Source organism: Citrus clementina, unplaced genomic scaffold, assembly GCF_000493195.1.
Source record: "Citrus clementina cultivar Clemenules unplaced genomic scaffold, Citrus_clementina_v1.0 scaffold_6, whole genome shotgun sequence".
NCBI lineage: Eukaryota > Viridiplantae > Streptophyta > Magnoliopsida > Sapindales > Rutaceae > Citrus > Citrus x clementina.
The window spans coordinates 14888696-14960784 of record NW_006262139.1 but is presented as its reverse complement, the minus strand read 5'-3'; the positions used below and the strand labels follow the sequence as shown (position 1 = coordinate 14960784).

General features: G+C 34.8%; 4 protein-coding genes and 2 non-coding genes across 6 annotated transcripts; 3 read left to right on the top strand and 3 right to left on the bottom strand.

Moving 5' to 3' along the window:
• Positions 1–15947: 15947 nt before the first annotated feature.
• LOC112097560 lies at positions 15948–16051 on the top strand. The gene has a single exon (XR_002905091.1). It is a non-coding gene; the product is annotated as a small nucleolar RNA R71 (small nucleolar RNA).
• Positions 16052–24706: 8655 nt separating this feature from the next.
• On the bottom strand, positions 24707–27202 carry LOC18039198 (putative receptor protein kinase ZmPK1). The gene has a single exon (XM_024182425.1). It carries the CDS (start codon positions 27128–27130, stop codon positions 24707–24709), a length of 2424 nt encoding a protein of 807 aa, XP_024038193.1. The 5' UTR covers positions 27131–27202.
• A 12876-nt stretch (positions 27203–40078) lies between these two features.
• Positions 40079–42782, bottom strand: LOC18039370 (putative receptor protein kinase ZmPK1). The gene has a single exon (XM_006429136.2). It carries the CDS (start codon positions 42761–42763, stop codon positions 40208–40210), a length of 2556 nt encoding a protein of 851 aa, XP_006429199.1. The 5' UTR covers positions 42764–42782; the 3' UTR covers positions 40079–40207.
• Positions 42783–43109: 327 nt separating this feature from the next.
• On the bottom strand, positions 43110–49523 carry LOC18039369 (serine/threonine-protein kinase ATG1c). Its single transcript, XM_006429135.2, has 13 exons — positions 48866–49523; positions 48591–48708; positions 48444–48502; positions 48154–48218; positions 47892–47985; positions 47735–47815; positions 47498–47606; positions 46640–46712; positions 46192–46556; positions 45720–46078; positions 44705–44993; positions 43941–44011; positions 43110–43512 (listed from the first exon to the last, which is right to left on the bottom strand). Exons 1-13 carry the CDS (start codon positions 49106–49108, stop codon positions 43282–43284), a joined length of 2157 nt encoding a protein of 718 aa, XP_006429198.1. The 5' UTR covers positions 49109–49523; the 3' UTR covers positions 43110–43281.
• Positions 49524–63356: 13833 nt separating this feature from the next.
• TRNAV-CAC lies at positions 63357–63430 on the top strand. The gene has a single exon. It is a non-coding gene; the product is annotated as a tRNA-Val (tRNA).
• Positions 63431–63466: 36 nt separating this feature from the next.
• On the top strand, positions 63467–67846 carry LOC18038030 (PRA1 family protein A1). Its single transcript, XM_006429132.2, has 8 exons — positions 63467–63895; positions 64543–64583; positions 64670–64748; positions 65603–65689; positions 65769–65857; positions 65963–66034; positions 66130–66253; positions 67431–67846. Exons 1-7 carry the CDS (start codon positions 63738–63740, stop codon positions 66231–66233), a joined length of 630 nt encoding a protein of 209 aa, XP_006429195.1. The 5' UTR covers positions 63467–63737; the 3' UTR covers positions 66234–66253; positions 67431–67846.
• The last annotated feature ends 4243 nt before the right edge of the window (positions 67847–72089 follow it).

Sequence of the window (72089 nt, the reverse complement as noted above, 5' to 3'; positions counted from 1 at the left end):
CAAAAACTTTCTCTTCATACACAACCATGGAGGAAGATTATATGTTATTAATATAACAGGCCAACAACTATAAGTAGTGCTAAGTGTACTATGTGGGTTAACCCCATCAGTTGAGAGAGCTAAACGGAGATTTCTAGGTTCTTGTGCAAATTTTGGCCACTTATTGTCAATTAGTTGCCAGGCTGGTGAGTCTGCTGGGTGGCGAAGTTTGCCATCTCTAATTCTTTTATTAGCATGCCATGTTAAATTTTGAGCTGTTTGTGGTGATTGAAACAATCTTTTCAACCTAGGAATAGGTGGAAAATACCATAATACCTTTTTAGGAACCCCTTTCCTAAATTTTGTTGAGCTATCTTTTTTTTTTTATATACCTAGATGCTCCACAATTTGGGCATTCAGCAAGATCAGCAAATTCATTCCTATACAAAATGCAGTCATTTGGACATGCATGTATTTTTTCATACTCTAAGCCTAGCACTTTCATTGTTTTCTTAACCTCGTACATTGACATAGGTAGAGTATTATTATTTGGCAAAATATCAGCAAGGACTTCTAACAAAGCAGAAAACCCTTTATCGGACCACCCATAGTTCCCTTTCACATTGTAAAGTCTCATTAAACTAGATAACTTTGAATGTTTTGCACCCGGGTACAAAGGCTTTTCAGCATCTTCAAGCATATCCTTAAAAGAACTAGGATCTCTATCACAGTGCTCGTAAGCATCTTCGACCATGTCAATTATATTACTGTAATCATGACATCTAAATCTTTGACTATGTGAATGGTCTTCACAGTTTGTAAATGTAGATTTAGAGTCAGTCTCACCATGCCAAGTCCAAACAATATATCTTGGGAGAAAACCTTTTTCAAATAAATGATCCTTCACTTGTTGAGGAGTATGAAACTCCATATTACAACAAAAGGTGCAAGGACATCTAATTGACATTCGATTTTCAGCATTCAAAATGGCAAAATCTAAGAAATCAGCAACTCCAGAACGATACTCTACAGACAATCTATCACAAGTTATCCAACTTCTGTCCATTTCAAATATTTTACCTGTTCACATATGTAATGTTAGTTTAAGTTTAATTAAATTGCATGATTAATTTAAAGTTCAATGTTATTATGATTATAGTTGTAATAATAAACTTATAATTCTGGAAAATCATTAATAGCCCTATAAATCATTAATTATAATAATAATTTAGACAAAATCCTGAAATTGAAACAAAATAAGTTTTGAAACTTAAATAGGAGATTAATAGGTAAGATGGGTGCTAATGGCTTTTTAAGTAGTCGAACTAATTCATAAGTCAAGTAACTAACAAAAGTTAAGAGTTCAAATAAATAATGTCTTCATACCACTTTGCAAGCCATTTTTTAAGATTCTATAAATCATTTTTTAACTTCAAATACAACATGCAGAACTACTTTAAAACAAGCATTTCTTTATTGAATCAAACACAAATCATCAACTTTATACAATCTCAAAATACTCACAACCACGAACTTAATTAATTCATATCATAGTCATTGTCTCTATTACAAATCGTCCAACCAAAACAGAATAAATAAATAAGTAGGATTATATAACAAAATTTGCCTCTCTTTACATGAAACAGAGATGTAAATGGTTTGTAACCACTAAATACACAGTCATTCAGCCAATATAACACCCAAACAATAATCTCCTAATCACAAAGGCAAAAGCTAAAATCAAATTTCATATTTTAGTACATTCAAAATCAACTAACTTATTGCTCAAAGTTAAGAAACGGAGCTAACAGTTTATTTCAGAAACTAAAAAAAATGCACATTCTTAGTTTTAAATAACAATGACAGTAAATCACATGCACAAAAGTTTGAAACTGACCTCAAATGTGGTAGAAAAAACAGAGTCGCAGCAGCAAGTGTTTTGAGTTTAAGTAATGCACCACTTAAAATGCCTGTATTTTTGGACTGCATGTGAGTGAAGATATAGAAAAATAAGAACAAAAATTTCAAGTTGCGAATAAATAAATAAATAAATAAAAATATATTTAGAAAACAAAACCCACCAGGGTTGCACGACTGTTCAATTTCTGAATATCTGAAACAACCCAAAAATAAAAATTCAAAAATATTATTCATAAGCCAAATTAAAACAAACCCAATAATTAAATTGCACAAAAAAATAAAACATTCTGCCATTACCAGCTGATAACCTCCTCTACAGTTCTTTCTCTGGACTTAACTTGTCAGGGAGAATGAGATTACCTGAATACTGAACCGATGGTGCCACTTCACCCCTTGTCGATGGCTTTTACTTGCTTGCCTAGTATAGGCACTGGATGGTTAAGTTGGAGAAAAACCCCTTCGATAACAAGCGATTAGGGTTTTGGTTTGTGTTTCAATTTGGGGAAAATGGAAAAACGAATCAGAGTTTTAGGTTTTCATTATCTATCTAAATTAATTGAATTTAATTTGTAAATGGATAGTGCAAAACAGAAGAGATCGAGAAGAGAAAAACGAAAGCGAAAGTGAACGATGAAAGTAAGATAGAGACAGTCGATATAGTCTAGATGGGGAGAACAAGTGTGTTTTATGTTATTGTTATTTATATTTTCATTTTTTAATAATTTAAATATTATTATGACTTTGACTCATCGAGATTTGATGGTCTGTGCTCCAAACATTAAAGCTTTAAATCTTAGAGCTCCCAAGTTCGAGTTGGAGCTAAAACAAAATTTTTATGAATTTTTTTTATCATTGATACTTTAGTGTTAGTGATTTTTGATGTTTAGTTTACTGACACCCTAGTATCATTAATCTCTGATTCCTATTTGTCAAAAGCGGAAAATGGTGCATATGTACATAAGTACTGACACTTTTTGCAAAGTGTCAGTAACGAAGTGTCAGTAAAGCCCATTTTTCTAGTAGTGAAATTACCTCTTGATCTTAGAGGACATATCCTCCAGCCCTTGAGCATTAACACCAGGACAATCTTCTGTATCAGGTGTACCAGGGTTCTCCCTGGAACTCCTCAATCTAGTATATTCTCTCTGCTTGGACTTCCATCCATAGCCAAGCAGCCTGTTTATGGCAAATATTTAATCCTTGCTTCAAAAAATTGCAAGAATCACAAGCTGGGTATTCTAGGTGCTTACTATTGGGGAAAAATTAGGTTTTTAAATTTTTTTATAAAACCTTTTGAAGATCGCTCTTATATAATATATAAGAATTTGTAATCTAGAAATCGTATCTTGAAAATTCGATTTGGCTTTTTCCGTTGAAGTGATTTAGGCTCCTAGATCATGATCCGCCACCACCACTCCTGTTAGATCACGATCCGTCACCACCACGCTTGTTAGATCACGAACTGTCACCAATGATCTTCCAGGTTATGACTCAGGTTCGATTTGCACTTGATGTGTGGGCGCCTTTATCACTACCAAAGCAACTAGCACGAGAAAATTTTTTTCTCAACAATAGAGAGAAAAATCTTTTTCTCTGATCTGTATAAAGTGGCTACTATTTTTTTCTTTAGAGAAAAATAACCCTTTTATATCACCCTTTAGTGAAAACCCTAGGCTTCAAATAATCAAAAAACAAAACCCACGTTATTTGCTTTTTCAATAGGGGACCCACCTTGTAAAATAACATAAGACCCCTTACACAAAAGCTAATTAAATGGAGCCTCCCACTAAATGATATATTTAGGTTTTTGACCCAAATAGCTAGTTATCTTACTTATTAGTCTAGTAGTGGTGCAATCAATTAAATGAGCTAACCCGGGGATCATTTGGGAACATACAATAGTGGCTACAATAATTAGGCCTGTAATTAAACTAGCCCAATTATTTAATTCCAAATCTACTCCACTAAAAGATTGGAACTGACTTCCATAATTGTATGCTCGAATAATAATTTGTCCCAAGCCACATTGATTTCTTTACTGCACAATCATTTGTACCACATCGTTAATTAAATTGATATCTCAACTGTCCAATCAATTTAATAACATCTTATTCCTTGATCCTTACTGGTTTTCTGTAATGATCATTTTCAACATACTAAATATGTTGACACACTCCGGCCAGAGAATTCTATGATCAAGTGCCGAAAACCCATCAAGAGATGTGTTGTACAAATTCTATATTATTAATCCATAACTCCAATACTCATAATTGCTCCCACCAAGATACCGGGTAATCTTGACCACAAGGATGTGTCATGCCCATTGGTAACTCAAATGGAATAACAATTACAATCATGAAATCATAATTAACTCACGATTAAGATTACAGTAAAATCAACGCCTATGAGATTTAATAAGTCTGACAGTTATTACAAAGCTAATTAAATCTCATATGTGATCATGTTCAATGTAGTCATACTACATCAATAAATTCATACATGATTAAGACAAATCATTCAATGAATTTATTACAATCTATACCTAAATAAAGTGCCCAACTTTATTTATCAACTGCGAACTAAATTTATTTAATCATAAGATAACTTGTATTTATGTCTTCTGTGAATCCACATGGTGATCACATAAATACATATAATATGATTAAATGGACTTTAATACAAATATTAATGCAATTAAGATATTTGAATAAAATACCTCATTTATTTTATTAATCAGAAAAAATTTTTATTACAATTAAATAAACACATATGCTTTTCAAGAGCATATTTTCCCAACACTTACCTACCTCAATCTATTCCGGAAAAAGAAATGATATCAAAGATTAAAACTAAGTTTTCGACAGATACCACCAAAAATATGATCCACTACGCTTTCCATAAGACTTAGAGCATCTGAACTAACCTGGGTATGACACACATGCAAGCAGCAACTTATTCCGAATGAATTTAAAGACTTCTAAAGAAAAGCTTTTTAGATATTTATTTTGTGTAGTCCTCTCATCGCACTACATTGTGCGGGTTAGATTGCATGATATGTTCATTATTCAAGTTACATTGTGCATAAAATCTTAATTTGAGAACTTGAAAGCTTGAAATAATTCTAGATAAGTTTAAAATCTTTATGCACCTTTGTCTTTGTATTCTTAATTCTATAAAATGATACTTTTTGTTGGGAAATTAGTGGGTGAAATAGGGCTACAGCTAAAATGAAATTGGAAGAAAATAAAGAACAAACACAAAAAATGATACAAAAAATTACGTGGTTCGGTTTTTAGCTTACATCCATGGGCGAAGACAGAAGGAAAATATTTTACTAGTGAAAAGCAGTTACAAGTATTGTAATATTTTAGCTCACTACCCAAAACCCAATACACCAAAACTCTCAAATCACTATAATAAGAGCTTATAATTTTAAGCTCTTTAAACTCTCTCTAAAATGCTAAATTGCTTCTCTCTCAATGGAATGAATTTGCTCATTCTCTTCGTTTCTATTTATAGAGAAAGTTTTGGCATTATTAATCAATTATATATTATTTTTAAAAGTTTTGGCACTATTAATCAATTATATATTATTTTTATTTTTTTTTTTACCCTTTTTGGCCCGTTTCTATTTTTTCTTTCTTTTTCCATTTTTTTTCTTTTGTTCCAGTCAAAGACGAAACCACTACCTTCTTCAAAATAGAGGAGCCCACTTTCTAGAAGGGTGGTGTCCGCATACTATATTTTTTCATTCTCCCACTTGGAGATTTGATTGCGAGCCAATCATATCTCCACACCATCCTTTCTGCTTCGCCGTTGTCATGTTGCCTACGTTTTTGTTAGGCCATAAGAGGATCTACTCCAGATAAACTTGTTAGTATTGATCGGCTTGGTCAAAACATCTGCTAGGTTCTCCTTGGTATGGATTTTCTACAAATCCACACTTCCATCTTCCATTACTTCACGAACGAAGTGATATTGTACCCCTATGTACTTTGTCCTATAATGAAAGACTGGATTCCTTGCAATATGCAAGGCACTCTGACTGTCACAAAACACATGAATTTTCTGTTGTTTGTGCCCGAGTTCCTCCAATAACCTTTGTATGTAAATAAGTTCCTTGCAAGCTTGTGTAGCTGCCATGTACTCTGCTTCTGTTGTAGATAAGGCTACAACAGGTTGCAGTTTTGAAACCTAGCTTACAGTTGCTCCGACAAGTGTAAACACATAGCTAATAATGAATTTTCTTTTATCAATGTCTCCTACAAAATCTGAATTCACATAGCCCCTGATAGTAAATTCTGATCCTCCATAACATAATGCAACATCGAAAGTCCCTCTGATATATCTTAGAATCCTCTTTACAGTTTTCCAATGTTCTCCACCAAGATTCGCCATGTATCGACTGATCGCTCCTACTGCTTGTGCAATGTCTGGTCTTGTACAAATCATAGCGAACATCAAACTTCCAACTGCTCATGCATACGGTACTCGAGATATCTCCTTCCTCTCTACTTCATTGCTAGGACACATACTTGAGGATAACTTGAAATTAACAGGAAGTGGGGTAGAAATTGGTTTACAATTGTGCATGATGAAGTGTCGCAAAATTTTCTTCAAGTAGTTCTTCTGAGAAAGCCAAATCTTCATATTATTTCTGTCACGGTGAATTTCCATCCCTAAAATCTTGTTTACTGATCCCAAATTCTTCATTTCAAACTCCCTAGCCAATTGTGTCTTCAATTCTTGGACTCGATCTTTGTTGGAGCATGCTACCAATATGTCATCCACGTACAACAGTAAAATAATGAAATCATTATCTTCAAACATCTTGTAATATGTGTTGTGCAAATTTTAATGTACTCGCAAGCGCACGAATCTGTTGTAGTATAGATTAATGGTGACGAGTGTCGATCCCACGAGGAGGTGGATTTTAATTGTGTAGAATTAATTTTGTGAATGGGTGATTGGATTTGTGGTGGAAATGATTGGAATATGCTAAAACTTAAATTAAAATGGAGAGAATAAATTCTAAAATTGGTATTGAAATGGCGAGAATAAATTGAAGAGAATTATATTAAAATGACGTACTTGGGTATCTGGATCCGTATCAACATGCATCATGGGCTAAATAATCCTTATTAATGCCAATTAAATCATGAGGGGGGAATCCACACCTCATGAACCACGCTCTAATCAATATGGTGCTAAGGGCTTATTGTGCCAAATAATAATAACCTTATACTAGAGAGCCGGTGTAACCAAGGCGGTATCTAGACAAGACTATTATTATTTGTCGACGAGAAGTCAAAACATCCACAAAAATTAGAGGGGAAGAGAAAATAAATTTACCAAATTAAGCCCATGACACATGTTGAGACTTCACCTTCAACCCAAGCTTGAAAGTAAATTAGCCACTCATAGTTGAACTAGGGGCAAAATGGGAATTTATTAAAATACGAAGAAAATACAAGATGGAGAGGGAATTACAGAAAATGGATCCCAAAAATGGATTCAGAGATATCAAATTAGGGGGGGGAGGCCCCCTTTTTATAGATACATGGAGTAAATCATGGCCATCGGATTAAAAACAGTTTGGACGCTCAGGATTGCGCCACGTCATCAGTCAACAGTCCACGGTTTGACCACGCGGATGAACAGTAACATGGTTTGACCCGACTTTGAACAGTAACGCGGTTTGACCCGGATGAACAGTAACGCGGTTTGGTTGAAAATAATCCTGTGTGATGCATGCACCGTACGCGAGATTTTTCGTCCACTGATATGCTGCCACGTCACCATCAACAGTACATAAGAATTTTAGTCCAACAGGATCGTGACACCTCATCAGTCAATGCCACATCATCGGTCAATGCCACGTCATCATCTGTTTATGTGAACAGTGTCGTGAACAGTAACGTATACAGTACCGTACACGTGAATAGTACCGTACACGTGAATAGTACCGTACATGTGAATAGTGCCATTTTTCCTTTTATGCTCCTCCTAAGGTTTTCGACCGTCCTGAGTTCAAAAGTGATGTCCGTTTTGCCGTCTGATCTCTCCTTTATTGTGAAATGACTATAATGCCCCTAAAATACATAAAATACTTAATTAAAATAAAACACATGTAATTAAATCACAAGAAGGTTAAATATATAAAAGTAAGGGTTGTTAGTAAGACTTAAAATGTAAAATGACGGTTTTCTCCTTTATAAATATGCATTTTCTAACACTCAACACACCCCCCAACCAGCTTATTGCTAGTCCCTAGCAAATAAAGCGAAAATAAAATTCAAATTCAAAATATATATATATATATATTTTAATAGAAACACTCGTATTTATTCCATCAGATTAATGATAGCAATCAAATAAAAGTATAAGCATTATCTCCAGTCTAAAGCAACATCACACCCACATCAACCATCCACATGAATTAGCCCAGTAGACTTTGTTTTAGCTACTCTCAAGAATGACATGTCAAACCCCAAAATCTCACTGGAAGTAGTGACACTCTCACAAATAAATTAATCCCAATAAAAATAGTCACTCCAATGAATGGTAATTGAGAGAGAAAATAATAAAGAAGTGATATCACATGCTCTCACCAAGATGAAATAAATATGCCCTCAGCTTAGAAATAATACGATCTCAAGTCAAATAAAATGTTAAAAAAAAAAAATATGCATGCAGAAATGTGAAAATGATGTAGAAAAATTAATTTAGAAAAGTTACATTTAAAATGATAGAAAAAGAAAATGATTTTTTTTTTTTAAAAGAAGATGCGTTTCTAGAGGCACTACACTCCATATTCAGCCATCTTCGACTCAAAAGTTGGAAAATGTATATTTATAGAGGAGAAAATAAAAAGAAGAAGAAAAATAAACATAAAAACAGAATAAAGAAAAAGAAAATGTCTGAAATTTTTTTTTTTTAGTTTTTTAATTTTTTTTAAACGATGAAGATGCGTTTCTAGAGTCACTACACTCCATATTCAGCCATCTTCAACACAAAAAGTTAGCAACAGTTAGTTTCTACAACAAAAAATTAGTAAAAACTTAACCAAAATTTCATAATTGTCGACTATTCCCTCCCCCCAACCAGAACGAAACATTGTCCTCAATGTTTGAAATGAAAGAAGTAGAGTTTAGAAGACATCACCTGGGTGGTGCAACACAGAAGAAAATATTTACAGGCGGAGAGTTAAATCTAATTTGTACTTCTTACTGCTGCTACTGTTACCATCATTATTTGGGCGCTCCAACACAAAGGTCCAGGGGTCTGGCTCCGGTTTATACGCTTGTAACAGATCAAGTAGCTCATTAGCAGTGTGAGCACAAATAAAGAGTTTTTTCACATTAGCGGGAATGAAATAGTTTTTTATTGCATGGTTAAGAAATGCGATAAAGCCATCATAAAAGTTATTGACATTTAACAAACCGATGGGTTTTTGGTGGATGTGCAGATGGGCCCAAGATGCTAGCGTGATAAGTGCCTCTAGTGTTGCAAGATCTCCTGGAAGGAAAATAAAAGCATCAGCATGATTAAGCATTTCAGTTATTCTTTCTTGCATACCTGAGACGACTAACTCTTCTCCAGTTGATGAGTCAGACGAACTGCCCAATGGTTTTAAGACTCTTGGGATGATGCCTAACACTTGACTTCCTCTGATAAAAGCTGCTTCTGAGACCATTTTTGATAACCCTCGATTACCTCCTCCATACACCAAGTGTAATTTTCTCGCTGCTATGCTTCGACCAAGATCTATGGCTGCCTCAACGAACTCTTTATGTTTGCCATAGGTAAATCCAGAAAGCACACAAATGTTCTTGAATTGTCTATTGGGAGTAGCTGCCATTGTGATACTTCTCGAAAACAATTTGTGAGTGCTTGACAAAAAAGAAATCACATTTAAGAGTCTCGGTGATAGTGGGTCATGGTTGTGTATGAGGTAATATGTTAGTGTCAAATAACGCGTAAAGCACGTGGCTCGCAAGTCAAAAAGAAAACAGTAAAAAGGAAAAAGCAAACAGTAATAAAATTATTAAAGACAATAATGCAAACAATAAGACAATAGTGAAATAAAATAACAATAAAGTAAAAGGATATTTACAGGTAGTTGCGACTGTGGCTCACATCTTCCTCTGGTTTTACGTCCAGAAACGGCTTGAACGCCCTCTATGGGTCGAGGATAGGCTTCCTATCCAGTTTTCTTATAAACTGGCAAACAGGGTCGTTTATAGTCAGATTCCCGAGACTATATCGTGCATGCTCTTTCTGGAATAACGGCCATAACTGGAGAATCGCTCCTTGCACATATCCACTGGGATGCGTTTCAAGAGACAAAAGGATATCATCCAATGACTCCTTATTCAAGCCATCCCTAATGAATTGAATCTTATCTTCCCTGTTATCAGACACCATTCCTAAAGAACATGGGTTTTTATTGCAACTCATTCTGGCACACTTATGACAAGCAACAGAAATTCTTCGAGCTCGTCGTTTTCTTGCATAATTTCCTTTACCACAACCAGGCATGTATGCAATAAATTTTGGAGGTAACTCACCTGCCGATCGTACTTTAGCCTCGATTAACCAACGGATGTCAGCAGGTATGTTATTTCTCATGAGTAATCGCATGCGTTCGGACCGAGCTTTATAGATCGTAAGGAGGGCATTCTGAGGAAGTGAAGGGAATCGCTTGTGAAGCTTCGTTAGAATCTCGTTTCTGTCCATACCTTCGCCTCAGAATATCAGTTATTATGGGAAACTGAAGTAACCGACTTGATTGTCACGGAGTACCGTTATCCGCCACTTCACCGGGGTAACAAACTAAAGCACACAAATAGAAAAACAAATTAAAACACACAAAGAAAATTAAAATCGTCCTCTTATTGAATTTACCTCAAGCTCCAACTGGATGTCGTAAACACTTCTCTCAATGTCTCTGAGTTGGTGTTCTAAACCCTCAACATAGGCTACTAACTCTGGTGGTTGTAGAGCCCAAATGCGATATGTTTTACAAAATTGAATCTGTCTTTTGAGATGAGTTTTGACACGTTGAAGTGGTTTAAGAATGTTCAGGAGGAACGGTCTAAGTATGAGACTCATGATTAAAAATGATAAGAGAAAACTTAATGGTAAAATAAACACACTTATGCAAAAACAATTTCAATTAGCAAAAGAAAAATAATAAAAAGAAAGAAAGAAAAATCAAATCAACGAAAAGAAAAAAAAATCAATTCAAATTTGGTGGGTCACTCAAATTTATTTCGGTGTCTTCTTCATGTGGTTGGTACTCTAGATATGGCTTTAATCTTTGACCATTAACTTTAAACGTGACACCATTCTTTGGGTCTTTAATTTCAATTGCCCCATGTGGAAAAACAGTATGAACAATAAATGGGCCAGACCAACGAGAGCGTAACTTACCTGGGAATAAGTGCAAGCGAGAATTGAATAAAAGCACTTTCTGACCTGGAGTGAACGATTTTCTCATAATTTGCTTATCATGGAAGACTTTCATTCGTTGCTTGTAAATCTTGGCATTTTCGTACGCGTCATTGCGAATTTCTTCAAGTTCTGCCAGCTGTAATCTTCTTTCTGAGCTGGCTTGCTGCATGTCAAAATTGAATTTCTTGATGGCCCAATACGCACGATGCTCGAGTTCCACAGGTAGGTGGCAAGCTTTTCCATACACTAGCCTGTAGGGTGACATCCCAATCGGGGTCTTGAAAGCCGTTCTATATGCCCATAAGGCATCATCAAGTCTTAATGACCAATCTTTTCTGTCCGGCCTCACCGTTTTTTCTAATATGTGCTTTATTTCTCGATTGGAGATCTCAACTTGGCCACTGGTTTGCGGATGATACGGGGTCGCCACTTTGTGTGTGATTGAATACTTTGTCAAAAGAGCTTTGAATGCTTTGTTACAAAAGTGGGCACCACCATCACTGATTATTGCTCGAGGGAATCCAAAGCGCGAGACAATGTTGCTTTTCAAAAATCCTATCACCACCTTGTGATCATTGGTCCTACATGGAATTGCTTCTACCCATTTTGAGACGTAGTCAACACCAACCAATATGTATTGATGGCCAAAAGAAGGGGGAAAGGGTCCCATGAAGTCGATACCCCATACGTCAAAAATCTCAACCACTAAAATTGGATTTAGTGGCATCATGTTCCTTCGTGTAATGCTTCCCATTCGTTGACACCTATCACATGAAGAACAGAAAGTGTAAGCATCTCGAAATATAGTTGGCCAATAGAAACCACATTGTAAAACTTTTGTAGCTGTTTTCTTAGCACTGAAATGGCCTCCACACGCTTGTTCATGGCAGAATGAAAGAATATTCTGAATTTTATTTTCAGGGACACATCGTCTAACAATTTGGTCTGCACAATACTTGAACAAATATGGGTCATCCCAAAAGAAATTCTTTATTTCTGCAAAGAATTTAACCTTATCTTGCTTGGTCCAATGCTCTGGAAGTTTACCTGTAACAAGATAATTAACTATATCAGCATACCAAGGTAATACTTCCACATTCATTAATTGTTCATCTGGAAATGACTCATTCAATGGTAATGATTCTGTAATTGTGTCAAAATGGAGACGAGAGAGGTGGTCCGCCACAACATTCTCTGTGCCTTTCTTATCTTTGAATTCCAAGTCAAATTCCTGCAAAAGTAATACCCAACGAATTAGTCTAGCTTTTGCATCTTTCTTTGTGAGAAGATATTTAAGAGCAGCATGATCTGTGAATATAATTATTTTACAACCAATGAGATAAGATCGAAATTTTTCCAATGCAAACACTACTGCTAGCATTTCTTTTTCAGTAGTTGAATAGTTCAACTGTGCATCATTCAATGTCATACTAGCATAGTAAATAACATGAGGAATTCGATCAACTCTTTGTCCTAAAACTGCTCCTACTGCATAATCAGATGCATCACACATAAGCTCAAATGGTAAGCTCCAGTTTGGGGCCTGAATGATGGGTGATGATGTCAACAATTGCTTTAATTTTTCAAAAGCCATAAGACATGAATCATTAAAGATAAAAGGTACATCCTTAGCAAGTAAATTGCATAAGGGTCTAGAAACTTTGCTAAAATCTTTAATGAAACGTCTATAGAAACCAGCATGCCCAAGGAAAGATCTTACTTCTCTGACTGTTTTAGGTGGAGGGAGATTAGAAATGAGATCCACCTTGGCTTTGTCAACCTCAATACCTTTGCTCGAAATGATGTGACCGAGAACAATACCTTGTTTTACCATAAAATGGCATTTCTCCCAATTTAAGACCAAGTTCTTCTCGATACATCTCTGCAGAACTAGTGTTAGATGATGTAAACATTGATCAAACGAGTCACCAAAGACAGAAAAATCATCCATAAAGACTTCAAGGAATCGTTCCACCATATCAGAAAAAATGCTCAACATGCATCGTTGAAATGTAGCAGGTGCATTACATAATCCAAATGGCATTCTCCTATATGCAAATGTGCCAAAAGGGCAAGTGAAAGTAGTTTTCTCTTGATCTTTTGGTGCTATGGGAATCTGATTATATCCTGAGTAGCCATCTAGAAAGCAATAAAATTCATGGCCTGCTAATCTATCAAGCATTTGATCAATAAATGGTAAAGGAAAATGGTCTTTACGTGTGACAGAATTCAACTTTCTATAATCAATGCATACACGCCATCCTGTAGTTACTCTAGTGGGTATCAATTCATTATCAGCATTCGTAACTACTGTGACTCCTGACTTTTTGGGGACAACTTGTACAGGACTGACCCATGAACTATCAGAAATTGGATAAATGATACCTGCATCTAATAGCTTAAGGACTTCAGTTCTAACAACTTCTTTCATGTTAGGATTTAACCGACGTTGCATCTCCCTAGTAGTTTTAGCATTTTCATCAAGGTGAATGTAATGCATGCAGTCTACTGGGTTTATACCTTTAATGTCTGCTATGGTCCATCCTAATGCCCCTTTGTGCTCTTTCAAAACATCCAACAACTTACCTTTTTGTTCGTCATTGAGGGATGCTGAGATGATTACCGGTAGAGTACTTTCTTCTCCCAAAAACGCATATTCCAAAGTGTTGGGCAATGGTTTGAGCTCGAGTTTCGGTGGTGATTCTGATGATGGAATGAGTTGCTTCTCTGATGGTGCTAGTTGCTCAACTCTTGACTTCCATTTATTAGTGTCCATAGATGGTGTTGAGTCAAGCAGGGCATTGACCTCATCGACCGATCTGTCAATATCAAAATCCAAACCAAAGTGAGTTAAACATGTTTGTAAAGGATCACTAAGGTTTGAAACAAAAGTATCATCAACTAATGCTTCAATTAAATCCACATCAACAATTCAATCATCTACACTGTAAGGTTGTTTGGCAATGTTGAAAATGTTTAGCTCCATAGTCATGTTGCCGAAGGACAACTGCATATTTCCAGTCCTGCATTGAATGTGAGCATCCGCAGTTGCCAAGAAAGGTCGGCCTAGAATAATGGGGATGTGCTTCCTTGAATCCTGTATTGGTTGAGTGTCAATTACAATGAAATCAACAGGAAAATAAAACTTGTCTACCTGGATAAGCACGTCCTCCACAATACCACGAGGTATTTTTGTGGACCGATCTGCAAGTTGTAACACCACTGGAGTTGGGTGTAATTCTCCAAGTCCAAGTTTCACGAATACAGAGTAAGGCAAAAGATTTACACTAGCTCCTAAATCCAACAAAGCATTCTCAATTGTGTGGTTCCCTATACTACATGAGATAGTGGGGGAGCCTGGGTCTTTGCATTTTAAAGGAATTTTATGTTGGAGTATAGAACTAACGTTTTCTGTTAAAAATGCCTTCTTTTGAACATGCATATTTCTCTTTTTAGTACAAAGGTCTTTAAGAAACTTGGCATAAGATGGAACTTGTTTAATAGCATCAAGCAAAGGGATGTTAACACTTACCTGTTTGAAGATTTCGAGAATCTCACCTGTGGATTTTCCCTTCTTGCCTTTCGCTAACCTCTGAGGAAATGGAGCTTTCGGAATGTATTCTCGTGGGTTGGTTTCTTCTTTCTCCTCCGGTGATGATTCCTCAACATTCACAGGTACAATTTGATTTTCTTTTGTCACCGGCATCTCCACTTTGTTGTCGACTTCTTTTCCTTTTCGCAAGGTCATTACTGCTTTGACTTCTCCATGCTGCTGTGGTGAACTGGTACTTGCTTCATGCACTCCTTTAGGGTTAGGCACTGGTTGACTTGGAAACTTACCTTTCTCAACGGTCATTGCCAAGGTCTGAACTGAAGAAGCAAGTTGTCCCACCATCTTCTCGAGGCTTGAAACTGATTGAGCTTGTGAGTTGAAGCCTGCTCTCAACTCATTTCGTAGTCCATCAATGGTGTGGTTCTGTTGCTCAATCGTGGAGTGAGTAAGATTCTTAAGATTCTGGAATGAATCCTCCCATGGTCTGGGCTGAGAGTAACTCTGGTTCTGATTGTATGGTCTAAATGGTGGCTGAGAGGCTTGAGAAATTTGAGGAATTGGTTGCATTGGTGGAGCTGGAGCTGCTGGTCCATTCTGTTGGAGTCCTTGAGACCATGAAAAATTGGGGTGGTCTCTCCATCTAGGGTTATATGTGTTGGAGTATGGGTTGTAATTTGATGGCTTTCTCATTACACCTATGGCATTGGCTTGATCTGAGTATGAGTCATGGTCATGTGGTTCTGTTGATTTAGCAGTCGATAACGATGCTATTTGTCGAGCAAGACCTTCAACCATCTCCTTGACTTCTTTGATTCCCGAAGTTGACTCGCCAATTTGAACCTCATTTACTCCTTTACTTCTTCTAGTATTCCTGAGTGATCGACTCCGTTGTTGGGAATCATCCGCTTGTCGCTGAAAGAATTCCCAAATCTCGGATGCACTTTTTGACATTAGCTCTCCTCCACTTGTCGCCATTAGCCATTCTTGCACATTTGGTAGTAATCCCTCCAAAAAGTATTGGCATTGGTGCCATTTCTCGTACCCATGATGTGGACACTTCAAGAGTAGCCCATTGAATCGCTCCCATGTTTCGAAAAATTGCTCGTCATCTTTCTGGGTAAACTCCGAGATTTCCCTGCGAATAGCATTGGTTTTATGCACTGGGAAATATTTATTCAAAAACTTTGTAACCATTTGTTCCCATGATGCAATGCTATTAGCAGGCAATGTATTAAGCCATGAACGAGCCCTATCCTTTAAAGAAAATGGGAATAGTCTAAGTTTAACATCATCGTCTGAAAAATTTTCATATTTAAAAGTTTGACAAATGGCATGAAAATCATTCAGATGATTATATGGATCCTCATTTTCTAGGCCATAAAATGTGGGGAGACAATTTAGCACACTAGGTTTTAATTCGAAACTCCTAGCAGCTACATTTGGGTATCTTATGCATGATGTGCTCAAATTAGCTAAGGGACTGAAGTAGTCCTTAAATGGCCTCTCTTGTGGTTGCAAATCCATTTCAAATTTATTTTTAATGTGCTTTTGTGTGCGAAGTGTTTTTTTAATTCAAGGTCTATAGGTTCAAGATTAGGTAATAATGACCTACGACCATGCATGCAAAATAAATAAAATAAAAATAAAGATGCAAACAAAACAAAAAATAAAGATGGGAACAAAACAAATAAAAATAAAGAAGAGGGAGAAATTACGATACTAACCTTATTGCGCTATTACAACCTTTCTATAAAAATACACAAAAATAAATACGTGAAAGAAATTAACTAAAAATTAAATTAATAAGATAAACAAAAAAAAATTACAAAGAAAAATAAATAGAAAATTAAATTACAGAATTTTAAAGAAGAGAAAAAGAAAAGAAATACTAACCTTTAAATGTAGATTCACTTTTTTTTTTCTTTTTTTTTAATTTAATAAAAAAATACAAGAAAACAAATAAAAGAAATTATTCAAAAAAATTTAATTCTATTAATTAAAATTACTTACCTCCCCGGCAACGGCGCCAAAAACTTGTTGTGCAAATTTTAATGTACTCGCAAGCGCACGAATCTGTTGTAGTATAGATTAATGGTGACGAGTGTCGATCCCACGAGGAGGTGGATTTTAATTGTGTAGAATTAATTTTGTGAATGGGTGATTGGATTTGTGGTGGAAATGATTGGAATATGCTAAAACTTAAATTAAAATGGAGAGAATAAATTCTAAAATTGGTATTGAAATGGCGAGAATAAATTGACGAGAATTATATTGAAATGACGTACTTGGGTATCTGGATCCGTATCAACATGCATCATGGGCTAAATAATCCGTATTAATGCCAATTAAATCATGAGGGGGGAATCCACACCTCATGAACCACGCTCTAATCAATATGGTGCTAAGGGCTTATCGTGCCAAATAATAATAACCTTATACTAGAGAGCCGGTGTAACCAAGGCGGTATCTAGACAAGACTATTATTATTTGTCGACGAGAAGTCAAAACATCCACAAAAATTAGAGGGGAAGAGAAAATAAATTTACCAAATTAAGCCCATGACACATGTTGAGACTTCACCTTCAACCCAAGCTTGAAAGAAAATTAGCCACTCATAGTTGAACTAGGGGCAAAATGGGAATTTATTAAAATACGAAGAAAATACAAGATGGAGAGGGAATTACAGAAAATGGATCCCAAAAATGGATTCAGAGATATCAAATTAGGGGGGGGAGGCCCCCTTTTTATAGATACATGGAGTAAATCATGGCCATCGGATTAAAAACAGTTTGGACGCTCAGGATTGCGCCACGTCATCAGTCAACAGTCCACGGTTTGACCACGCGGATGAACAGTAACACGGTTTGACCCGACTTTGAACAGTAACGCGGTTTGACCCGGATGAACAGTAACGCGGTTTGGTTGAAAATAATCCTGTGTGATGCATGCACCGTACGCGAGATTTTTCGTCCACTGATATGCTGCCACGTCACCATCAACAGTACATAAGAATTTTAGTCCAACAGGATCGTGACACCTCATCAGTCAATGCCACATCATCGGTCAATGCCACGTCATCATCCGTTTATGTGAACAGTGTCGTGAACAGTAACGTATACAGTACCGTACACGTGAATAGTACCGTACACGTGAATAGTACCGTACATGTGAATAGTGCCATTTTTCCTTTTATGCTCCTCCTAAGGTTTTCGACCGTCCTGAGTTCAAAAGTGATGTCCGTTTTGCCGTCTGATCTCTCCTTTATTGTGAAATGACTATAATGCCCCTAAAATACATAAAATACTTAATTAAAATAAAACACATGTAATTAAATCACAAGAAGGTTAAATATATAAAAGTAAGGGTTGTTAGTAAGACTTAAAATGTAAAATGACGGTTTTCTCCTTTATAAATATGCATTTTCTAACACTCAACAATATGCACAATGGTCTGAACTGAGTCTGTTGTATTCAAGGCTCATGATGAAGGAATCAAATCTCTTATACTAACACATCGCCGCCTGTTTGAGATAGTATAAAGATTTGTTCAACCTGCAAACTAAGTTCTCTTTCCTCTTTTCATTAAAACCTTCTAGTTGGAGCATATATATTTCTTCTTCAAGTTCTCCATAAAAAAATGTAGTTTTCACATCTAACTGCTCTAAATGTAGGTCAAATGTAGCACACATCGCCAAGACTATTCTAACTGTCGTGAGTCGAACTATCGGAGAAAATATCTCGTTGAATTCAATACCTCCTTTCTGAGCATATCATTTCACCACCAATCTTGCACGATACCGCTCCACTTGGTCATTGTTATCACGTTTGATCTTGTAGACCCATTTGTTTCTAATGGCTTTTCTTCCTTGTGGTAGTGGTACAAGTTCCCATGTCTTGTTCTTGTGTATAGCTTCAATTTCTTCCTGCATTGCTATCGTCCACAAAGCAACATTTGGGTTGTTTAAAGTTTTATGGAAAGTTGATGGCTCTTCATCCTCTGTTAGAAGACAGTATGCAACATTGATCTCTATGGCATTCTCCGAGTGCCACGCCAGCAGTCGTCTCTTACGAGTTGATCGACGAACTTCTGGAGTCTCGGACTCAACTTGTTCTTGTTGCTCGTGCTCTGGTGCTACTTCAGAAGAATCTTAATCTTCTCTCCCCAAATTATTTTTCATATACACCGGTACAATCTTTAACTTTTCTTTTACAGTGCTATCATCCTCATCTCTCATTTGCAGTTGATCTTCTACAAAAATAACAGCTCTGCTGATGATGATCTTGTGGGCAATGGGGTCCCACAGACGATACCCCATTACTCCATCAGTATACCCTAAGAAGATACACCTCCTAGATTTTGGATCTAATTTTATTTTTTCTTGGGCATTATACATACGTACATAGGATATCCAAATGCATGTAAGTAGGAATAATCAGCTGGCTTTCCAGTCCACATCTCCACTACTGTATTCAGCCCAATTGCCATGGATGGCGACTGATTTACTAGATAACAGGCAGTTTTGGCTGCTTCTGCTCAGAATGAATTGTGTAGACCAGCAGTTCTCAACATAGCTCTTATAATTTCTATAAGAGTCATGTTCATCCACTCCACCACTCAATTTTATTGAGGAGTGTATGCCACCGTGAATTGCCTCTGACTACCTTCTTGCTTACAGAAAGCAAGAAACTCGCCGTCTGTATACTCTCTACTATTATCCGTCCTCAAGCACTTGATCATTTTGCCGAATTTAAGTTTCACTCGCGCTTTATATTCTTTAAACAGTGGAAATACATCTGACTTTTTCTTAATTAGATACACCCAACATCTCCTGGAATAATCATCAATAAAAGTTACCATATACTTTACACCTCCCATGGATATGTCTAGTGATTCCCAAACATCAGAGTGAACCAAGTTTATAATGCATTTACTTCTAGCAATAGATTTACTGAACTTTAATCTATACTGCTTACTTGTAACACAATGCTCGCAAAATAGTAAGCTTACCGTTTTAAGCTCCAGAAGCAATTTCGCTCAGAGAGAATCTTCAAACCTTGTTCTAACATGTGGCCAAGTTTGAGATGCCACATCATCGTTGACTCTTCTAAGTTTGATGCGACATACGTATCAGCCTCCTGTAGTGTTTTTATTTTAAGCATGAATCTATTAACACAGATCTTTTCTTCCTTCATCAATACAAGCGTGCCTTTAACAATCTTCATAATTATATTTTCAACATAAGTTTTGTACCCATGACTATCTATTTGTCCAAAGGACAATATATTTTTCTTCAGGCCTTTGACATGTCGTACCTCCTCAATTGTGCGAATTGTACCATCAAATATTTTGATTTTGATAGTACCAATACCAAGGATCTCCAAGGCATGATCATCTCTCATATAAACAGATCCTTCTGAGATAGGTTCATATGTGTTGAACCATTCTCTTCGAGAGGTTATATGCCAAGTAACTCATGAGTCTATAAGCCAGACATCAGATAGTCATTTTTTACCTTTTGAAACAGTTGTTGCCTCGTTGTAGAGAATTTCGTCATCATCCAAGGTACTTTCTACACACCCCTGAGCATTTGATGACTTAGGTTCTTTGCTATTTTTTCTCTTCTGATTACTCCAACACTCTTTCTTAACGTGCCTTTTCTTGCCACAGTTATAGCATTTAACATTCTTCTTACTTCTAGATTTTGATCTACCATAATTGTGACTCCCACTAGGGCCACGTTCCATTGATCTCCCTCTCGTCACCGATAGCGCCTCCGCTTGCTGCGAACTTGCTTGTCTGTTTTTCTTATTTTTCCACATGCTCTCCTAATTTAATACGGAGGCTGCAACATCATAAAAAATTAGACTGTCCGTTGGATTGTTGTTCGTCAAGTTGATAATGAGTTGACCATACGAATCTAGTAGACTTTGAAGTAAAAGTTCTGCACGTCCATTTTCCTCTATATTATGACCCAACATTGTAAGTTGTGAAAACAGAGTCTTCAAGGTGTTGATGTGGTCGGTCACCGTTGTAGATTCTGCCATTCGAAGAGTATAGAGTTTCCTTTTCGAAAAGATTTTCTTGTGTAGTGACTTGGTCTCGTATAATTTTGTGAGAGTATCTCATATTTCCTTCGCTGTATTTTTCTCTGCCACACTGGATAATACTCTATCCGCAAGTGCTAAGTGTAGATCAGAAATGGTGTTGCCATCTATCTCGTTTCACTTATCACCAGTTATCTCCATGGGCCTTTCTCCAATTGCTGCCAAGTAATTATTTTTCCTCAATACAGCTTTTATCTTCATTTTCCACAACAAAAAATTATTTCCGTTAAACTTCTCAATTTCATACTTTGCTACCATTTTGTTGATAAATATTGTACACAAACTAGTGTATCACCTCGAATAGTTGTGAGTACATGTGAATATGCACACTAGGAAAGTTTCCAGGAAAGACTGGAGGGGTCACAATGGTCTCACTTAAAACCTAGACTCTTTAGGCTCTTATCGCCTTTGTGACAGAACTTTCCTAAACATGTACAAAACCACACAGTTACTTTACTTACACCACTATTCCCTGCTTTGCACCGTAAAATTCTTGGATCGCTCCCACCGTTTCTCATGAACAGTATCGTATCTATGAACAGTGCCGTTTACGTGAACAAATACCATATATGTGAACAGTGCCGTATATGTAAACAGTACCCGACTCCAAAGAATACAACCAATAGCTCTGATACCACTGTTGGGAAATTAGTGGGTGAAGCAGGGCCACAGCTAACATGAAATTAGAAGAAAATAAAGAACAAGCACAAAAGAGGACACTAGAAATTACGTGGTTCGGCATTTAGCCTACGTCCACGGGTGAAGGCAGAAAGAAAATATTTTACTAGTGAAAAGGAGTTACAAGTATTGTAATATTTTAGCTCACTACCCAAAACCCAATACACTGAAACTCTCAAATCACAATAGTGAGAGCTTATAATTTCAAGCTCTTTAAACTCTCTCTCTAAAATGCTAAATTGTGTTCTCTCTCAATGGAATGAATTTGCTCATTCTCTTCGTTTTTATTTATAGAGAAAGTTTTGGCACTATTCATCAATTATATATTATTTTTATTATTTTATTAATTTTTTTCTTTGCCCTTTTCGGCCCGTTTCTATTTTTTCTTTCTTTCTCCATCTTTTTTTCTTTTGTTCCAGTTAAAGACGGAAGCACTGCCATCGTCTTCAAAATGGGCGAGCCCACCTTCTAGAAGGGTGGTGCCTGCATGCTATATTTTTGTTTCTTTTGAAGTTGAGAATAATGGATTAAACGTTGACTATTTGCCTTTGATTCTTATCTTAATTATAAGTTATCAAGATGTATAGGCAACACATTCATAAACAACTACCTATAACTCTTAAGAATAAAACTATTCTTAAGTAATATGAGTTTGAGTATCACAAAATAGAGGATGATATACCATGAGAAAAAGCTACCTTAAGATGTAGATTAAAAAAGCTCCGACTATGGTTAAAAAAAAAAGGGAAAAGCAAAAGCAAACCAAGATGAGGAAAAAAAAAAGACACTACCTACTTGTTTCAATAAGTTTTAATTTGAGGTGAAGATTACAAGGTTACTTTGACTTGTTCATTCTATTTCTTTATACTAAAGTTGTTGTTATTGAGAGACTTGATAATGAATTTTGAATGATTTGCTTTTCACATACGCAAGAAAGTTTAAATTTCTATATTCTTTAATTAGTTTGAGTGATTAATTTCTAAATCTCTTGATTTTGTATGTACTGTGAGAATATGTCAAAGAAAATTGTCACTAGTTCCATTAAAAGTTCACTTTAGGTATTTCACGCATAAAATATTTATTTTGAATATTCTTGCATGGCGATCATTATTTGAGTCTTTATTTTAGGCAAACATGTATATTCACTGCTCATTAAACCTTAGACTATTTTCTTAAATTATACTTTGGATTCTTTTGCAAAAAAGGGGGAGTAGTAATTCCTTAGGGGAGTCACATTTGTTTTTAGAAAAGAATTGCTTGATTGAGGAGAATACTGAATTTTTATTCTTGAAACGAAGTAAATTTTATTCATGCCATGTTTATTTATTTTTGGACTAACGTGCTCTAATGTTTATGTTTTGGTTAGTTCTTTAATTTATTTATATGCAGACTTTTGCTCCAACGCCATGATATGCTTTAAAGACTAGTTCGTCAAAAGTTTTTGCCACAAGGATGCCAAAGGGAAAGATTGTTAAAACCTAAAAGTCTTAAATAAGTTGACATCTAGTGACAATTTAAGATTTGTATCCTTTTGAATTGTAATTTTCAAACTAAAATCTGCATTAATCAGGAGACTTCTTAATTTAGTTATTTTTTTAGGATATAGAGATTTTATTTTAGGGAGATTATTTAGGATAGAAGGGATTTGATTTTGGAAGTAAATCAAAATTGAAAAGGAATATGTACTCTATTATGATTTACTCTAGGAATATCACCATTTCCTATAAATAAGGATGTATCCTACATATTGAATATCAGTCCACCACAAGCAAAGAAACAGAATTTTGGTGAGCATGAACTGTATTGGGTGCAAAGTATAACTGGATAGTATTGTTTGAACACTACCTGTCAAAACTATTCATGGAGTTTTTGTCTTCATATTTTATATCCACCTTAGTCTACTATTAGACATGTTTATTGATTGGTCGATCTGGAGAAACGGTCATTTGCAACAGTGAATGGATTTCACATTAAGGTTGCAAATAAAAGACAAATGGTGTTAACTAAGCAGATTCATTTAGTAGATTCAACTAAATTGGCGGTAACAGTAAGAGGGAGTTTGAAATCGTGTAAGAATCTCATAGGTCGAATAGGTTGTAATCTTCTTATACTTAGTGAATTACTTAATATTTGGGATAGAATTGTTCTTTGAACTATGTAAAAACATCTGTGTACTTCATTTTCTGAAAATAATTTAGTTTAATTAATTTAGATTTTTAATAATCAGCCTACATCTATAAAATAAATATAAATTTCCCAGGAATAAGGATGAACATCAATCTTTTACCTAATGTTTACCACTGAAGTCTAACTAGCTATACGGTTTCTGTCATGCAACAAAATGAAACTTTTTTCCTTGTGATTTAATAGAGAAACCAAGCTAATGTGGAATTCAGATTCAGCTTCACATTCTTATTGGTGCCACGTCTTTCTATTCAGATTTGGAGGCTTCAGTTTATCTATAAGTTGACTTGATAAATTGGTCATTGATCGATCACTATTAACACACTAATTTATGAAAGATCTGTTTAAATCTTCAACAGTTGATTTTAGCAATGGCCTCTCCCTGTTGATGGTCAATTTCTCTCTACCTGAAAGGTGAAATCCGGCTCCTTCACTGAAAAGCGGTGTTCCTTGCTAATCCAAACCAAGCAACAAATAAGAAGATTTTTTAGAAGATCAATTTGCCTTTGCCTCTGTATTTTGTTACATTAGGTCTGTGCTACAAATTTTCTCTTCCTTTTTGGATTTCAAAAATTCAATGGACAGCAGTTCCAGGGTTTTGCTACATATCTATAGTGCATCAAGAAAGACAAATTGCCTGCGGAAGAGGACTTGGCAATTAACTACATGTATCTCTTCAGTTGACGATATTTCATCATCCAATACCCAAAACAAAAAAAAAAATGTTTGATTCAGGAATGCTAGCGAAGTCTCATACTATTTATTCTCTTATTAATTCATACATTACGCGTGCAAATACCAACAGTTGATTTTACGTAATAAATATTGTGTCCTAGTCATGAGAGCCAGAAAATACGCCTGTAATGTGGATTTCAGACTCAGTTTCACATTCTAACAGGGACTGGACTACTGAATCCATTGTTGGTCTTTTGTTTCGATCTTCATCCGCACAAGATATCCCAATTCGAAACAACGTTGCAGCCTGGTTCTTGTTAAAACTTCCTTTCAATCTTGGATCCACTATTTCCTCTATCCGTGCTTGCTTTCCACATAGAATTTTCTCTTTCACTTCCCTGATGAACCCTGTCAGCTCTGCTTCTTGCCCTTCACTATCTTCTACTACCCAGTTTGAAAGCCGAATTCCTTTTAACATTTCAAGTATCACAACTCCATAACTAAAGACATCGACTTTGGAAGTGATGGGAAGATTTGAAGCCCACTCTGGAGCCATGTAACCTTTTGTTCCTCGAATTCGTGAGAATTGAGAACTATTGCTGCCCCTCTGAGACAACTTGGCTAGACCAAAGTCAGCAATCTTAGGCTCAAATTCGCTATCCAGAAGTATATTTTCAGGCTTTACGTCACAGTGGATAACCCATTCCAGACACTCATGGTGAAGATAAGCTAGACCCTTAGCCGTCCCCAAGGCAACTTTAAACCTCTCTTTCCATCCAAGAAAATTTGAAGAGAATAGATGCTTGTCCAGCGATTGGTTTTCAACATACTCATAAACTAAGAGTCTGTGCATACCTTCTGTACAGAATCCCCACATTCTCACCAGGTTCATGTGATAGATTTTTCCAATTGTACTCACTTCTGCCCAAAACACTTCTTCTCCTTGATGTAAATCTCCTAGTCTCTTCACAGCCACTGCCCTTTCATCGGTCAAAACGCCCTTATACACAGCCCCCGAGCCCCCTTTGCCAAGCTCTTCCTTGAAACTGTTTGTTGAATTTTTGAGTTCAGCATAACTAAATCTCTTGAATTGACTTGATAATGCTCGATATCCGTCTTCCAGAGAGGATGGTATACCTTGTCTTCTAAAGAGCAGCCACCAACCTGAAACAATGAAGAGGACTTCTATTGCACCAATTGCCAGTGCAAACCAGTAAAAATAACTCCATTTCGCTCTCTTAGTATTTCTGTAGTACATCGATGGAGATCCAACCAATATTTCAGATTTATTCGACTGGCATGCAGGATTGTTGCCATTTAAAATAGCTGGTTCTAATGCCTCCACTGTCACTGGCAATTTTAGATACATGTCTCCTGGAAAATTTGGAGCCTTGTAGCCATTAAACAGCTCACTTTTTGTAAAACAAACCCTTTCACCTGTCAGCCTATAGCTAAATCCTGAACACCGAAAGTCATCCAAGCACAATTTCATACAAGCCTCTTTTGATACATGTTCACTGAAGTTGAGGTCAAAACCATAGAAATCTACTTTTGGAACCTTGACGAATTTCACGTCTGTCAAACTTGATGAAGAAGTTCTATTAAACTTAGGCTTGCAACCTTTGCTCCAATCACCCGGCTCAGTTGCCTCATACCCGGGTGGACATGAGCACTTTGGCTCTGGCGTATAAGTGCAAATCCCATTTTTACCACAGACACCATGCACTTTACAGGGCCGCATAAGAGCTTGCCAAGAAATCATCCATAATCCTGTCACAGTGTTAAGACTATAAAGCCTGAGGTTTCCATCATAATCCATTGTCAACCTTCTTTTGATCCCGAAACCCATGTCTGTAGCACTGAATTTCAACTCATCACTTGATGAGAAACTGCCAAAATTATCTAAAACAGCTATTCTGCTACTGTTATAATTTGTTCTTCCATTTTGGAACACATTAAGATCAGGATCTGGCCAGTACACACTTGAAATTTCAGGCCCATCATACATCAACCTCAATACATTATCATTATCAAAATATAAACTAAAATACCCCGACGCATAAGTTCCATTTCCTACTCCAGAAATCAGCTTAGTGCTCTTTCTAAATACTTGATTAGGAAGGAGGGTATCAGTAGGAAAATCAAAGCTTTGCCATAGGATTTTACCGTGTCTGTCCTTGAGAACAAGATTTCCAGGATCCAGAAGCTCTGCTCTATCAGCACCAGTAGAGGTTGTGTTAGTCATCCAAATGACTCTGCCATCAACATCAGTTAAGACCATGGCGCCATTTCTCCGCAGAGAAGCTCTGGAGCCCTGGCCGTTGACTGGTCTGTCACGGTTAGCTGTCCAAACAACAGTTCTGTCTCTAGAGTGCGTGAACCAGATTGAGAACAAATAAGCATTTCCACCCAGGCCATAGAAGCCACAACTGAATGTTTTGTCTGGGGAAGTCAACACGCCTGTATTATCTTCAACAGATAGAGAAGAGCCCCTAGGCAAGAGGTTTTGGCTTTTTGAAGTTTGAAAGCAGAAGAAAAAAGCTATGAGAACAATGAGAAGTGATGGAAAATTTGGAAACATTGAAGCCTGGGAGTGGTATATGATGCTAACAGAATTTGGTTTAGAATTTTTGATTTATGAAAAGATTTGTTGGCGTTCAAGTTTGCAGAGGTCGAAGAAGAGATTAAGAAGAATTTAGAATTTATTTCATTCTTTGCTGATTTTTGAAGAGTCGCATCAATGGTCATGTACAATAGAAATCTTGTAGTCATGGTCCTGATCTGGTTGGTTGCATTTCTCATGTCAAGAAGAGGTTGTCGCAGCCCGTGATTATTGTTTGAATAAATATGGCCACAGTGAGATAACTCCTGTGGTTTGACTACTCGGTCATCATGACCAATTGTTTTCGTAAATGACCTTTCAGATTTTTTTTCTTTTAAGCCTAAATGAAACAAAATTTGGTCACTGTTGCCAAAGGATAATCCTAAAGATTTTATGCGATCATTTCAAAAAAAATAATGAGATTTCCGGAATCATTTTGTCAATTCACAGGAATACTACTGTCATTTTCCCCAAATACAAGTGGCCACTTTAGTTTCGTGAAGCAAAGTCTAAAACTAAAATATAGTTTATAAAAAGGTGTGAGAAAATTACCCAATTTTGGTCGTTGGAGAAGACTTGACAGACGATTTCTAGAAGCTGCCTCAGACTCCATTCCAGTCTCCCCAACGCTCAACATGTTACAGAGCATGGTTAGAGCTGTGAGGATGAGCACACTTGATGATCTCCTAGCTAACGTGTAACAATTAGTTAGCTGATTCAGCTTATTGTTAACAAACTTGTTAGGCGTGTGTAGAAGTTATAACAAACTCTAGTGAATGCGTTTTCATGATGTATAAATACAGAGCTTAGATCATAATTGTTAAGTTGACTTCATTCTAATAAATTCCAGATTCTTCTTTATCTCTCTCTTTCATTTTCTCGTTAACTTTCTTACTGACCAAAGACACAAATTACAAAATCTTTCACGGTATCAGAGCAAACAATGATGAGCTCTAATGAAATCTTAGGATCTTATTGTTTTGTTACTCTTATTAAACTGGATCAGAATAATTACATTGTTTGGCGAACTAAGATCTTAACGTCAATCAAAGAAAACAACTTAGAAAGTTTCATCATTAGTGATCGAGCTTGTCCAGAGCAATTTCTCTCATCAGCTAGCACTGGAGCTACTGATTTAACAAGAACAAAGGATCGAGAGATTAATCCAGAATATAAAGCTTGGATGAAGACTAATTAGTTGATTCTGAGCTGGATGATGTCATCTATTCAGCAAAACTTGCTTGCAACAGTGATTCAATTCTCCAATGCTAAAAATCTTCTAGATGCACTCACTAGTAAGTTTATCTCGCAATCTCAGGCTATAATAATGCCTCTTAAAATGCAGATTCAAACACTTAAAAAAGGATCAATGTCGATGATTGATTACTTTGCTAAAATGACAAGAGTATCTGATAGCTTAGCTTTGGCTAGAAAACTTGTTGAATTGAATGATTTTATTCAATATGTTTTGACTGGACTGGATTCCTCTGACTATGAGTCTCTGGTTATTTGTGTCTTAACTAGAGGTGACAAGATTAATCTTAATGAATTTTACTCATTGCTGTTGAGTTATGAAAATAGAGTTGAGCAGAAGAAAGACAAAATTGCTAGTGATATTACTCATAATTTGTCGGCTAATGTAGCTCAAAAGCAATTTATTTCTGGAAAACATGCTGGTGGTAATCCAAAATATAATAATGGAACTTATGGAGGAGGTTACAACACTGGCTTTGGGATTTTTGCTAATGGCAGTGGTATGGGATAGTCTGGTGATGTTAATTCAACTATCATTTGCCAAATCTATTTTGCACCTAGTCATGGAGCACACGAGTGCAAAAATAGGTACTATTCTGCTTTTGTACCTTTAAGGAATCAAGCAAAAGGAGCTTTTAAAGGCAATTTTAGGCTTGGTCAAAGAAATTTTGGAAGAGGATTTGGAAATGTAGGTGGCAGATTTTTTAATGAAGCTTATGGCAAAGGTTTTAATTCTCATTTTGGCAATGTTTTTGGTCATCCTAATTGTAGAAATTCTAATACGCCAAGAGGTCCTGGATATCAAAGTTATATGATGTACTCAGATCCAACTGAATTTTATGTTTCTCATCCTAGTAACTCCTCTGGTGCCAGTTCTTCTACACTTGGTTTTGGCTTTAATAGAGATTACAGTGGTTGTTCTCCTTCAGCTCCTTTAGTTCCTTCTCTAGAAATGGTTGACGATCTTACCTAATACATTGACAGTGGTGCAACTAATCACATCACCAATGATTTAGCTAAACTTCTTGAACCAAAAGCTTATAGTGGGAGTGAAAAATTGCTTGTTGGAAATGGTTCTTCTTTGCATATTAAACAAATTGGATCAGTATTGCTGGCCACAGCCACACATGAACCTTTATTGCTAAATCATGCTCTTTATGTTCCTCAAATAACCAAGAATTTGCTTAGTGTCTCAAAACTCTTAGCTGACAATGATGTTACTATTGATTTCTTGAAAATTTTTGTTTTGTCAAGGCCAGGAGCTCATGAATCATCTTGCTTAAAAGAATTGCAAAAAGAGTGTTGTATCCAGTCCAAATTACATCTCAACTCTTTGATGATAGCTCAGCTTTGTTCTGTCAACCTTCTTTCAACAAAATTGAGTCTATGTTTGCTTATTTTCCTTCTTTGTCTTGTAATGATTCTAATGTCCTGAATAGTTCTTCCTTTATCAATAATAACTTATGTAAGTCAGCCTTGATAGTTAATGCAAGTACAGTAAATATCAATCTGCTTCACAAAAGGTTAGGACATCCTACTTTTCATACTCTTGAAACTGTATTGAAGGATTGTACTAATTTTACTTTGAATAAAACCAAAAACCTGAATTTTTGTAATGCTTGTCAATTTGGCAAAAGTCATCTGTTACACTTTGATTCTGTTCCAACACAAACAACAGAGTCTCCTCAACTTTTGTATGTTGATCTTTGGGGTCTATCTCATGTTACTTAACTCAAGGTTACTCTTATTATTTTTCAATTTTAGATGATTTTAGCAGGTTCACATGGATCTTTCGTTTGACTGCTAAATCTGATGCACTTCAAGTATTCATAGCCTTTAAAAGTTTCATAGAGAAACACTTGCATAAACATATCAGAACTATTCAAACAGATTAGGGAGGGGAATTTAAAAGTTTTTCTACCTATCTTGCTCAGTTTGGAATTCAATTCAGGCATCCTTCTCCTCATATTCACATCAAAATGGTATAATAGAAATAAAACATAGGCATATTGTTGATATTGGCCTCACTTTGTTAGCTTAAGCAAATTTGCCATTGAAATTCTGATGGAATGCCTTTCACACAATTGTTTTTCTCATCAATAGGTTATCTACATCAACTTTGAATAATATTTCTCCTTATCAAAAACTTTTTCATCAAAAACTTAATTATAATTTTCTCAGAACCTTTTGTTGTGCCTGTTATCCTTATCTCAGGCCATATAATAGACATAAACTTGAGTTTAGATCAGATAGATGTGTTTTCATTAGCTATAACTCTCAATATAAAAGGTATCAATGTCTTCATTTTTCTGGTCGAGTGTATATCTCCAATCATGTAATCTTTGATGAATATTCTTTTACATATGTCTCTGGTTCAAATTTTTCTTCTGTCACTCAATCTTGTACTTCAACTGATACCGTCTCAAATTCTTCTACTGTCTCTACTCTTTCCTTTACTCATTTTCCAATACTACAACCTCCTCTACAACCTCTTCCAGCATGTGTTTCCTCAGAGCCTTTATCAACAGCTCCTAGAGAGGTACATTCTCCTTATTCATCATCTTTTGACATTGAATCTCATACACAATAATTGTATGATATTCAACCCTTGAATGACACTCAATCACCACCACATGTAATACCCGCTGCACCACTAGTAAGACATCCAATGATCACCAGATCCAAGGCTAGTATTTACAAGCCAAATTCTTATCTGCTGCTATTTTAGCCACACCTTCAGAACATACATCTGTTTCCCAAGCAATATCTGATCAAAAATGGTTTAAGGCAATGCAAGAGGAGTATCAAGCTCTTTAAATCCGTCATACCTAGGATTTAGTATTACCAACAACACTGTCAAAGTGATAGGAAGCAAGTGGGTTTTTAGACTAAAACACAACTCAGATGGTACCATTTCTAGATACAAAGCAAGACTAGTGGCCAAAGGTTTCCATCAGACACATGGAGTAGATTATACAAAAACTTTCAGTCCAATTGCGAAAACTTCGACAGTTATAATAGTTTTAAGCTTAGCTATCATGAACAAATGAATTCTTAGACATGTTGATGTAAATAATGCTTTTTTAAATGACATTTTGGTTGAGGATGTATATATGGTACAACCTGAAGGATTTGCTGATACTACAAAGCTCAATCATGTCTGCAAACTCAAGAAGACCATCTATAGGTTAAAGTAAGCTCCAAGAGTATGGTTTGACAAGTTTAAAATTGTTATAGTAGTTCAATGGGGTTTTCTAAACTCAAAATCTAATAGTTCCCTCTTCTATATGTGGGAAAATGGTCATATTTTACTTGGTTTAGTACGTGTTGATGATATAATTATTATTGGCTCTAACTATCAGTTGGTGTAGCAAGTAATTCACAATATACAGACTACCTTTGCTTTAAAAGACTTGGGGGAGCTCAACTATTTTCTTAGGATTGGAGTTTCAAAGACAGCTACTGGATTTTATCTTTCTCAAGCAAAATATATAGCCCAGTTCCTAAACCAATGTCAACAGGACATCATCTTAGCAAAGGATCAGGTCCAACTATTTCTAATGCATCTCAGTATAGATGTATAATTGGGGCCTTACAGTATGTGACCCTAACAAGACCTGAGATAGCATTATCTGTGAATAAACTCAATCAACTTTTGTCTTCACCAACAACAGAACATTGGGAAGTATGCAAAAGACTTTTGCAGTATTTAAAGCGTCCCATTCACTTTGGTTTGCATTTTTACCACTATGGAACATTACAAGTGAACTATTTTAGTGATTCTGATTAGGCATGTGACAAAGATCATAGAAAATCAGTTGCTGGATATGCTTTGTATCTTGGTTCGAATTTAGTTTCCTGATGTTCTAAAAAGCAACCAGTGGTTTCAAGATCCATTACTAAAGCTGAGTATAGAGCTTTAGCTTAAGCTACATCTGAGGTTGTTTGGATTCAAACTTTACTTAGTGAATTGAATATTAAACTTGTTACAACACCTATAATGTGGTGTGATAATCAAGGTGCTATATTATTGGCTTATATTCCAATTTATCATGCTAAAACTAAACATGTTGAACTGGATATTCATTTTATTAGAGAAAAAGTAGCAGCTAAAAAGATTGTTGTGCAATTTGTTCCGAGTGAAGATCAAACTGTAGTATACTTACCAAGCCACTGACTTTTGATTAGTTTCATTAACTTCGCAGCAAGCTAAAATGTCCAGGATATGAGGGGATGTTACAAAGCATGGTTAGAGCCGTGACGATGAGCACACTTGATGATCTCCTAGCTGATGTGTAACAATTAGTTAGCTGACTCAGCTTATTGTTAACAAACTTGTTAAGCGTGTGTAGAAGTTATAACAAACTCTAGTGAATGCATTTTCATATTGTATAAATACAGAGCTTAGATCTTAATTGTTAAATTGAGTTCATTCTAATAAATTACATATTCTTCTTTATCTCTCTCTTTCATTTTCAAGTTAACTTTCTTACTTACCAAACACAAATTACAAAATCTTTCACAACATAATCAAGTACTTTTTGTGTCATCGAGAATATGGACGGTAACCATTGAGAATATGGACGGTAACCTATTTTGCACCATCCACGAGCAATTGATTCTTATGTATGAATATACATGTCGTACCATACCCCATGCCTTGCTGAAATGTGCTCATGTTAGTGCTATGTTGTACTAACGTATACTGTGCCTCATGCTAGTGGACTGATGGGCATCTTCAATATTTATCATTGCAAACTCACCAACCCAATTCCAAGTCACTAGAGAGAAAGAAATATTTATTTCAGTGATCAACGTTATTCATTGGCAGCCTGCTACCTTACAGCTGCTGTAAGGTGCAGCCCTCTCACGTGAACAGTACCCACCGCAGGCTTAAGTGGGACTCACGGAGGGCTACACCTTACAGCAGCTGTAAGGTGGCCCTCGCATATTCATTGAGTCTAATGTAGTATTTCACGTGGGTAATATTTTAAACCACCAAAATTTAATATTAAAAAATAATAGATCCCAAAATGGGACTGGTTGCTGTGTCATTTTATCTAAGACAAGTGACTAGCTCCACCACTTCAACCTTTTCTCCTAAGCAGAAAATCTGTGCAAAATATGACGGGCCAAGCCATCAGCAAGACATTCAAAAATCGTAAGTTATGCTTGATCCTGGCACTTGAATAGAGCCATTCTCTGGTCTCTGCAATCTCGATAAATGAAAATACAACATTACGGAGTGAAAATACAGAAGCCACTTTTTTATTTTATATTTCAACAACACTAGTGATTAGGTAGGAATGATTCATAACCTCTGATATAAAGATGAATGAAATTATTTGATAAATATATTATATTTTGGATATTAAGTGCATAGTAGCCTAAGGCCTAAGGGAAACAACTCTATGATGTCTATAGATACATGTGAAGTTTAAAAAAGAACTAGTCCACAATCATTTTCTTGGTATTATATAGCAATTTGGATATGGACTAATCGATTCTCAAACCATTATCTTACACAAATATTAGGTAACCTCCAATAAAAAAAATTATTATTTAGTCATGTTAGGTTTTGATTCACATTTAGTTTCGGGTGTTAATGATGAATTTGTAAACTCTACAGTCGAGTATTTTCTTACAGATAGCTGATCATCTATAATTTCAAATACTCGACTGCAGTCGTGTATCTGTGCAATACCCGACTGCAATCGAGTATTTTCTTACAGAGAGCTAGTCATGTATAATTACAAATACTCGACTACGGTCGTGTATCTGTGAAAATATTCGACTACAGTCGTGTATTTTATTACAGAGAGCTGGTCATGTATATTTGTAAATACTCGATTGCAGTCATGTATCTGTGCAAATACCCAACTGCAGTCGTGTATTTTCTTACAGAGTATTCCCTGAGCATAAATGACAATCTTGTTATATCACATAGATTATACAAACTATCTTCTCCATCATTAATATAATTAACAAAGAAATAAAAGATATTAATGATGTCAAGTTATCTTTAATGACATCAAATATCAACAACATCCTCATTATAACTATTACATCTCATGGTCCAAAAAATGACACATCAACAAAGTTTTTAAGGGTAGTACACTACAAATTTTTTTTTCATGACTTATGCCCAAATAATTTAACAGCCAAGGCTTTTCGAAATTGTGTAACATGATCTTGTTGGCAATATGAATTGACATCAAGTCCATGGGCTATGACCTCCAAGTACCGCAACAAAAATGCTCCACAATCACCACTAAAAAAATTCATATAAATCAATTGTTAAAAATCAGCATTCTTATTATTATGTTCAAAACACATTATATATATAGTACATACCCTGATTTTTGTTGCGGGATGTCACGTACTTGCACGATGGGCCAAAGAATTTTCGATATAACCTCAGTACAGTTTCGATATAACATCATTCTTATTATTATGTTCAAAACACATTATATATATAGTACATACCCTGATTTTTGTTGCGGGATGTCACGTACTTGCACGATGGGCCAAAGAATTTTCGATATAGCCTCAGTACAGTCTGGATGTCACGCATACACAAGTTTGAGTAACTTATAGTGACATGAAGTCGCATACTAGATAACAATTTACAATTCTAGTTCCAAACAATAAACCACAAATTTCCACATTATTGCAGCTGAACCAGTTGGCCATTTTGTAACCAATTATTACTTTATTCAATTGACCCAATCATATGGTACTAAATCACATGTATTGAAAATTAAAAACAACAAAACCTGTGTCAAATCAAATTGCTGAATAAGAAAATCATAAAGACAAGAAATTTATAATACTTGCAGTAATCAAATGGCCTCACAATTCTACACAAACTCTCCATCCATCACTAATCCCCTTGCTTCTTGAGCAATTATTAATGAAAAACTAAATTTATCCACCCACTATTTCCATTTCTAAGTAAATATAATGTCAATAGTCCAAAATTAAATTATCTCGTACAAGTTTCCTAATTAACATCTTTCAGTCGTTGAAAATAAGAAATGAGATATATGTAATGCAGGTTTTTTTTTCATTAAAATTGTAACCCATATCTCCACATAAGCACAACTCCAATACTTGAGCTTTTGTACAAAATTTTCAAGTCATTCAAGATAGATTCTAATGTTACTAACAAATCACACAAATTAGCAAAGCATATATTCGATAAAATCATACTCAACAAGGTGTAACAGTCAAGTTTTGAGTGGTAAATCACCTTTCATTTGCCCAATTTCAATTCAAGGCAACAAATTTATGGGCTAGAACAAAGGGCAACAGAGGCATGAAGTAACAACAGCAAAGCGTCATTGGCGTTAACCTCATCTAATGGCGCTTCAAAGGGACTGCAATCGAGCCTGGCAAACAACTCTTCACTCTTTTTTGCTTGCTTGAATTGGATTCAATCTTGAGGAAGGTTTAAATTTGGCAAAAATGGGTGTTGTGTACGCTGGTCATGAGAGAGAATTAGGGATTGTGTTTTGTGACTGATTATGCAGGGTAATTTAGATGATTTTAGGTTTTTAATTAGGGCAATTTCGTAATTGCACATTAGAAAAGGCATATATGAGGAATTTTACAGTATGGGGGTGTTTTTAGATAAATACCCTTTTTTTGGGGTATGCCACGGACAAATCCTTGCAATTCACTCTTGCCACATAGTGCCATTAGTATTCCCGTCGACCCTACCAGTAGTTCAGTATGTCACATGTATTCCCGGCGACCTGACCAATAGTTTAATATGTCACATGTATTCCCGGTGACCCGGCCAGTAGTTCATTCAGGGTATTTTACCCTGCAATAATCATTAGTAGGTGCGCACAATACAACTACTGTTCGGTTATATCAGTAACAGTAACTACAAATTATGAGTCAAAACCTTAAATATAATTTTCAGTCTTTCAATTTTAATCTTTCAGTAACATTTCAATAAAACGCTCTTATAAAACATTGAATTGACCAAGTTTTGCAATTTTTTTTTTAAGGAAAACCATTTATTGAAAACAAGTATTTTAAATTTATTTTTAAAACACATTTAAGAAAATGTTTTAAATAACTTCAAAACCATGAAGTGCCAATACATTTGGACAACATTATTTTATTCATAAATATTTATATATATACTTATAATAACATTATGCATGAATTTACTTACCTCGATCCAAAACAATCAATGGCAACCCCAATCACATGAGCTCACTCTTGGCCTAAAATTATTAAGACAATTTTCTTATCAATATTTTATTCAAATCCGATCTTGATAGGAAAACCCGAAAATTCTTAAACCATGTACTCTTACTTAAGCACATCAATTCGTTAAACTATACTAAATCATCATAAAGGAGCTGATTTCTAACAAGCTATAACTATGTCGAAAAAATTATAAATATTACAAAAAGTACTGTAAACATGTTGGCATTCAATAAGAAACTTAACAAGATTAATTAGAGTTCATAAACATTTCCAAAAACTGATTTTTCATAAAAACATCAAAACTATCCAATGACGATATAAACAGAGGATTGCTGGTTCAAAAATTTATAATTTTAGTTATACACGTTGAAAAATAGTGATTCAAGTTTTGACAAAAAAATTCATAACTTTAGTTATACATGTTGAAAAATAGTGATTCAAGTTTTGACCATCAGAGGAGACTATAAGGAATTAGAATTAAAATTTATAAGGCATTTAATAGTGAAAAAGTAACCTAAACTCGCTTTAATACCAGCCGTAGCAATTCTGGAAAACAGTTTCCAGGATTGCAGCAGCCAACTCTATGATTTTTAGTGATTTTTATATTAAGATAAAAATTACGAAATTAAAAACACAGAAACTAGACATATATATGTACAGTCATAAAAATTCCCAAAATTTTCAGAAGTCGTTTGGGTTATGAAATAAAATGTAGAAGTGAGAATTGCTGCTAAAAATCAGAATTTTCCAGCGCAAGTGTTCTAATTTCGAAAAATCAAAACAATTAATATACAATGAGTTTTTTAACAATAACATATGGATAGAAAGGTCAAGGTGTCTAGTTTGATAAACTATATGTATGAAACTCAAAGAAAATAGTAGTCATACACGATTAAATATACACTGTTCACAGTTTTTCAGGATAACATAATAGCGCTATTTTCACTCAGTAACAACATATATCAATACATGATGATGTTTTCACATTTTTATTAATACAACACAAAAAAATAAATAAAAATCATTCATTCAATCACATAAAATCACAATTAAAACCAGAAGTTCAATCTTCTAAAAAAAAAAAAAAAACCAGAAGTTCAAAGGATTATAAATTTTTACCTACCTTCAAAATAATCAAAACTAAAGAACTAATTTAATGGTAAATAGGAACACAATCAAAATCTTCCTCTCTTCTTATTCAAAAACATGAATTTACTCTTGTTTTCATTGCTATATTCTTTTCTTGATTAGTCTTTAGGGTTTTAAGAAACAAAAATAAGGTAAGAATGGTTTTTATAAGCCAAGCCTTTTAATATCCCTACCCATTAGGGATTTTATTTCCTTTTTTAATAAGGTATTTAATATATTTAAAAAAATAATTTAGTGATTTTAAAATTTAAAACACTCGTCATTGACCTAAAATATTATGTTCCATAATAATAATAATAATAATACAAAAAACGGGTGTCACACTTGATATTCTACATGCTTGCCTGCCTCAATCTATTCAGGGAAAAGAATCGATATCAAAATTTCGAAACTGAGCTCTCCACCGGACGTCACTGAAATTATGATCCATAATGCTTAACAGAAGACTATGAGAATCTAGACCAGCAAGTATGGCACGCATACAAGCAGCAACCATCATTTATTCCGAGTGAATTCAACACTAGATCATGACCACTTACAAGTTTATTCACCCAATAATAACGATCAACATCAATGTTTTGCATTATGTTGATCGTTGAAGTCTAGTTAGCTATGCTTGCAAGATGAACTTTTTTCCTCGGGATTTAATAGAGACACCAAGATAATGATAAGATCCCACTCCCTCTGCGAGCTCCCTACTGGAATAGTCTGCCCTTTAGATACAAATTGCCAGGGTCTGTCAAACAGAGGCCATTTAAATGGTTCTGAAAGAGTACAACAAATGTCGAAAATAAGACCAGCCATTGCTGCTCTTGTGTAAGTATTTGAAAATTTGGACATCAATCAAACAAACAGACAAGGAATAAATTCTCTTAGTAGTTTTTGCACTCAGCCAAATTTCATCATATTCCACATGAAAGTGAAAAGATGTTAATGAACTCGTTGCATTTTCAAATTTCAACGCGTTGCTTCCTTTCATGTTTTGAACCAATCGTAAAGACAGATCAGGTTGCCCACTGTACCTCAAAATTCATCTGGTTGAGTCTGAGAAAGGAATAAATCCTTCAAAAGTTAAGATTCCACCTAGAGATGAGAGTCGTACTTATGACTATACTATAGATTGACAGCAAGAACATTGATCGAATTTTAGTAAGTTGTGCTATTTCCACTCTATGTTGCAAGAAGATAAGACGTTTCAATTCTGAACTCAAGTGAAAAAACTTCTTAAAGATATAAAGCTCCACAGCATATGGGTTTGAGGTTCCTTTTCTTTCCATTTTACCTCGTCAGAATTCCATTCAGAATGTAAAGGCGGCATAGCCGAAGCCACCTCCTTTTTATCAAAAGTACAAGTGATCACCGTGTTTCTAGTCAGATTTGGAGGCTTTATTTATCTATGATTTGACTTTATAACTCGGATTTTAAATGGATTAATCACTATTAACCAACTCATTTATGAAACACTGTTTGGATCTCTAACAGTTGATTTTTTCTATGATCTCTCTCTCTCTGTTTCTATCAGTAATGCAATGCTTTTGCATATACATGTCACTCTCCGCAGAATATATAGTCAGCAGCATGAAAATTTCTCCTTATTTTTCAATTTCTTTGTGGGAGAGGCAACCGTACCTTTTGAGGTGTTTTTTTATGGTTAATTTATCTCTACCTGAATATCGAAATCTTGCACCTTCACTGAGAAATGGCGTTCCTTGCCAATGAAAACCAAGCTACAAGAAAGCAAAATTATAAAGAGATCGATTTTGCTTTGCTTCGACATTTGTTAGGATGTGTTTGGGAGTGAGGTGCTGTAGCTTTTAAGCTGCAGCTGCTGTGGAGTAAAAGCTACAGCTGCTGTGGAGTAAAAGCTACAGCTGTAGAATAGAAGTTGAAAAAAAAAATTTGCTAAGCTACCAAAGCTCAGCTACAAGTGTTACCAAACACTTTAGTAACTGGGCTTTGACAGCCCAACTACCTCACCACACTCCTAAACGGGCTATTAGTTCAGGTCTGTGCTACAGATTTCTGCAACTATGACATCTAAGCCCAGTTCGTATCAGATATCTATTCCTTTGACTGCAATGCTAACGAATTTCCAGTTTTAGTTTCTTTTCTTTTTCAATTTTAAATTTCTTGGGACAGCAGTTCCTGCGCTTTGTGACATATCTATTGTGCATAAGCAGTAAAAGCTACCTACTGGAGAGGACTTGGCAATTAACTACATGTTTCTTTTCTGTTGATGATATTTCATCATCCAATCCAACAAAAATTGTTTCATCATGGAATATTAGTGAAGGCAAATACTAAGCGAATCTTATTAATTGAAATATTACATTTGAAAAAGCCATCAGTTGATTTTACAAAATAAAACTGTGTCCAAGTCATCAAAGCACAAAAATATGCTGTAGCTAGAAAAGAAAAGAGTACTTATCAGTGATCGTCTGTAATGTGGATTTCAGATTCAGTTTCACATTCTAACAGGGACTGGACTACTGAATCCATTGTTGGTCTTTTGCTTCGATCTTCATCCACACAGGATATCCCAATTCCAATCAAAGTTGCAGCCTGGTTCGTGTTAAATTTTCCTTTCAATCTTGGATCCACTATTTCCTCTATCCATGCTTCCTCTTCATATAGAATTTTCCTTTTCACTTCCCTGACAAATCTTTTCAACTCTGCTTCCTGCCCTTCACCATCCTCTACCACCCAGTTTGAAAGCCGAATTCCTTTCACCATCTCAAGAATCACAACTCCATAACTATACACATCAACTTTGGCAGTGATGGGAAGATTTGAAGCCCACTCTGGAGCCATGTAACCTTTTGTTCCTCGAATCTGAGAGAATTGAGAACTATTGCTGCCCCTCTGAGACAACTTGGCTAGACCAAAGTCAGCAATCTTAGGCTCAAATTCACTATCCAGAAGTATATTTTCAGGCTTCACGTCACAGTGGATAACCCATTCCAGACACTCATGGTGAAGATAAGCTAGACCCTTAGCTGTCCCCAAGGCAACTTTAAACCTCTCTTTCCACCCAAGAAAATATGAAGAGAAGAGATGCTTGTCCAATGATTGCTTTTCAACATACTCATAAATTAAGAGTCTGTGTCTGCCTTCTGAACAGAATCCCCACATTCTTACCAGGTTCATGTGATAGATTTTTCCAATTGTACTCACTTCTGCCCAAAACACTTCTTCTCCTTGATGTAAATCTCCTAGTCTCTTCACAGCCACTGCCCTTCCATCGGCCAAAACACCCTTATACACAGCCCCGGAGCCTCCTCTGCCAAGCTCTTCCTTGAAACTTTTTGTTGATTTCTTGAGTTCAGCATAACTAAATCTCCTGAACTGACTTGATAATGCTTGATATCCTTCTTCCAGTGAAGACGGTACATCTTGTCTTCTAAAGAGCAGCCACCAACCTGACGCAATGACAAAAACTTCAATTGCGCCAATTGCCAGTGCAAACCAGTAAAAATAGCTCCATCTCACTCTCTTAGCAGTGGTGTCATACATAGATGGAGATCCAATCACAATTTGAGATTTACTTAACCGGCATACAGGATTAGTGCCGTTTAGAATAGCAGGTTCTGATGCCTCCACACTCACTGGCAATTTTAGATATATGATGCCTGGAAAATTTGGAGCCTTGAAGCCATTAAAAAGCACACTTTTTGTGAAGCAGAGCCCTTGACCTGTTAGCCTGTAGCTAAATCCTGAACACCGACAGTCACCCAGGCACAATTTCATACAAGCCTCTTTTGATATAGTCTTACTGTAGTTGAGGTCAAAACCATAGAAATCTGTATTTGGAACCCCAACGAATTTGACTTCCGTCAAGCTTGATGAACAAGTTCTATTAAACTTAGGCTTGCAACCTTTGCTCCAATCCCCTGGCTCAGTTGCCTCATACCCAGGTGGGCATGAGCACTTTGGCTCGGGTGTATAAACACAAATCCCATTTTTACCACAGACACCATGCACTTTACCTGGCTGCATAAGAGCTTGCCAAGAAATCATCCATGATCCCGTCACCTTGTTAAGACTGTAAAGCCTGAGGTTTCCATCATAATCCATTGTCAACCTCCTTTTTATCCCGAAACCCATGTCTATAGCACTGAATTTCAACTCATCACTTGATGAGAAACTGCCAAAATCATCTAAAACAGCTATTCTGCTACTGTTATACTTTGTTCTTCCATTTTGGAACACATCAAAATCGGGATCTGGCCAGTACACACTTGAAATTTCAGGCCCATCATATATCAACCTCAATACATTATCATTATCAAAATATAAACTAAAATACCCAGATGCATAAGTTCCATTTCCTACTCCAGAAATCAGCTTAGTGCTCTTTCTAAATACTTGATTAGGAAGGAGTGTATCAGTAGGAAAATCAAAGCTTTGCCATAGGATTTTACCATGTCTGTCCTTGAGAACAAGATTTCCAGTATCCAGAAGCTCTGCTCTATCAGCACCAGTAGAGGTTGTGTTAGTCATCCAAATGACTGTGTCATCAACATCAGTTAAGACCATGGCGCCATTTCTCCGCAGAGAAGCTCTGGAGCCCTGGCCGTTGACTGGTCTGTCACGGTTAGCTGTCCAAACAACAGTTCTGTCTCTAGAGTGCGTGAACCAGATTGAGAACAAATAAGCATTTCCACCGAGGCCATAAAAGCCACAACTGAATGTTTTGTCTGGGGAACTCAACACGCCTGTATTATCTTCAGCAGATAGAGAAGAGCCCCTACGCAAGAAGTTTTGGCTTTCCGATGTTTGAAAACACAAGAGTAAAAATATGAGAACAGTGAGAAATGATGGAGAATTTGGATTCATGGAAACCTGGGGGATCAGCTTACAAAATTTGGATAGAAGTTTTAATTGGTGAAAAGCTTTTCGGTGACCAAGTTTCCAAAGAAAAGTCTGGTTCCGGGCTTTACTTGGTTTTTCAATCAGAATATATTTTTTAATCATCGTCGTCATGGCCGGTTTGGCTACAGCCTCGACGAAGTCATATCACCCCCAACTCCATTATTTTGGGACCACATTGGTTCGTAAAGCGAAGTCTAATGATAGTTTAAAAATATTTGGGTGTGAAAATTAACCAATTTCCGTCCTAAAGAGGAAACTTACAAGACGACTTCTGGAAGCCAACCTTAGCTTCCTATCTGATCAACGCTGAACACAATCGACGACTTTGTGTCGCATTGACCAAGATGGACAGAAACCCATTTTGATTTCAGTCAAATAAAACCATCCAAATAGAATTTTGTTATCCAATCACCATGGATCCAAGTAACTGACCAAATGAAGCACGATTTGAAGAAAGAATTTATAATTTGTCATTCTTTAATCAGAGAAATGAGAATATTCCAAAACCTACCTTTACAACAACCCAATCCAATTTCAAGTCACCAGAAAGAATATCTGTACAAATAAATACATTTTACAACGTAAAATAGGCCAACCCATGAGCAAAACAGGCACAAAAAAATTATAAGTTATGCTTGATCCTGGCATTTGAGAAGAGCTATTCTCTGAGATCTTGAATGGCCTTGTCGGTTATTAAGGATATCGATGTAATTTCGGAGCCTATATCGGTCAGAGTTTGTAAGAGAAAAAGGTGGGTTGAGGATGAGAGACGGCGCTTCGACTAGAAGGAAGACTAACAATCGCACTGCTTTTGAATACAACAAAGTTGCACTTTCCATATCACCCATGAGCTCATCAACCTGACAAGATATGCAACAATTCAAGGAATTACTAGTGTACTTAATATCTATCAACTTTATTTAAAAACATTTTCAGGAGGTGCAGTAATATGTTACAGATGACATAACTTTAATCCCGTTTCAGAATAACCAATTTTTACAACACCAAATGGAGAAAAATCAAAATACAAAACCTTACTTCATTCTAGCATCATATTAGAACATATCGACATAAACTGCAGAGCATACCTCACCACCAAATAGTAAAAGAAAACAGAATTAGTTTAATGAGGAAATGCACGCAGATAATGGCAAATGGAAAATCTGGTGTTGAAAAACCAAGAGGTCTTAGGTTTAAACCTCGCTCACATGAGAGGGAAGGAAATTGGGTTCCGTCAGGCTAAATGAAAAAAAAATGACAAATGGAACAAAATGCAAAGAATACTCACTCCCCCATGTCGGCCAAAAGCAAGGGCAGCTTGAAATATTGTCTCCATTGCATCTGGCATCTCTGTACTTCCTGCAAAGATGAAAATACAACATTACAGAATGAAAACATACACATGCAACCTTTTTATCTTACATTTTAACAACATTAGGTACATACACATGCAACCTTTTTATCTTACATTTTAACAACATTAGGTACATACACATTTCCGGTCAGCAGGGATACCGGAAGGATTCATAGCCTCTGATATAAAGATGGCCAAAATTATTTGATAAATATATAATATTTTGGATATGAAGATAGTATCCTCATGAATACTGCTTCACGAAGTCTATGGATACATGGAGTTCAAACCAGAACCAGTCAGCACCAAGTGCTCCTTTTCTTGGCATGTAGAACTTTTAGCACTAACTAATGGATTCTCAAACTACTATTCTACACAGATAATAGGCAACCTCCAATAATAAAGATTACTCTCTATTTATCTAGTATCCTCTTTGTTAATGACTTTCAAGTATTTTCATATACATGAGACCCCAAAAAAGATATATTTACTATTCTGAATATTTATCACTACTGGCTTAAAATAAGAGGCAAAAAAAGAATGTTAGTTCTCAATGTATAGGAATCATACAGGCTTGTTAATCATGCATCAATGTATAGGAATCATACAGGCTTGTTAATCATGCAGCAATGCTAAAATATAAGAAAATGAGGTGGTTTATAAAACCATTTTAAATAGTTAAATAAACAAGGCCATACCAGGTTCAATGACCTTTGCAAGTTCCTCGGCATGCTCAACTTCCCGGAGAAATTCCTTCTCGATCTGAGAGGACATATCCTCGAGCCCTCGAGTATTAACACCAGGACAATCTTCTGTATCAGGTGTACCATGCTTCTTCCTGGAGCTCCTCAATCTAGTACTCTCTCCGCTTGGGCTTCCATCCATAGCTGAGGCAGCCTGCGTATGGCAGATATGCAATGCTTGCTTCCAAATTGCAAGAATCACAAGCTGGATAGAGAATCCTTCTAGATGCTTACCTGCCACAATCTATTCAGGAAAAAGTAAAAATTTAAACATTTGAAAAATGATCTCCCCAATAGACCACTAAAATTATGATCCACAATGCTTTATAGAGCTATGAAAATCTAGACTAGCATGTATGGCACACATGCAAACAGCAAGCATCATTCATTCTGAGAGAATTTAAAAGCTACTTGATCATGCCCGCTTACAAATTTATTCACCCAACAATAAGGATCAACTTCAATCTTTTACCATACTTTGACCAATGAAATCTAATTAGCTTATGCTTATATTGAACGGTTTCTGTCATGCTACAAAATGAACTGTTTTCCTTACATCTTATAGAGATACCAAGACATTGATATCCCATTCCCTCCGTAAGCTCACTATAGTGTATAGTCTGCCCTTTAGATACAAAATACTAGAGTCTGTCAAACAATCATTTAAATGTCAAGACCAGCTGTTGCTGCTCTTGTGTAAGTATTTCAAAATTTGGACATCAATCAAACAGAGACAGGAAATAAATACTCTTGACTGGTTTTAGCACTAGGCCAAATTTGATCATGTTCCCAAAGAAAATATGTTTTGTGGTGCCCGCGCACGTGCGCCCTGGGGGGAGGGGCGCTTGGATGTCGACAGTGGGGGAGAGAGGAAGGAAAGAAGATTCCCAATGTAGTGTAGTGTTGTCATTTATCATCCATCAGACCCTGATGGACCTGTTCAATTACAAATGGGCATGCCATGGCTCACCTTTTCATTCACTAATTCTGTGATGGCACATGCACACCGCTTCAATGACTTTATCCTTGTCATGCAGTGAGTTGATGGCTGCTCCAGAGCATCTCCCATATCTGTAGATCCAAGAGAAGTCCCAGGAGCAGAAGTCTGACTTTCCAAGCTTCCAATATGGCTGATCTTACTGTTTGTGGCACCAATGATTGGCACAGGGGCACTAGATGTAGTGTACTTAGGAACAGATATTAGGGGTCTCTCTGAAGTTCTTGGTATATGGGTTGGCTTGGAAACACTTGTTGAAGAAGACGATGTGTCCATAGGAGGTCCCGAAACAAGAACATAATCTTGATCAACTAAGTCGAGTGAATCCCCAACTGTCGAAGCCATAATGAGAACATTAAAACAAAAAAGTTTTGCCAGCACATGTTTGGTCACAGAAAATATATTTAGCAAAATGAAAAGAGGAACAGATTGGGATTCTTGATACCTTTTGATTGAGTGTTAGCCAATCTTTGGTCCAAGCATTTCGGACGTTCATTCAGGTTTTCATCTGAAAGTTTATAGCTATCATGTCTAAGATTAGTATTATCCAATTTATTGCCATATCTAAGGTCCAGATTGTTTAGAGCACTTGATGTTGCTTCCCTTCCATGTTTTGCATCAACAGAAAATCCATAAGTAGACTTCATTGAGGATCTCCTTTTTGAAAAGGAAGGGCTCCCCTCAGGACCACTGGAATCATCATCCAGAAAGAAAGGTAGACAATCATCTTGAGAACTTTCCACCACATCCCTCACAGATTTACTTTCATAAAAGGGAAAATCATCAGCTGATCTAGAAAACATCCTACTCCTGCAAGTAGTTTTCTGTCGTTTTAGAAATCAATAAGAATCTTATATCAGTATCATAAAGATAGATAAGGTTGCCCAGTTTACCTAAAAACTTGATCTGGTTGCGTCTGAGAAAGGAATGGATGATTGAAAAATTCTTCAAATGTTAAGCGTTCCACTGAAAATACCAGGATAAAGAGAAGAGTCATCAATAAGGGATTATACATTATTAGATGATTAAGCAAAAGCTACAAAGATTCCACCTAGAGATAAGAGTAATACTTATGACTATCTTGTATCATTCTGTTTATCACTTGTCTTGAGAAAATTGGTCAGTGCTTAACCTTTGCATCAGAAGCAAACTTAAATCGAATAGTTAGGAATCTAAATGATTCAGAAGCGACAAAAACTAGCATCACCATGAAAAGCATTCTCTTTTACTAATGACTCAAATGTCAACAAATCTTGTAAGCTTCATTCACAGGAAAGTTAATTAAATTAGGCACACTGAAACATCATAGGAAGTTTAGCAGCCCAACTATGTTTATATGGGTGCGTTGCTACTTCTATTAAGCAGCTCTAACTCAGATCAAGGCATGGGAAACACAAAGTTTCATTTCAGATATTAGCACTTCAGACCAAACTTTGGCAATTGTAAATGAGTTAGTAATTTGAACCTTTGAATAATTCTATATATTCATCCTGATGTTAAAAAATAACATAGGAAATAAAGTGGGGTTGTCTGTCTCATCTCTAACACATATTACACCATTGCATTGAATTGTTGATTAACAAACACAGAATGAATATTTAGCACCCGACTATGATCTATTTTTCTTCAGTCCTATGGTCACAGCATAAACATTTGCAAAATTATTTGCACACATTCATTTTCCAAATACATCTTTTCTTAGAACATTAGATCAGACAAGTCTCCAATTTAAACATACATCCATTACATACCTGGATTACGCCTTAACAATTTCTGGCATAAATCTTTGCAGTCAGCACTCAAGATTTTTGCATCTGGAGGAAAATGCAATTCAGTTGCTTTCACAATGTTCTGGAGCAACTGTACAACACAACAGAAATATAAGATAAGGTAAGGCAGCTGTGACAGCATAGAAACTCACTTATCACTCTAAGAAATCAATGAGAGAGAGAGAGAGAGAGAGAGGGAGAAAGATGAACTAAGAATACCTGTATTTGATTGCTTCCTGTAAATGGGGTTTTCCCAGTTACAAGCTGAAATAAAATAGCCCCAACGCTCCAGAGATCTGCCTGTCCATTTAGTCCAAGGTTAGACGTAGGCAATTCAAGCAAAAGAGCTAACGAATCAAAAAATTTCAACCATCACCTTTGCATCATATTTTTGAAGTTGCATAATCTCAGGAGCCATGTAAAGGGGTGAACCACACAAGGTTTCTGCAAGTCCTCTAGGTTGCAGAGATCTGCCAGAAGATTAAAATGAACTTTTATTCATAATTATCTATGGGAAGAAGCACAAGTGGGTGGGGCATGCCTGTATGTGAGACTGAACAAGCATGGATGAAGGAGAAAGGAGTAAATAAATAGCGAGTAACAGAAAGAGATGAATATAACAATATTATCAATAATACCTTGCAAATCCAAAGTCTGCAATCTTCAGAGCTGCATTGTCATCATCTGTGGAGAGAAGGAGATTCTGTTCCAAAATGAAACACATTATAAATAAAATGCTTCACCTGAATTTTTTTTTTAATTAAATGGACAGGTTTGATTGATATCAAAGGATATCCCATGTCAGCACCAAACTACTTAGCAATTCTCATTCTTTAGCCTTCTGCAATCTTTATTGAACTATATCATCATCATGGATAAAATTACAATGCTCGAAACAAATCATAGTTCTGGCTCAAACATACTATACCTGGGGCTTTAAGTCACGATGTATGAGATTATTATCACGAAGAACTTGTAAGCCAGCAGCTGCAAATGACAAAATTTTCCAAACATCACTACAGGACTCAATCATCGAAAACGCAGCATAAACAACCAGAAAAGTCTCAGCACATGCCTAGCTGCTTCATGAAATGCTTTGCAGTTTCTTCGGGTACACATCCATGCCGTTGAATATACATAGATAGATCACCACCTTTGCAATACTCCAATATAAGATGCAACTTCCCAGGAACCTAGAGAATTTATAAGCTCACATTTTATTCATGTTCCAAAGCAATACATGCAAAAGTCAACACCACTGAAGCTAAGCTAATTTTTTAGCTGCACAAGAAAATCAATGAACATAATAACTAATCTAATTTAGGTAAGGTAATTAATAAATTGACTAACCTCAATTATATCGTGTAATCGAATTATATGAGGATGGTTAATTCTCTTTAGAATAAAAATCTCTGACATAAGACTCTCTTGTAACTTCTTGTTGAGTCGACCCATGGCGATCTCCTTCATCGCCACTTCCGTTCCATGGACTCTGTGCCTCGCGTGCCATACAACCGAGAACGAACCCGACCCGATTTGCCGACCCACCAAGTAGTCTCCAACCACCCTGCCCCTCCCCGTCGCTTGCGACATAGAAAAAAAATACTTTTTAAAACCCTAATATCCGACCCGAATTAACTCCGAATAGCGAAAAAGTGAACCCGGAGCTGAATTGTTGGATCCTTTGATATGAGACAAGAGACGGAGGGGGAGGGGAAATTAAGAAAGCTTTGTTTGAAATTATACCTGATTTTTTTGAATTTAATGAAATAAAAATTTAGTGTAATTAATGTGGGTTATTGAAAATAATTGAGGATTAGTAGTATTTTTGATTTGATTGCTTCTGTGTAGAGAGAGGGAAGCGTGGAGCTAGAAGTTAAAAAGCAGAAGACAGAGCAGATGTTAGCATGCGGCCGGTGCTACGGTGCACCGTTAGTGCCTTGTCCGGTTGCCGTAGCAACCACTCGTTTGTTTGGTTCATTCTTGGCTTGTCATTGGTCAATTATATTTCTTGGCTTCGGTAGGTGATGGTGGAATGGGACCTAGTTCAATTATTGTTAGGATTTGGTACGTGTCATGAGATCACTGCTTAAGAAATTTAAAGCACTTTTCGGCCTTTATTTGCTCCGATGCGCCCCATTCTTTTTTTAATTTTGATTGCGGGATCCTAGATTACTTCTTTATTTCTATTTTAAAAGGATTAAATATTGTTTTGTACTTTCGTTGAGTGCTGGTTTAATCGTGATATAGTTAGTATTGGTATTAGGATATTCTATTTTGCTGATAAGGAAAAAAAAAAATATATATATATATATATATATATATATATATATATATATATATATATAATTGCTAGTTTTTGTAATTTACAAAAATAGTATGCCTATGATATAAGCGTAGAATGTAGATAGTCGTAAATGTGTTTTACTTTCAAAGTGAAGTAAATTTAAGGTAAAAGTTGATACCGAATTAGTGGGATTCAACCTCATCTAAATTTTTTTAAAAAAATACATATAAAAGTTATAAATAAATTTTATCATGTATCATAATTATTATTTGAATTATAAAAAAATTAGGGACTAATTTGGTATTGATACTTGAGTATCGATCTCTTAACAAGCGAAACCAAAATACAAGGAAAATACAAACTCTAATCACAATTTTTGTTTTTTTAGTGTACTAATTTTTTTTTTATCTTTTAACTCACTTCACACCAAAACAAATACACACATGAGAATGACTCATTAATTAAGCCTTCCTCCTCTATTTGTGGTGGTCGCCAAATGATGGCTAATTTTGTTAACATTGATGTTACAATTTAGTGTTTTTTCAATTTTGTTAACATTGATGTTAAATCGAGCCTTTTTTATTATTTTCTTTTATGAAATTATATCGTAGTTAAGGTGGCAATTTCGGCTGGGGTGTCACGTTTAAATAAAAAATTTTAACTGTATCTTAGATTGACAATTTATTTAATAATTGTGTCCAGAATTTGAATATTACGGGCATGCTCGGTATTGTTTCTGAATTTATATATTTGAAGAACAAAAAAAAATTGAAAAATGGTGTTTTGCAGTTGATGTATTTCGAATTTAAGTATGTGTCTGGTATCATTTTCTATATCATGTATTTAAAAACTGAAAACAGTAACATGCATTCGGTAGATACAGTTGAAAATGGTAAAAATAGAGAATATGCGTTCGGTAATACATTTTTCAAAAATAGTTTTTACTAAGCATTTAAGTTATACTTATAGTCAGAAAATAATTGTGACAATTATTACATACACAAATATACCATAATAATTAAAGCAAAATTATTATAAAAAATGACATGATGATAAAGTTTTCAAATTACCATTAATTAAAAAAAGAAGTTTTACACTGTCATTGTTTTTACACTATAATTAAGATATATATTACAAGGGGTGCAAAAACGAATAAACGAATCGAATCGTAAACGAATTAGTCAAAAATTCTATGGATTCGCATTCGATTCGTTTATAAAACGAATTGAAATTTCAGGATTCGGATTCGATTTGTTTATTAAATGAATATTCGGTTCGATACGTTTAATTCGTTTAATAGAATTGATAAACAAATCAAATCGAATCCGAATTCGTTTATTATTCGTTTATCCTTTACGAATTCATAACGAATCGAATTGAATCTGGATTCGTTTACAATTCGTTTAGAAAAATATAATTAATAAACAAAATTAAGCAAAAAAACACAAATTTAATATCTCACAACAAAATACAAATAATTCAAATCATATTATACAGTCATCCAAATACCAAATACCAAATCCTTAATATTACAAATAACAATAATTCAAATTCAAATTATAAAGAAATGTAATTTCTTTAATTCTCTTCATTTGTCTTTGTCACCTTGAAAACAAAAATCCTACACCAGAAAGTAAATAAAATGTTATTAACATGCTGCAATATTGATAATAGTCATTGTAAAATTTCAAAAATCAAATATATAGCAAATTTGTAGCATTTTCAAGGAAATAATAATTAAACAAGATAAAAACTTACCTAGCACACTGTCATTTGGATCATTGGCACTCTCTGCAGATGGAGCACAATTAGTGCTCATGTTCATAATGTTTTGAGTAAGTTGGTCCACAGTAACATCCAAATTTTCTACAATAATTTTATAAAAATAAATCTTAATTAGAAACAATTGCACATAATATTATAAAAGAAAAGTAAATAAATTTTATGAGCAAGTTTTACCAATCTCTCCAAACTTCCAATCTCTAGTAGTAATAATTGCTTGGACTGTCTCTAGCTTCAATACACTTCGAAATTGATCAAGAACTCGACCGCCAACACTGAAAGCTTATTCAGATGCAACAGTGGAGAGAGGAATACTCAAGATATCACGAGCCATGGAAGAAAGGTTAGGATAACGAAATCCATTTCCTTTCCAAAAACTTAGAATGTCCAAATCAATCTTTCTATCAATTCTTGGCTCATCTAAATAAAGCTCCAATTCAGATTTTCTAACATAAGCACTACAATCCATGCTATCAAAATCATCAAACTCCTACAAAATAATTAAGAAATAAGAATAGTCAAAATTCAAAACAAGCATGGAAATAATAAGTCTTACAATGAACAAATAAGAAAATTGTAAATATACCTTGAACATATCTATGGTCCTTTAGTTAAGTGTACTTTGACTATTGTCATTATGTCCCACACTTGAACCAACATCACTCATTTGAGTGAGTACGGATGTAGTGGAGGAAGATGGTGTGATCAAATTATACTCACCAAAAATTGAAAACAACTTATCTAGAACATGTTTCAACTCCTCCGAATTTTGACCATAAGCCTTGCTATAAGCAAACTCAATAAATGTCATCTTGTATCTAGGATCCAAGATGACCGCTATGGCCAAAATGGTACAAAAATCAGACCAATACTTCTCAAATTTTTCAATCATTTTTTGTGCCATAGTTTTCATGTACACATCCTCACTACACAATAATTGATCCAAAGCAACCTTAGCTACAAACACCTTTGGAAAATGCAAATTTGAAGCAGGGGATTTTGAACCAGAAAAAATCCATGTGATCTCATAAAACATAGACAAGAATTTGCCAATCTTTTTTATTTTCCCCCATTCTTCTTCAGAAGGACAATTCTTGTAATTAGAATCACTCAATTGTAAATGACGGAAAGCATTTTTGTGATACAGAACACTATCAAGCATGAGAAAAGTTGAATTCCATCTTGTAGAAACATCTTGTCTTAATCATTTCTTGTCATCTAGAGATACTTGCTTAACACACTCTAAAAATTTTCTTTTTTCTCACTTGTGACCCTTTGACATATTTCACACTCTCACAGGCTTTTTCTATTTCTTTCTCAATTTCTTTCAATCCTTGTTGAACAATTAAATTAATAATATGAGCACAACATCGAATATGAAAGAAATTCCCATCACACACCAAAGCATTCCTTAATCTCAATTGACTTTTTAACATTACAACACAAACATCATTACTTGAAGCATTGTCTACAATCAATGAAAAAATCTTTTTCTCAATACCCCATTCACACAACAATGACAATATTTTTTCAGCCAAAGCAACCCCGGTGTGTTGAGTTGGCATTTCACAAAAATTCAGCACTTTTTTTTATAAATTCCATCCCTTATCAATGAAATGTGCAGTGAGACACAAATAACCATTTGTAGTTATAGAAGTCCTTAAATCAGTAGTAATGCATATTCTACTAGGAATTTCTTCTAACATGCTTCTAATTTTTATCTTTTCCCTATTATGCATTTTTAACACATCGACTTTCGCAGTGTTCCTATAGATGTTGGGCACTTCATCACACAAATAATTCCAAATTCTTCTAATTCCCTCATATTCAACAAATTGAAATGCCAAATCATGCATAATAATGGCACAAGACAATAATTCACAAAACACATGAGCTTCAAACTTGGAAACAGGAGTTGACAGTCCATCACTACAATCTAACATCATTTGTACAGGATCACGCTTTTTAAATTTTGCACAAATTTCATAATGTCTTCTTAGATTACCTGTACTAGAATTGCGCACAACCACGTACTTAATGCTGCATTTTTTACACACCGCTCTCGGCTTGTTGTCTGGATATTTATCCACCGAAACCTTACGGAACAACGACCAAACTTGTGAAGTTAGTTTCCTTTGCCGTGGTGTCTTTTGTTCCACTGGCCTTAAACCTTTTTCAATCTCTTCTTCCAGTTCGATTATGTCATTTACATCATCATCTCCAACACTAGAATCGTTAATTGTGTAGGCTGAATTACTTTGGCTTGTGTCCATTCTCCTAAAAACAAAATAATTCAAAATTATTTCAAGGGCCCTGATTAATAGCAAAACAACACCTAAACAGCAAAAAAATAACAGTAAAATAGAAGCAATGCCAGCAAAACAACAGTAAAATAGTAGTGAAACAACAGCCAAACAACAATAAAACAACAGTAAAATAGTAGTGAAACAACAGCCAAACAACAATAAAACAGCAGTAAAACAGCAACAAAACAACAGTAAAATAGTAGTAAAACAATAGTAAAATAGTAGTAAAACAACAATAAAACATCAGTAAAACATCAGTAAAATAGCAGTAAAACAGCAACAAAACAGTGGAAAATAACAAAAAAATGGCAGTAAAACAGCAGCCAAACAACAGTAATAAAATAGCAGCGAAACAGTAGTAAAATGACAACAAAATAGCACTAAAACAACAATAAAACAGTAGTAAAATAACAAAAAAAGTAGCAAAACAGTAGTAAAACAACAATAAAAGGCAAACTTTCAGTGGTGTACCGTGATGGTGGGTAGTTAGCGCGGCGGGAAGTGGTGCTGGGGATGAAAGCCTATCTTGTGCGCGACTGTCGTGGCATGAGTTCGTGCCACCAGTGGCTGCGTCGATGAGGGTTGGGATGTGTTGTGTGGCCGGATTGGCGGCGGTGGCTAGGAGTTGCAGCAGCGGCCAACGGCTTTGATGGCTGCAGTGACGGCTTCTCTTTCCCTACGCGTTAGGGTTTTTGTGTTTGTGCCCTTGTGCAATCATGTGTGAGTGTGAAATGTCAAATGCAAATGTGTGAGTGTGTAATGTGTTTGTTATTTTTTTTTATTGTCATATAGTAGTTATTTGCTTAAAATTACAATATTAACCTTCAAATTTTAAAAAGCTTTCAAATAAATTTAAGGATAAAAAAATAATTTAATTAAACGAATAATAAATGAATTTTAAATGAATCGACCCGTATTCGATTCGTTTATGACCCATTTATTAAACGGATTCTAAACGAATAAACGAATCAAAATTTTCAAACCGCATTCGATTCGTTTAATTAACGAATCGAATCGAATTCACCCATTTATTAAACAAATCAATTTTTTCAAATCCAAACCCATTTAATTCGCATCGAGTCGAATCGAATAAACGAATCTTAACCCATATTGCCACCCCTATATATTACAACACATTATTTAAATAAAATAATTATAAAAAATTACATGATACACATTATGCATTATGTGTGTAATCATGTCATATAGAAGCTGCAATCCTATTTCTTATAGCATTCATCTTTGTGACGCTTGCTAGAGATAAATCAATATTAGTAAGTGGCCTACTAGTATCTCATTTTTCGTTGGTAACCAAATCTTGCACATCAAAGTCCCTGAACAACCTATCACTTGCATTTTCTCATCAAATAAAATTATGCAAAACACAATATACAATTGGAATTAAACATTGCTTACATAAACTATAATTATGCATATCCCTTAAAATTAAAAATCGCACTTTTGAAATACCAAAGTATCGTTCAATTACATTACGCAATGATGAATGTCTATAATTAAACAATTCTTAAGGACCTCTAGGTGCACAATCTGATCCTCTATAATCACGTAAATGATATCTCTCACCTCTATATGGTGTCAAAAAATCATTCATATTTATGTATCCAAAGTCCACAACGTAGTAATATCCTAAAATATAAAAATAATAAAACATAACTTAATTAAAAAAATAAAGGCTAAAGATACTAACTTACATACACACACATACATACTTATATTCTTACCTTCTTCTGGACATGGAAACCCATATTCTAGTCTATTTAAGGCATCCATAAATATCCTTGAGTCATTTGCAATACCTTCTCAACCCGTGTATACAAATGTGAATATCATGTCAAAAGAACACGCACACATAATATTTTGAGTCACCTAAGCCTTTCTATCTCGATACAACGTTTGTTTATGTGCTGGTGATCACGCAGCAATATGAGTTCCATCAATTGCACCAATACACTTCTGTAAAAATATGTGATAATTATTAATTTATTTACCAAATATTAATGTCACATAAACATTAAAGTAACATGTATTCAATTTCTTATCTCAAAATGTGGGAAAAAAATTGAATTGTTTCTAATCTCTGGTGGCGTCTCCCCTTGAGATTTTGCTTTTATAATGTGTTTTGCCAAGCAACAAAGTGCTTTTAACACACGCTTAAAGTGTGTAAACACTGTATCAACTGAACGTTGAAAACACTCAGATACAACCCGTATAACGGCGCCAAGAGACAATATATATAAGCACATTGCCACAGCCTCCTTAATACAAACATGTCTATCGTGGTCTAACAATTGTAAATGTTCAAGTGTATAACATAATTGAATGAAAACTTCTTTATCTATACAAAACATGTTATCCATCCTATCAGGATGGCCATTTAACAACTCTTGAACAAATTCAATTTCAGAAAATTGTCCCGTATAGCATTGCCTTTTAATAACACATTGTTGTTTCTCATATATCTTTATAGCAATGACAACGTCTAAAACTTCTTCTTCAATATCTGTTAAACTTTCAATATCATCATCTTCATTGTTGTTGTTGTTCATATTTCTACTCCGATTAAAAAACAAATCACAATTATATCTCAAGTATATCATAATTGAAATAAAAAAATAATAATTTGAACATACAGATACAAATTCATACACCATTTAGTAATATTGTATCAAATAAATAAATAAAACAATTACAAAGTTCAACCCATAAAAATAAAAGAAAGTCCAACACATAAATTTCAACCCATACAAAAAAAATAAAGTCCAATACATAAATTTTAACTCATAAAAATAAAATGAAGTTCAACAAATAAAAGTATCACAAAGTTCAAAGCATAAAATGAACAAGTGCATAGTTCACAATCAATAATATTCAAGTTAAACACATTACATTTTAAAGAACATACTACAAACTAGTTAACCAATATCTTTTTCTATTTTCAAGCATGCATAGAAAAACTTTCCTCTATTCAATATTGGGCACTAGCTTATCCATCAATTTATTGTATGTATCTCCATTAACATCTCTCAATTTCTCCACAGCTTCGATACACTCTTCAATATACCACTTTTCAACACATTGAGAAGTTGACTCCGTACTTTTACATTTAACCATCTTCAATCTAGCATTCATTACTGAACTGGCCATTTTAAAGTAATTATCAAACTCACTCTTTTTGTTTTTTACCACGCTCAAATGATTTTGCAATTGGCCGATGAAGCCTTTTTTCTGTCTTACTCTTGGAAAGTGGTTCCATTGAATCAACATCATCCTCAACATCAACATGAATTCCATGACTAAGAAAATTGTTTTCAATTCACGATCCTCATTGGAGGACAATGGAACTTGGTTAGAGGAAAAACATAAATGGCCAGAAGCTGTAGTAGTGTTGAATATCTCCCCTAGAGTTTGGTAGTGCTCTAAACTTTTTTTACGATATGGCTTCACTCCAGACACTTTCTGTGGAAAAAAAATAAGTGTATATAAACAAAATAAAATATATTTTATTTCCATATGAAACTATACAATATACTTTGAAATTATAGATTTTACCTTAATATATCCAGCCCAAACAGGTTCTGATGTTGTGACTGTATTTGAAATAGGATCCTAACCAAACCCAGTATGAGCTATTAAGTTAAAAAACTCTCGATGTTTTTTGCGCAACAAATTAAACTTGGACTTAAGTTGCCCTACATTAAATCTTTTTTGGGATTGTTCAAATAACTTATCACTTAGAGTGGTCAAAATTTTCTTAGTGAAACTTTATGCTTGTAGATCACCCTTTTTAACATGGTCATGCATTATAGGAATAAAAGCAGTTTCAGTCCGGCTAGACCAATCAGCCTTATCCTCACCATCAACATCATGTGGATCCATATCTTGTTACTAAAAAAATTTAAAAAAAACATATATCAAATATTAATAAAAATAAAGAAACTGCTTCTAAACATACATGGTTTAAAATTTTGAAATTAATCAAATTCAATAATATAAAAGTGGATGATAGATAAGTGTTTGCAGAAAAAATGCTGAATTTTCCTAAATTATTTTCTTTTTTTAATAACACAAATTCATGTCAAAATAATATTATTAGAGTGGTAGACAACAAACTTAATATGTGCATTGGCAACATGTTCAAACATTTGGCAATAAAGAAACTGATCACAATCATGTAAATACAATAATTTACATTAGGTTTAAGAATCTTCGTAAAAACAACTAAGCCCACAGACATTAGCCAATAATAATTAAACATAACAGACAAATCAAACAACCGACACATATCAAGCAACGGACACAAAGCAACAAAAAAAGGAAAGCTCAAATCAAGCAACAGACACAGAGTAACAGCTAAAAATGTTAATACTAAATCATTCCATTTTCTAACATATCTTAAAGAAGATACAAACATCTAATTTGCCTAAAAAACTAATTGAACATGATATGGGTCTAAGCTAAACAAAAAGAATCACACTCAAAATTTACTGAAATAGAAAAATTAAAGAATAATACCAACGAGAGATGGAGCAAAGGTGAAGCCAAGAGAGTGGTTGCAGTAAGCGAGCAGATTGCAGTAGGCGATGTAGCAGATTACAGCAGGCAAAGCAAGAAAGCAGGTGCAACGGTCGAGATTGAGCAGCAGTAGCAACGGACATAGAGCAATAACTAATTTTGGGCATAGAGAGAGACAGATCAGTGATGTTAGATAGAGTCAGAGAGAGATATGTGATGTAGATCTGGATAAAAAGGAAGAAGAGAGAGAGTCTTGTGCACAGTTTATGGGTTGTGGTTGAAAGATGAGTAATAGCCACAGGGAAGAGAGCTGTAAACAGAGATGACGAGAGGGAAGAGTTGAGATAACTTTGGGAGATGTTGATAGAGAGTAACGAGGTCGGAGATGTTTGAGATTTGTTCTAGAATATGTTTTTTGGTTTAAACTGTAATTCGTTTCAGAACACCTTTAACACGTTTTCAATTTTACAACGGGTTAAGTGAATCTGAATTCTTGTTATTTTATAATTTATTTTTGAGTTGAGCCCACCGAACGTGTTTTTTAATTATATTCATAAAACAAGAATGAAAACAAAGATTTGAAAAGAGTACCGAACATACCCTAATTTAACATAATTTATAGATAAGTGAAGCATGTTGTAATCTTGCCGCTTGATCAATTATCAATTTTTTATATGGTTTTATATTTTTTAAAATATTTATTTTTATTATTCACTAAAATTTTGGTTCGAGTTCAAATAAACCTTACAAAAATAAACCTTACAAAAGAAAAGTGCTAAGTGGCCAAATGGATGAGAGAGGGATGACAGTAACTTCAACATATGCTACTGCTCTTATGGCCCATTCTCTCTCTTCATTTTACACATTAAAAAATTTAAGAAATAATTAAAAAACTCAGCTAGAAATTGAGGGAAAATTTAGTGTTTTATTCTTATCCTCGTACACCACATCCCATTTAGCATCACACCCACGAACAGCAAAATAAATGAACACTACCACAAACGTAGCCGCTTCTTATCACCAACGTTGTTCTCAACACCACTGACGATGACGACGCTATTTTTCCTTTGCTTTATAAGCGACTAGAAAATAGAACCGCGCTTCACGCGGCTTTGAAAAAAGAATTTAGTATTATCATTTTTTCTTACTTTACACTTGATGAAACTGATAAAAAATATGAATTGATTTTTTTTAAAGATGAGGCAGCCTTATTAAAAAAAAGCTATTAACCAGCAATATAAATAAAAAAGCAACGCAAGATAAAGAATAAAATGAGAGAATATATTATAAAGTGATTTTATTCATTCAAATGGTGTGTGTACAAAACAAAAAGATGAGCTCTCCTTTTATAGTTACATAATCACTCCATGAAATTAATGAAAAATTATAGATCATAATTCCTTGTGAGATAGTGGGATTTATAAGGAAGCTAAAGGTTGCTAATGAGAGATAGTGAAGAGACTAAGAGATATATGTTATGAACATCTACATTTATTTTAATAAATTCATAACACTCCCCTTTGGATGTTCATTACAAATAATATGCCTCATTAAAATCTTTACATAATTGTTATTGTGTAATAACAATCAAATTAATTATGAGAAGATGAAAAACTAAATTTAAAAGAAAATTTCTCTATTTATTAGATAATAGAGAATATACAAAGATGAGAAATGGTGATGCCACATCACCTCCTCAAGTCCCAACTTTATATATATATATATATATATATATATATATAGATTTGTTATCCAAAAAAAAAAATTGATGAATAGAGTCACTGGTGTGGCACCGTTGACAACGAAACGACCACTGCCATTTAATGATCTCTCTCTCATTCTATATAATTCATTTATGTTAAATAATTTAAAATAAAAAATGTGAATTCTGCGATTTATGATTTATGACAATTCCATAAAAAAATGATTCAATACAAATTTATAACTACTTTCATCATCAATGATTATGTCTACAACCTCAATGAAAACATTACACATTTTGTCAAATCTCTCTTGGTGAATGGATAAATTTTACACCATGATTAATTTTCATCTAACTATAGTATTTTCTCATGTCTTTCCTCCACCTTGATAAAATGTATATTTTTAAAAGTAATTCAACATTGTTACGTATCAATATTACAAAGGTATATCTACAAAGAATTCCTTAAACTGAAACTTTGAATAGATATAGATAACTTTACACTCAGGTTCTTCAAAAACAACCGTAAAGATTCTTTTCTTACATTACCCATATGATTCACTAATTTCATGCATTGATTCCAAGGAATCCAACATGTTATAATACATTAGTGCAGTTAATTTTTGGTCAAATTACTTAAACCTAGAAATGGTGTACACCTCTTCAACTTACTTCTCCATCTCATATCTTGTTATACATGGAGACTTTATGCTGAAACACTTGACATATGCTTATCACTTTAATTCAATTTTTCCTCTTAAAGCATTTTCATATTTCTTCATATACTACTTCATATTTATTTTTGAGTTAACAAACTTATCAAAAATTGCATTCATACTTTCACTTCGATGAGTTATTAGCATTCCTATTAAAAAACTATCTTTCAAATAGCATGTAACCCAATGATGCCTCTCATTATATAAACCATTTAATGAATCATTATATTATAAATCATATTTCATAATCATGTCATGCTAAGCTTCCTCAAACACAACAAAGCTTAGTGAATCATAAATAGCAGAAAGCAAAAAAAAAAAAAAAAAACATTCACATTCATTAAAATCTCATAACTTCTCAAGTACCTTATTTATTATATGCCACAAACACCATTGATGCCTAGTCGTAAAAAAAAATTCTTCATTGCCTTTTGCATTACTTTATCTTTTTTTGTAATGATATTAATAGGAGGAGAACTGGACATGCATGATAGTCATGCTTCAAATAACTATGTAAATGTTCTTGTATCCTTGTGTGAAATCAATCTGCATCTTAACAAATATAGAGAGGCCATGATGACTAACTCTGAAAAATGAAGTGAATAACATGTTACTTATTGGTGAGACATGTGGTGTCAAATGTGATGACGTCCCCAAAATATTTGTAACCTAACCTACTTCTCAAATCTGCTCAAAATACATTCTTTAATCATTCTTGCTCATCTAAATCAATTCTTAAAAAAAAACCTTAGATTTTTTTTAAGTACTTCAAAATTGTCATAGTATCTCCTTTTCCAAGCTATAATCACCTTACTTTATTAACAAGATTTCTAAAATATTTTTCTAAGAATGAGACATTTTTATGTCCACCAGCTTCAACAATAATAGAATTGAAATTTTAGAGAATGTTAATTTTTGTACAAATATTCATTTCAATACGCATTTTTGCACTTGCACCAATTATGTAATCGTAAGAGAAATATTTAGCTTGTTCGGATTCAATCCATGATTGTGCTAGAGATTTTAAATTTGAAGAACAAATTTTCCATCTTCATTTATACAACCTCTAATTTTAGCATCACAACAATTTTTCACAATCGGTTTTGACTTTAATACATTAATAGATTTACTTTCTAACTTGTCGTTACAGCCACATGCAAATGTCACATATTTAACAATCTCATCACTCCCTTTCTTAGTAGTTCGTACCTTCACAGGAAACCCTTCTTATTTACTATAAGACTTATAAAATACAAATGTTTCCTCATTGCTATCAAATAACATCTCAAGAGTTGACTCATATTTTTTCAATTGCACATCTTCAATTGCACACTCATTTTCTAAATTTTCCATTTCTATGAAATAATTAGCACGTGTATTAATAATGAGTTATTACAAATTTTTATAAAATTTTTGTCTAGTGAAAATTTAATCCATTAAATTTCTAACAATTTAAATTAAAAAAATTTTAAATCAGCTAAAACTTAAAATGAGCCAAGATTGAAGCATTACACACTAAAAAGGCAACCTCAGGTGTAGAAATAATATGTTAGAATAATTAAATCGTTGTTTCGCATACAATATTTCAAGTTATCATACAAAAACTTATCATAAATCACAAAATTAAACTTTTGTACAAAATTATCATATATCATAAATTATAAAATTCAAATTTTTATTTTAGATTATTTGAAACAAAATTGATTATGTATGAATGAGAGAGAGAGATCATTAAATGGGACCTTTGGTGATGACCTTGTCGGCGTGGTGCGTCGGTGTGGTGGCAGCAGTCGTGTCGTTGTCCATGATGCCGCATCGACGACTTTGATCGTCAATGCGTTATTTTTTTAGGTAACATATCTTTTGTAAAGCAAAGGGAAAAACAGCGTCATCGTCGTCAGCAGTGTCGAGAACAATATTGGGATAAGATGCAGCTATGTTTGTGGTAGTGTTAAATGGTTCTATCATTCGTGAGTGTGATGTAAAATGGCATGTGGTGTACGAGGATGAGGATAAGGTACTAGATTTCCTGTCGATTTCCATATGAGTTTTTTTTAAAATTATTTTATGCATAAAATAAAGAGAAAGAATGAGCCACAAAAAACGACAACATGTGCTACTATTTCTATCGTCATTTTCTTGTCTGTTTAGCCATTTAATAACACTCCTTATAAAAAAAGAAAGGAGACGCTAGATTTTCGTTCACTTTAAAAACTTTAAACAATTCTCGATCAATTTAATTAAAAAACATCTAAATACTATTTAAAATATGAAACGAATTATTAGATAATGACACGTACAGTTCAAAAAAAAAAAGATAATGACACGTCAAAATAGTTTAATAAATGTGACATATTGTACATGACACTCGTGTCACCTCAAGTCAACCCGAGTCCGCTATAAATCTGTGCGTAATAGAAATTGCCACCTCTTGTCGGGGGGGTTGTCGTTGAAATATCATTTACATCAGATAAAATTATATTTATATAAGAATGAGGAAATGTCTTACATAACCGTCTGGGTGGTGTAGTTGGTTATCACGCTAGTCTCACACACTAGAGGTCCCCGGTTCGAACCCGGGCTCAGACAACTATTTAATAATAATTATTAGTTTTCATAATTTAACCAAAGATTCCTTCATTTTCAAGAAGGCTACACTTCGTAGAAATTTCACAACTGTCCCTTGCCGTTAAGTCATTCCCTGGCTCACTGCACAAGTCCCATTCAATTCAATTCTCTTCATCACATCGCAGGAAACCCACAGCCACAGCCTCGACTCTCTCTTAATCTGCCTAGGGTTTCGCGGATCATTTTATTTTGCACAAAATAAATCGTTTTCTAGGGTTTCGGAAGAGCGGAATATTATAATAATAATAACAATAGTAGTAATCAAGCGATGGATTGGGGAAACGTAACAGCAGAAGATCTTATCGACGCGCTTCGTGAAGTTGACTGGTCGTCTCCACCGCGTCCTCTCTCCGAGTTCTTCTCCAGGTTCACCGTTCCGAGATCCTCCGCCAAATGGAACAGCCGATTGAAATGCAATCTTTACTAGTAAGATCAATCGCCTGTTTCGTTGTCTTCTTCCCTTGTTCTTTGCTGTTTCTTTTTGTCTTTGTGATTGGATCGTTTGGTTTCGGAATTCTGATCGTCGTTTTACTGCCTCTGTTTGGTTGCCGAGAATGTTTGGGGAAAGGAAAATAATATGTTCAGTAATTTGACGGTTTTTGTTGTCTGTGTTCAAAAGTAGATGTAGACAACTCAATTAGGGTTGTGACAGGCGTTTGCTAATTGATGGAAAAAATGCTCTAGTAGGTCATCTACTAATTCACACATAAGTGAACTGATTTTGGATGATTTCTGATCACGAGTATGTAAAATCATTCTATTGCTGAAATTCTCGTGCAGAAGAATTTGAAAAAATTAATCCACGCTTATTCTATAGTTATATATATCAGGGAATGGGGGAATAATTAAAGAAAGAAAGAAATTGTGACTTTATTTGTAGCCAGTTTGTGTAATACTACTCATAACTAAATGCAGTATGAATATTAGCATATTTGAATGATGAATAACCCGTGGTTTAAGAATATTTCTTGTTGCTGCAATCAAAGAGATGGATGATTGCAAACTGTTGGATGAAAATTACACTTCTATGTTTGACTTAATATTTGATATATGAGCTTTGCATGCTTTTGCAGCTACCGAACAAACTACTTTATCATGATTACTGTCATTCTTGGTGAGTGGACAAAATATCTTTGGTTCATCTTTCTTTGTTCGGTGCATGTGTGTACTTTGTTCTTAATATTTTCTTTTCAATTGTAGGGTTGGGTTTCCTAAGGAGACCTGTTGCTATTATTGCTGCTCTTTTGACAGCCCTTAGTATTGCATTTCTCAATGACAGGTAAGCTGTTTTATACCTACTATGTATGTGTGTGCATGCACCCACACACACAGCATTTTAGTTCTGATTCTGGGTTAAGTAACATTGAAACAACTTGGTGAAATTTTTGGATTGTAAGAATATGTTCTAGTCATATCCATTTTTCTTACCCTTTTTAATAAAACGAACTTTTGCTGCCTAATTGGTCATTTGAGCTCTCTTGTTGAATAAACTGCCATAACTCTGCAAAACATTTGGATGTGGATGAATTATGTTTTCTGGATTATAAAGTCTACTTACAGTTCAAAATTTTCAATTGAGCTGTCTCAAACTATTTTGTGACTATTGTTTCCTTTTGCGGGTTTGAAAACTCAGCAGAAATTGTCATTTAAATTTGGGTTTTGTTTCAGTTGTGAAATCTGACAGGATTTATTATCCTGCTCAGGTTAATTGGATTATTAATTTATTTTTTAATTTGTGGATTCCCTCATTCAAGTCAGTATAGTGTCTTCAGTTTCTACTAGGAGTCAGGCAGTTGGACTGTTTTGAGGTTTAATTTGATTCAACCTGATTTGGAGTACAGCGAAATAGATGTGATCGTGGTAGCTGTTAAATATCAATTGTGGGAAACAAACGTGTGGTTTTAGCGGATGCGTTGGAGTATTGGCATGATGCCATCGCTCCTGATCTAGAGTAGAGATAGCTTGAATTTATTAGCCTTTTACTTAAAATAAAAATATTGTGCATTATTAATTCTTTTTGTAGTGTGTTTCTGTGGGTGTAGTTCTTAAGCTTAAGGTATAATAAGCCTTATTTTCCAGTCAGTAACCATGCTATAATCTTTAGCACATGGTTGTTGAGAATTCTTTCTACAGCTTTGCAGGTACTTTCAATGAGAAGGTGACAAGAACTGTGAGGCAATTTTCTCCACATCTAGCTGCAAAGATGAGGCCTCCTCTTACGTAAGTTTCTTTTTTGTTTATCATATTTCCCCTGGAGCATTTAGAATCACCAGCTTAATTAATGGAATTATTATTTCAGACCTGTTATTCGTGGGCGCCCATCAGCGAAAAGAGCAATCTATATATGTGGTCGGCCTCGTTGGGTGTTTGTCTTAATATTTTCTTGCGGTATATGAAACTTTTGAGTAGTTTTTTCTTTGAGTTACTGATGCAAATTAATCTAACTGGTGACATATTCAACTAATTGTTCTTCTTTTCCCATTATTTTTGTAGTAAGTTTCATCCTTTGGTATGTTTCCTGTGGTCTTTTGACTGTTCTATGGGCACTTGCTGTTGGACTTCTTGGTATGTGTACCCCTTCCATTTTTCAAGTTTCTTCCCTTTCAGTTCTTTGTATGTTTTTTAGTTAATTTATTCTCTTTTCTTGTTCTGTTTCACAGCCACTATCCTTCATGCAAGTTTTCGAACTCCCAACTTGAAAGCACGTCTGAATACATTCAGAGAGGAATTCCGTGCTGTTTGGCGCAATTATAGTGAGCTGTAGCTGATACGCCTCTGTAGGAAGTGAGTAAATCTGTTTTGCAAAATTTACTTTCATACTAGATTTGGGCTCATTAATGTTTTTTGCCTAGTGTCCACATGTACGGCGCAAACACTCTTCTTATGTTGTCATATTGTCAACAGCTGCTGCGAATACAGTCTGCTTATAGCTTGATCTGTAGTTTTATGCTATATTATTCTTGTTATTCTTTCTTGTTTTTAGCTATTAATGTGTTGTTCACTTTGATTATTTGTCTTTAATTGGATATCTTAGTTTATTTTTCTATACTTTGGAGGTAATTGTTTACTCAGAGTGGAAAATATTAAAAATTTACCCCTTCTATCTTGCTCATAATTATGGCTATTTTTCAATTTTTGTAAGTTATATCAATTCATAATTTTAGTGGGCTTGCACAGTTGCTGTATAACACTAGCAGAGCTTAAAGCTTTTGTTTTAGACACTTTCTCCTTTTAGATGGGTTTTATTGCTGACAGGATGGAGTTTGATTCTTGCCTGTTTTGCATAATTAGCTTGTTTCAACTTCGCCGCCGTAGTAAAAACAAAGGAAAAAAAAAAAAGGCTGTGTCTATTTATTCCTTTTTCTATCCCTTTCACACTGCTGGTAAATTCAGCCATTTCCCCAGCTTGAATTTCACTCAATCCATAAACATGTGCAATCCCATCTCCAACTGAGACCACTCGACCGATCTCATCCACTTGAAAATTTGTATAAAAGTTGCTAATTTGACTTTTGAGTGCCAGGCACCGAAACGAGGTATTAATGGTGTTTTGTTGTTGATTTGTGGCTTTTATGTCTCTGCTATATTATTATTCTACTGAATAAGTATTATTCTTTTTAGCTTTTTTATTGCCTCTACTTGTAATTTTGGGTTACGAATGAGTAAATATGATAAGGTAATGATGTTCATGTGTATTAAGAAGAATAATGTTTTGGATACAAACTATCGTACAAATTCTTTCTTGTATATACCTATGTAGCTGTGTGGTATCATTGCCAGTGCCACATCCAGATTTTCAAGGAAGTAAAATGAAAAATAAATATTAGGAGATGACATATGGCAATGCATAAGCCGGACTTTTGGGCTCTCACTTGTTGGATACATTAGTAATATATTTTGCATGAACATTAATTTTTTGCCTCTATCTGTTATTGTAATAACAGCATTTGCGTTTTTGCAGGAGCTGCCTTTTTCGTTGCGAGGTTCATACAGCCTGTTGTTCTGGATTGGCCTTAATTGCTTCTTCTGTTTGCTATAAAATAATTGCATGTCTTGAATAGAATTCTCGGGTGAAGTTGCTAATTTTTGCTCCTAAAGGGTGTAAATTGTAAGGTCTTGTTTTTTGTAAAGAAAACTGTTTTCACTGATAATCAATATTGGAAGGAACTCTGAAGGACCAAGTGGAAAAAAAGGTTTATATCTGAAGATTCTTAGAAATTCTGGGCAAGTTCTTATTGCCCCATCTAGATATTTTAGAATTTTACAATGCAGAACTGTTATGTATGCATGACTTCAATGACTTAATAGTGTAACCTTCTTGTTTCCTTGACCTTATATTACTCACACGATTCCACATAAAAAATTTTCTTATTGTTGCGGAAGTGTTTTATGTCTGCGCAATTGTAGTTATAATTGGTTGTTAATGGATCATTGTGTTAATATGGTGACACATTGAGAATGGCTCATGTTCTTGTATACGTGTAATGGGGGCTTATTTTCCTACAAAGAAGCTCAATGAAGAGACATGGTTTTGGGTAACTAAAATGGTTGCTGCATTTCTGAGGTTATTAGAGTTCTTGTTGTTCATGGATCATTGTGTCAATATGGTGACACATTGAGATTGGCTCGTGTTCATGTATCCGTATAATGGGGGCTTGTTTTCTTACAAAGAAGCTCAGCGAAGAGACATGGTTTTGGGTAACTAAAATGGTTGCGATCGATGGTTAGAGCGCAAAGCAGGACCTTACCTTTGACCAAATCCAGAAAGGTGGGCGATTTCTGGTTGGGATTATCAATCAAATTTGAAGTGGGGATGTCAGGTAAGATATTCTGTTGAGTCTACATATACTTCACGGCAGACGGCACACAAAACAATCGACATTTTGAGAGCGGTAACTTGTGGGTCTTAAATCATAAATAAGTAAATAAAGCCGCCCTCACGTCCACGACCCTGAATTGTTTGCCACATTATGTCCGGTCTGCGTATGTGTGAAAGAAAAAATATTGAGCACAGCTAACGACTATGAGAGTGAAGAGGTTGCCGTGAAGCAACTTCTTTGGCATCTTTTGAATTCTCTGGTCCCAACCAGTTTGCTCATTATCGTGGGAAATGGGAAAGTTTCTCAATGAATCCTACATGAATTGATTTGTGCTCACTATCATCGGTATTCTCTCAAATTTTATTCTCAAAGCTCAATAAAGATTTCGGAGCAATTGCAATTAATGTACATGGTATGGCGGGTACCTCGTACCCAGAAAGGTCAAAAAAAAAAAAAAAAAAAAAAAAAAGGTGGTGGCCAAAAAAATGAAATGGTGTGGTTCCAATCCAATTGGTGCAAGAGAGGAATAATTTCAAAAGGAAACTTTTTAGCTAATCTGGCTATAATATCTCTGTATTAATTTATTACAGGATACGATCACGAAAGAAAGTGTCTGGTGTGTGGGTCACGTTGTGCATTAACATAAGAGAATTCTCCATCCCGTTTTGCTTTCTTCTCAATTACGGTTTGTGAGTGGCATTCCCCCACAAAAAATAAATTGATTATAAATTAATACATCTAAACATACCCTTAATGACCCTTCCCACCCCCCAACCCCAACGAAAAAGAAATCATCATCAACACGTATAAAAAGTAAAAAACTTTTCTGTAGCTTTAAACGAAGAAGAGTTGGATGGAGAGCTTTAGCAACGGTAGCTGTTTAAATTCACAGGCTGGCCCATGTTAGTTCGACCTCTTTCAAGCTCAGTCCATGTGCAGTTGTGCACCACTATTCTCTCTTCAGCTCCTGACCAGCGTTAATTCATTTCTATTTCTCCAAAACAATATTTGCTAGGCCTTAGCCATCCAAGGTTCTTCGACTGAGCACTTATTAGCTGTGTCATGCAAATGACCTTGCTAGCTGCAGTGCTGAGACGATGACCAAAAGCATCAAGAGTTGCAAAGACAGAAGCAAAAGGATCAAGAATATGGGGCAGTATCTGAACTGGGTAGAAGCTTTGGCCTCAGCAATGGGTTTCATGTTATTGATAGGGCTACTGTGTTGTTGCCTCAGCACCCAACCTCGCCAACATGGAGATATAAGCACCGGCACCAGTAGTTGCACTTGCGACGGCGGTTACGCCGGAGTTTGATCACCCGTCTTCAACATTATTTGTTATATTCTTTCAGACAAAAGTACATGCCTATAGCTTTATTCTTTCTTCTTTTTGAGTTTTTCGTTCCTTCTTGTAATATTATTCTTCTTTTTTCTTTTCCTCCTCCATTCATTATTAGGTGGTTGGTATTGCAGATACTAAAGTATAGAAAAAAGGGCATTGCTATTTTTTGTGTGGAACATCTAGAAAATCATCAATCAAGAATTCAATTTTGCGTATAAAGGATTGCTCAGCAGTGTCAATATAATTTTTGAAGGAAAAGGATAACTGCATCCTTAAAATTTGGAGAAATGATCATATAAATTCTTAAGTTTTAAAATAATGACATTAAAGAGTCATTTTTCATCGTAATACTCTTTGAATATAGTAATTAAAAAATTGACTTTAAAATTTTTAAGAAATAAAAATATAATATAAATAATGTAATCTATCTGATAGACTATTAATATTAAAATATTAAAATAAATTTAAGTACTTAAATTATTATATTTATTTTAATAATATATTTATATTTATTTTAATAATATATTTATATTTATTGTGGAGATTGTAAATAAATATTTGGGTTAAATATGTTTTACAATTGAAAAAAAATCCCATTACTTATAATTTTTTTAAAATTATACATTATTGCATTTATTTTAATATTATATATGTATTTATTATAAAACATTAAAGTGGTTTTTTTGGGTTAATAAGTCAAAGAGTATTATGATAAAAAAAAGGGTCTTGACATCCCTTTATGAAAACTTGTGAGATTTTCTTGATTATTTTCTCAAATCTTGAGAGTGTACATATACTTTTTCTTATTTTTTATTAATTAGTTTCAATAGATGATTTGTATTTAAAATTCTTATATTTAATCAGATGTACTATTACAACATGTATAACGTGCGCAACAACATGCATAATATCGATCTTCTTAAAGTTGTTATCTAACAATTTTACTTCATTAATTTCTTGCATTCTTTAACATCTATACATCTTTTGGAGGCTGTGTTTGGGATCTAAATTTCAGCTGGGATTTGAGAGTTGTGGTTGTACCAAATTAAAAGCAGGGTGCGACAAATAAAAGTGAAAACAAGTGGTCGAAGAAAACATTTAATGGAGCTCTATTATAAGTTTAGTTATTGTTTATACTCCATCGAGGGATATCGCATAGCTAGCTACGAAATATTCCCTATAAGATCAGATATCTTGAAAGTTTTGTGGGCAAGATTATATATTTATATATGATAACAAAAGTCACCCACAATTTCAATAAAACTCTTATAAAGATGAATTCCTATTCATAACTTGATATACAAACGCAGTTAGATTAAATGATCGATCTCGATCTAAGCTATGCTTCCAAACAAATGGGGAGACATATTGACCATAAATTTTGCCTGTGCTTCAGTAGTGGAAATAACTCGATTTCTCCCACAAAGTTGAACTTTTGAACTTCATACGTGTCTATCTTTTATAGATTCTTTTTTTTTTTTTTCGTTTTACTCATCATTTCTCTCCTTCCCCTTCCAAGATCGGTCTTGCATGCATGACCAAATTACAGATGCATCAAATTGAATCTATCGAACATTCTTCTGCTTTTGGGCAGTCCAAATTAGTTTAGTCCTCAAGCCCAATCTAACCATAGATAACATTTATTGGCCTAAAGCTACCGCAGCTACCTGGCATCTACGCAACTATCAACACTTGGATCGTGGTCCCCAATTTTATCCCCCAACTTAATATAATCCAAAATTACCCTATAGAGCACTAGAGAGACTGTATAGAGATTTGTTCAACCTGCTAACTAAGTTCTCATTTCCTATTTTAGTAAAACCTTGTAATTGGAGCATATAAATTTCTTCTTCAAGTTCTTCATGAAGAAATGCAGTTTTCACATCTAACTACTCTAGATGTAGGTCAAATGTAGCAGATATTACCAAGACTGTTCTAACTGTTATGAGTTGAACTACCGGGGAAAATATCCCGTTGAAGTCAATATTTTCTTTCTGAGCATATTATTTCACCACCAATTTTGCACGATACCACTCCATTTGGTAATTGTCATCACGTTTGATCTTGTAGACCCATTTGTTTCCAATAACTTTTCTTCCATGTGGTAGTGTACAAGTTCTCATGTCTTATTCTTGTGTAGAGCTTCAATTTCTTCCTGCATTTCTGTCATCCACAAAGCAACATTTGAGCTGTTTAAAACTTCATGGAAAGTTGATACCTCGCCATCCTCTATTAGAAGACAGTATGCAATATTGATCTCTGTGACATACTCCAAGTGCCACGCTGGCGGTTGTCTCTATGAGTTGACCGACAAACTTCTGGAGCCTCGGATTTGAACAAGAGAATCAGATGTAATCAAGATAGGACATAAATTTAAAATAATCATGAAATGAAAATTCAAAATTAGAACGTTGACGTCTTTGTCAGGAGTCCTCGTAAAAGAGGAGTTATTTCATTTAA

Coding starts and splice junctions, on each gene's coding strand:
- LOC18039198 (XM_024182425.1), bottom strand. CDS start 27,130: ATGTTTCCAAATTTTCCATCACTTCTCATTGTTCTCATAGCTTTTTTC.
- LOC18039370 (XM_006429136.2), bottom strand. CDS start 42,763: ATGACGACGATGATTAAAAAATATATTCTGATTGAAAAACCAAGTAAA.
- LOC18039369 (XM_006429135.2), bottom strand. CDS start 49,108: ATGTCGCAAGCGACGGGGAGGGGCAGGGTGGTTGGAGACTACTTGGTG. Junction 48,219..48,443: donor ATCGTGACTTAAAGCCCCAG/GTATAGTATGTT, acceptor ATTTTGGAACAG/AATCTCCTTCTCTCCACAGA. Junction 46,713..47,497: donor ATTGTTAAGGCGTAATCCAG/GTATGTAATGGA, acceptor TGGTATTTTCAG/TGGAACGCTTAACATTTGAA.
- LOC18038030 (XM_006429132.2), top strand. CDS start 63,738: ATGGATTGGGGAAACGTAACAGCAGAAGATCTTATCGACGCGCTTCGT. Junction 63,896..64,542: donor TTGAAATGCAATCTTTACTA/GTAAGATCAATC, acceptor ATGCTTTTGCAG/CTACCGAACAAACTACTTTA. Junction 66,035..66,129: donor ACTTGCTGTTGGACTTCTTG/GTATGTGTACCC, acceptor TCTGTTTCACAG/CCACTATCCTTCATGCAAGT.